General features: G+C 62.4%; 1 protein-coding gene across 1 annotated transcript; it reads left to right on the top strand.

The window, feature by feature from the left end:
- The first annotated feature begins 14,972 nt into the window (after positions 1-14,972).
- On the top strand, positions 14,973-49,811 carry MUC5B (mucin 5B, oligomeric mucus/gel-forming). The gene is made up of 51 exons (XM_087855218.1): positions 14,973-15,042; positions 17,193-17,264; positions 17,668-17,718; positions 18,027-18,288; positions 18,415-18,529; positions 18,662-18,752; positions 18,973-19,079; positions 19,904-20,105; positions 20,582-20,707; positions 20,815-20,932; positions 21,034-21,172; positions 21,500-21,610; positions 21,853-21,922; positions 22,279-22,416; positions 22,762-22,926; positions 23,255-23,349; positions 24,273-24,399; positions 24,601-24,856; positions 25,167-25,222; positions 25,308-25,408; positions 25,491-25,642; positions 25,941-26,079; positions 26,172-26,285; positions 26,968-27,147; positions 27,579-27,818; positions 28,565-28,721; positions 28,955-29,083; positions 29,183-29,327; positions 29,415-29,458; positions 29,554-29,751; positions 29,944-33,713; positions 33,801-42,468; positions 42,656-42,787; positions 42,920-43,104; positions 43,368-43,539; positions 44,229-44,482; positions 44,692-44,878; positions 44,975-45,200; positions 45,281-45,459; positions 45,528-45,597; positions 45,797-45,897; positions 46,177-46,208; positions 46,484-46,664; positions 46,840-46,944; positions 47,035-47,072; positions 47,588-47,704; positions 47,859-47,945; positions 48,057-48,179; positions 48,333-48,378; positions 48,576-48,684; positions 49,057-49,811. The coding sequence occupies exons 1-51, from the start codon at positions 14,973-14,975 to the stop codon at positions 49,259-49,261; spliced, it is 18,957 nt and encodes a 6,318-aa protein (XP_087711344.1). The 3' UTR covers positions 49,262-49,811.
- The last annotated feature ends 6,758 nt before the right edge of the window (positions 49,812-56,569 follow it).

The raw sequence follows: 56,569 nt of genomic DNA, 5'->3' as shown, positions 1-56,569 counted from the left end.
CGGTGTGCGTGCACGAGTGTGGAGGTGTGTGCGTCTGTGTGCACTCATGTGTGCAAAGGCCCACCGCAGACCAAATCCTTGCCCCTCCCCTCATCCTCCCTGTGACCCCAGCTCTGCCCTGAGAACCTCCACGTTCCTCAACTCCTTCCTTGGAGGTCCCAGGGGAGCCCCCAGACCACCGCCCCCCCCACCCCCCGCAACACGCTGGCCTCAGGCTGGACCGAGCCCTGCAACAGCCCCGGGAGTGTGGACAGGGGTCGCCTTGCTCCAAAGACCTGGCCAGGGAAGCCCCAGGGGCGGGGGGGGGGGGGGGACCACCCTTTACAGTTTCCGTAGCGCACCCACCTGGGTGGGTCCAGTCCCCAGGCCTGCCCGCCCAGCTGTGGCTGCAGCCACACGGCAAGGGGGACCGACCTCAGAGCTGGACCCCTCCTATCAGTGACCAGCCAGTGGTGGAGGGGTTCCCTTGGCCAGGACCCCGTGACCCCTTGGGCTCAAGAACACGGCCTGAGTGTGAGGTGGACGGCCACGCGGGGGCGGGGAACAGGCCGCTAGCTGCACAGGACACCCTCCTTGGGAGCAGCACGTCCCTGGGCCTCTGGTTTGGGCGCTGCTGTTCCACTGACCAGCTGACCCCATGGCTGTGGGCGGCACCCACGTCAGTGCCGCTGACCCCCCTGAGTGGATCGGGTGTCAGAGGGAGCCGCCTCTTCCTTGGGGCACAGGGTGCAGTGACTAATCCCCCACCCCCCGGGGACAGCACGGCCCTCTGCCTGGATCTGGGGCTGGCGGCAGGAAGTAACCGGAGAGCAAGAGCGGGTCCCTGCCTGCCAGCTCCAGCGCGCAGCCCCCGGCCGGATTATGCAAGTTGTTTCTGGAAAAAGCTACAAGCTGGGCGTGGCCACCAAGGCGTCAGCCTGGGGCCACCACCTCTCTTGGACTCCAGGACAGTGTGGGGGATGAGTTGTCATCTCTGGGGTGGAGATAAGTGACCAGAAGTGGCCCCAGTGGGCCTGGGCTGTCTCGGGCAGCTTGAGACCCAGCTCCTGCAGCCTGTCGGTCTGGCCTGCAGAGCCCTTGAGGGCCGGGTGAGAAGCTCGTGGCTCTGACAGGGAAGGGGGGGTCCCACCTTCACGCTTGGAGAGTCCAGGTGGGGGGGAGCTTCTGCCCGGAGAAAGGGATGCCAGGTGCTCCCAGAGATGGCCATGGGATGCCAGGGAGCCTACGGCCATGTGGGCAGCTTATAGCTGCCTCCAGAGCCAGAGCCCCGAGGCCCGGATCCTGGGAGCGTGGGGGCTGCAACTCTGCCCCTTTGGCCACAGACCTGGGCCCTGGGTGCCGGGTTGGCTTCGCAGAGAGCCCAGGGGGCTTGGGTGCTGGACACAGAGGCCTCTGGGGCGGCCAGCTAAACTTTGGGAGCAGAGACCAAAGAAGGATGATTTTGGGGACAGAGTGAGGACTTCTGGGCTTGGGGCTGAGGCAGGAGGGCAGCGGGGGGCCACACGGGTGCTGCCCTCGGGGTGCCCCCTTCCAGGTGAGCAAGGTATTGAGGGCCACGGCTTGCCGGCGGCGGGCCAGCCCCTGTGCAAGACCTGGGCGCCCCTCGTCCCAGTGACACACACGGATAGGAGGCAGCAGGCGAAGTGTCCACTTCCCAGACAAACCCCCGTGGAGTCAGCAGAAGCAGAACCAGGGACAGCCGGCGTGGCAGCCAGACCCGTGAACCTCCGCCCCTCTGGAAACGTCTGCAGCGTCAGAACCGCGCTGTGAACAACTGTCCTGCGGGGACGGCCGCGCCCTGGACAGGAGACAGGTGGGACACGGAGCAGGACCGGAAGAGGGAGCGGAGGGGAGTGTGAGCCCGACTCGGCTGCCCTGCGTGGCCCCAGGCGGAGCCGCCGCGGTGAGGTCTGGGAGGAAGTTGGCAAATGCATTGCATCAGAGGCCCTCAAACGTCCGGTCCACCGTGACGGAGCGCAGGGAGGTCAGAGCCAGGGAGCATGCTGGACACGGCAGCCCCCCACTGGCCGGGGGGCCGGGGCCCTGAGGGGGAGCCTCCTGCACCCGGGCCCCGCTGAGCGGGGCAATGGTGGGCAGGCAGAGCACACAGATTCCTCGGAAGAAGGCCGCAGGGGAATAGGCAGAAGAGGGCAAGAGGTTGAGCTGGGGGGATTCTGGGCCTGCGGGTGGGGGCAGGGGGTCCTAGGCTGTGCAGGCTGTGGGCGTGTCCGAGGTGGCCAGGACTAAGGTGGCCAGGTGGTCGAATGGGGCACAAAGGTCAGCGAGGACCAGGCTGTAGTCTTGGGGGCCTGAGTGAGGGGGCCGTGGGGGGTCCGGGAAGAGGTGGTCCAGCCCCGTCTTGTCCTTCAGACCCCCGCGGGTGGTTGAGGATGGACAGAGGGGGTGATGGAAGGAGTGGGAGACCAGTTGGGGGGCTGGGCTCAGGGCAGGTGGGGAGTGAGGAGGGGTCAGGGGAAAAGGCGATAGGCCAGCCAATGGACAGCGGGAGGGGGGCTGGGAGGCAGGAGCTCCACAGGGCCACGCTGCCAGGGCCACGCTGGAGGTGATGGTGGGGAGGGGGGGGGGACGCTGGGCCTCCTCGCTGTACCCCAGAGACTGAGGACCCTGGAGGGGAAGAGGTGGACGTGGGGAGAGATCCCTTGGACAAGACTGAAAATACCAGCAGTGCCCAACAGCTTGGGAAAACACATTGATGACCTGGGTCCCTAAGAGCCTTGCTCTGGGCCCAGCACCCTGGCCTGCCCAGTGCCCACCCCGGGGTCTCAAGGGCCTGAGCAGGTGATGCCTGGTGGGGCTGCCATGGGGGGTCCAGGAAGGGTGCCCAAGACGGGTCAGAGCTGGTGCAGCCCGACGAGGACCCACCGCTCCTCCAAGGAAACAGCTTGGGCAGCCCCCCAGTGGGGCTCAGGGGACGTGTGCCCCACTTCCCACTCCATGGGTGCCCCTGTCAAGCTCGGGGCCACCTTGTCCCTGAGCGAGCACCGCCGCCCATCCCCCATGCAGTGACAGAGCAGGTCAGGTGCTCTTGGGGTGTGGGGGGAGGGGGGACCCAGCCAGTAGGCAGATACAGCCCACTTCAGGGGCTCCGTCTGAGCAGGGGGGATCCAGAAACTGCCCACCTTGGCCCCAGCCGTTCCTCCTCCCCAGGAGTACCCCAGCGGAGCACAGAGCCAGGAGCCCCGTGGCAGCCTGTCCCCAGGCAGTAGCCCTGCCTTGCATTTTGGTGGGTCCCAAGTAGAGCCCAGGGGTGTGGGGGCTCCTTCCTGCGCTCCACCCCCACGGCCATTGGCCTGGCCCGAGGAGGCTGGCTAACTTGATCTCAGCAGGAAGCCGGGGCCTGGGGCTCCTCAGTGGGGGGTTTGGGGGGCGAATTCCCCAATAGCCCCAGCCCGGACAAGTGTCCTGTCGTCCTGAGGCCTTGCTCTGTCCTCAACCGACGGCTCCCAGGCTTCCACGGTCCCCGAGAGGACCTCAGTGCTTTGTGCAAACCAACAAGAAGCCGAGACCTGCAGAGAGCAGCCCTGGCAGGGGCCGCACCCCACGGAGGGTCAGGACCTGCCCGGCACCTCATCCACCGTAGCGGGAACTTGCCCGGCTCATGAAGCCCACTGAGCTCTCACGGGGGCGCCACCTCCCCGCTCACGGTCATCACGACGGCTGTCCCCGGGCCGGCGTCCACACCTCCAACTGTGGGCATCGGGGAAGCTGAGTCTGTTTCTGGAGGAGCGAGCTGCTTCTCCGTCGGCATGCGGGTGTGCGTGTCCCACACACAGGCCTGGCGGGATGTGCGGGTGTGCACACGGGGGGGCACCGAGCCCTGGGACAGTAGAGCCCCTCCTCCAGAGAGGCTGTCGCCGGGCAGAGGGGCCTGACCCTCACCCTCACACCCACACACGCAAGCCCGGCTCGCCGTGCGTGCCCCCGGGGCCTCTCCTGACTGCCCAGACCCTGCTGTGCACCCCCAGACCCGTGAGCTGGCTAACAGGTCAGAGTTAAGTTCTCTGACCACTGACCCGGGTGCAGCTCTAGCCCCAGCCTGTGGTTTCATGACCCGAGCTGGGGATGCATTCTCTCCCCACATGAGCAGCGTGGACACCTTCACCCCTAGCGTGTTAGCTCCGCGCACTCCACACCCACTTACCGAGCGCGTTGGCCACAGCCCCGACACCGGGACGCAGCAGGGGCCCTGACAGGCCTGAGAGGACCCCTGACAGCCTCCCCAAGAAAACGTAAGAAGGCGAAGCCGGGGGCTACGGGAGACCGTGCCGGGCCCTGCGTCTGCCAAGAGGATGGGGCCTCACAGAGGGACGGTGCTCTGCTGCTCGGCCTCCCCAGCTGTGGGGCCTGAGCCAGGACAAGGCTGGCGTGCTGGATGCGGGCGTGTCCCCCAGTCCCTTCTCCAGGTCACTGGTCACTGCTGGGGCCCTGGGCTGGTGGGGGGAGTCAGCGGGCGGTACCCCAGCCACCGGCATTGACGTCTCTCCCCGCACGTAGCGGGGGAAGTGGCCCCAGGCTGTGTGGGCTGCCTCTGGGCCCCTCTGCCAACCTTGCGGGTGCTGAGTCAACACTGGGGTTCCTGGAGGGAAGGGAGGGTCTGTTTGCTGGTGGACACTTGGTAATCTCTGCCTTCCACCGGACGCTGCCCCTCCTGCTGTTTGCGCTCCCTCTACTGGGTTAATCCTGAGCAAACCAGGCTCAGCGGCTTGCCTCCGACCTTCTCTTCGGTCCACACTGGCCCTGCCTGTGCTGGCCTGTGCCTGCCCCCCCCAGCCAGGCTCCGAGGCTTCCCAAGACCCTGCATGGGCGGCTGCTTGTCCTGGAGATTGAGCAGGGCTGGCGGGAAGGAGGAGGGGGAGGGGCGGTGGGGAAGAGAAGGAGGCACCTGCGGGCCCTGCTTTGGACCTGCCCCAGGGCGGGCCCTGGAAGTGCAGGATCCCCTCGTGGGCACATCTGCTGCCTGCTTGGGTTGGCTCTGCCCTCCCCCGCTTCCTCCTCCACTCTGGGCCTTGTCCTCTCCCCTCCGCTGCGTGCTGGCAGTCGGAATGGAGCTTTCTGGAGAAGCTTTTATTTTGATGCGGTTTCGAGTTTATGGGTAAATTGCAGAGATAGTAAAAAGAGCTCCTGTCTGCCCTTTATCCTCATACACGGATGTTTGCTCTCGTGTGTGTACGTGCACCTGCCCGCCCTCTGTATCCACGTGTTTTTTTCCGAGCCACGTGGGTTTGAGAGGCATGCCCCTTCGCCCCGACATAGGTGGGTGTGTGTCCCCTAGAAACAGGGCAGGGGTCACGCTCAGCGGAGAAGCCGTGACACGCAGCGCCCTCTAAACCACGGTCCTCGGTCGTCCTGATACGACGGTGGTTGTCATGACCCCACATTCTCGCAGCCGGGATTTGATCCAGGACCCCATGTCCCATGAGCGCCCTCCCTCTTCTCCTTTAGTCTGGGATCTGTGCTCAGCCTTCCGCTGTGTTCCTTGACCATGACCTTTTCAAGGGGTGCAGGCTGCCTAGGTTGGGCAGCGCCCCCAAGTCTGGGTCTGTGTGCAGCTTCCTCACCTTAGGCTGGAAAACTAACAGAGCGAACGTGTGCCTCTCCATACATCGCACTGGAGGCACCGGACGGCAGCTGGACCCATTGCCGGGTGGATGTCCCCCTGCGTCACTCAGGGCGTGTCTGCCAGGTCTCTCCACTGGAAACCAACCATCTGCCCCTCGGAACCGAGGAGGGTCTGTGGAGATGTCTGGGGGCCCCGCAGGTGCCTCACCCCTCCGGCCGTCACCACGACTGACGCCTTTCTGGTCACTTCCGCTCTCCCTGGTTGGCACCTGCTGCAGGAAGAGCTCCCTCTTCTCCCCCATTTATTTATTTTTCATTTATTCATTTATATCCGTACAGGCTCATGAACTTCTATTTTTAGTACAAATCTTTTTAAAAATATAAACCAATCAGGAAATTAGTGGGGTGGGAAGCTCTTAAGTGTTTGTTCCCCACAGAAACACTGAAAAAAGCAAGGATGAGTGTCTGAGCCAACGTGGCGGGCGCTCTCTGCACAGGCAAAGGTCCACAGGAACCAAGCTAGAGTTCGGTCAAGAAAAGGCCGTCTTCACAATGGGTGGAAATTCGTGCGGCGGTTTTTTCTCATCCTTGCCCCACAGCCCCGGGGCAGTGGCGGCTTTGTCCTCGGATTAGCAGCCCAGTTCCCATTCCTCCCCCAAAACCAGGAGGAGCAGAGGAAGTCATGTCTGCGGATTGCTGCGTCCATCTGTTCTCAGTCGTCTGGTGGGTCCCTGGAGGGTTGACATGAGGTGCTCGCTTCTGTTTTGCTCACCTTGGAACTCAGGTGGCCGAAGCAGCAGGCTCTGCTCGCACAAGCTGCTAGGTGACTACAGACCCCCAGACCCCTAGAGCAAGCAATCACGGGGGGAGACACACAGTAGCCCCCTTCGGTCTGCACAGGTTGAGGTAGGGCTTTTTGGAAAATGACGACTTCTGAAAGCAGGTATGTGCCCACGGGGATTGGGAAAGCCATGACCATGCTCAGGCAAGATCCCCAGGCTCAGAGCAAGCCTGCCCGAGTGCTGGAGGACCGTCCCAGCACAGAGCCAGGCCGCAAGACAGGGGAGCTCTGGGGAGTCGAGGAAACTCTGCCCAAGCGTTAGCTGGACACGAGCTAAAGGAGCAGAGACGTCAGCGACCATACCAGGCAAGGAAGAGTCCTTGTCAACACCGTTTGGAGAAGTATCAAAACAAAGGGACACTTCAGCCTTTGACAACAACGAAAGGAAGGAGGAAAAGAAAAGAAAAAACCCAGCAAACACCAGACAAGGAGGAGAGTCTAACTTCCAGAGCTACCATATTATAATAGTCAAATCCCCAATTTTCAACAAAAATCACAAGGCTCACAAAGAAACAAGAAAGCATGGTTATTAAAAGGAACAAACTAAAATGAGAGCCATCATCCCTGAGGAAGTGCAGGTGTCAGAATTGCGAGACTAGGACTTTGCAACGACTGTGTAACGTGTGTCCTGAGGGCCAGAGCGAAGGCTGGACGGGACCAAAGGCCGTCAGGACATGGATGCGCGCGCGTCTCAACAAACAGATGAGAACGAGGACGAACAAACCAAACAGGAATTCTAGCAGAAACGCACCATGACCGAAGTGGGGACTCTGCTTGAAGAAAGGAGCGAGGGAAAGCGAGCAAGCAGGATGCTGCCGAGCGGGCGAGACACGCATGACCAGGGTCCCAGAAGAGAGGAGAAAGGGGCGGAGGCGTTGTGTGAAGAAATCAAAGCAAAAACGTGCAGGAGGTCAACAAACCCCAAGTAGGGGCGCCTGGGTGGCACAGCGGTTGGGCGTCTGCCTTCGGCTCAGGGCGTGATCCCGGCGTTATGGGATCGAGCCCCACGTCAGGCTCCTCCGCTGGGAGCCTGCTTCTTCCTCTCCCACTCCCCCTGCTTGTGTTCCCTCTCTCGCTGGCTGTCTCTATCCTGTTGAATAAATAAATAAAATCTTAAAAAAAAAAAACAACTCCAAGTAGGATAAACTCCGAGAGATCGACGCCGACACAGTATCATCGGGCTGCTGGCAGACAGCGCGGGATCCTGAAGGCCGCTCGCCACCTGCAAGCTGTCCCCAGCGACACCGTTAGCTGACGTGGTCGCGGAGATCTCGGAAGACAGAGGCCGTAGGCGATAGAGTCTGACGTCCTGAAAGCAGCCGTGGTCAGCCATGGATTTGCTGTCTGGCCCAGCTGTCCTTCAAAAACAAGGGAGCGATTAGGACGTTTCCAGGTAAACAAACGCTGGGGGGGTGCTGTACGACAAGCCCTCCTTCGCAGGGTGCTGAAAGGGAGGACACCGGACGGTCAGCAAAAGCTGTGTGTGGAAGGAAAGGTCTGCACACGTGTGGAGTTCAACGTTCCCGCGGTGCTGTTTGTCCTCCACTCTTAATGTCGTGTGGGTTTATTTTCCTTTTTATTTTTTTAAAGATTTTATTTATTCATTTGACAGAGATAGAGACAGCCAGTGAGAAAGGGAACACAGGCAGGGGGAGCGGGAGAGGGAGAAGCAGGCTTCCTGCCAAGCAGGGAGCCCGACGCGGGGCTCGATCCCAGGACCCTGGGATCACGGCCTGAGCCGAAGGCAGACGCTTCACGACTGAGCCCCCCAGGCGCCTCTGTCTATGGAATCTAAAACACAGATGCACAAAACCAACCAGGAATCTGTGTTTTGGGGCAGCCCCTCCCCCCCTGTAGCAGGTGTAATTTGTCACAACAGCACAAGGAGGGTGGGGCCACACAGGGGCACGAACAGCAGGAGCTCAGCCGCACCAAGCCCGAGCAGACCGTGTGAGTCCGGGGTGTTTGGTGACCCCACAGCCAGCGGACACCAAAGGAAGTGAGAAGGGAATAAAAATCCATCATTACAGAGCCAACCAAGCACACACGAAGGTGGGGGCAGAGGGGGCGGAGGGGGCGGAGGGGGCGGAGAGCAAAAACCCCAGACGACGCACGGCAGACAGACAGTAATCCCGCGGAGGCCAGTCCGTCCTTATCAGTCATTACCGCAAATGTACAGAGATTGGTGGGACTGATTTTAAAACAGGATCCAGCTGCACGCCGTCTGTGAGACCCTCGCGTGAGAACTAAGGTTACAGACGGGCCGAAAGCGAAAGCTTAGAAAAATGTATTCCACGCCAATAGTAACCAAAAGCGAGGCAGGGTGACCACATCAACGCCACGTAAAGTAGACCTTCAGTTCCAACGGGTAAGGAGAGACGGAGAAGGATATCACGTATTGATCCAGAGCCAATGCCGCAAGAAACACCGCTGCGATAAACACACGGGCCCCACCCGCACACACGCGGCCACAGGACAGCACGGAGCGGGGAGGCCCCGTCCCACGTGTCAGCGATGGGCGGGACGACCAGACAGAAGGCGGACAAGGAGACGGAGGACGCGCCACAGACCCGTCACACCTACAGACCGTGCGAGGTCCTCAAGTGCACGTGGAATATTCTCCGAGATAAACTAGGTGCCACGCTCCGAGGCAGGTGCACTACATCCTAAACATTCAAATCACAGGAAGCATTCTTCCTGACCACAACCATCAGGAGAAGGAAAAGCGAGGGGGTGCCCGGCTGGCGCCCTCAGCGGAGCGTCCGACTCTCGGTTCCGGCTGGGGTCACGACCTCTGGGTCCTGGGATCGAGCCCCCGTCGGGGCTCCACGTCAGCAGGGAGTCTGTTTGAGATTCTCTTTCTCCCTCTGCCCCTCCCCCTGCTCCCGATCTCTAAAATAAGTAAGTAAATCTTTAAAAAAAGAAGAAAAATTGTGAAATTCACAGGTATGTGAAAATTGAACGACACAGTATTTTTTTTAAAGATTTTATTTATTTGAGAGAGAGAGCGAGTGAGAGATAAAGCACGAGCAGCGGGAGAGGGAGAAGCAGCCTCCCCACCGAGCAGAGAGCCCGATGTGGGGCTCGATCCCAGGACCCCGATCGTGACCTGAGCCGAAGGCAGACGCTCAACCGACTGAGCCCCCAGGTGCCCCTAAACAGCACAGTCTTAACCAACAACAGGTGAAGAAGAGATTAAGAAATACTTAAAGATCAGTGAAAACGGTGAACACGCCAAAACCTGGGAGGCTCAGCACGGGGCGTGCGGAGGGGCGATGCGCAGCCGTGAGCACCGACGTGAGGACGGGTCTCCCCAGGCGGCAGCAAGAGAAGCAGAACTGCACCCGGAGCTCGGGGAGGAAGCCGCTCGTGGCAGTCAGAGCAGGGACAAAGGAGACAGGACAGAAAGCTGCAGAGAGAACCAGCAAATCCAACAGCTGTTTCTCCGCAAAGACCGACAGAAGCAACGAGCCGCGCCGACAAGAGGGAAGAAGGCTCAGCGCCGACGTCGAAACCGAAGGGTTGTTCCCACGGACCTGACAGAAGTAACGTGATCTTAGGGAGTCCTGCCGACAGTTTTTTCAGACTCGCTGAACTGGGAGACACGGATGGATTCTCAGAAACACACAATCAACAAACCCACTCACAAGATCGACGGACCGGACAGACCTGTCGCTGGTGCGGAGGGCGGTCGGCAATCACGGCCCCCCCGCGAAGAAAATCTCGGGACGGGAAGGGTTCACGGGTGAGGTCTACCGGTGCTTGGAGAAGAACCAGCACCGATACTTCCCAAACTTCTCCAAAACACCGCGGAGGACCGAACCGCTTCCGCCTGGCTCTGGGAGGCCAGTGCTCCCCCAACACGAACGACACACATGGCCCCGTAACCGCCACGAAATCCTCAACAAAATACCAGAAAACCAGTGCAGAAGCACATGAGAAAATTATACGCCACGACCGAGGGCTATATGCTCCCGGAGCACAGGAATCCACCAGTCAGCCCATTAATAGAACGGGGCGGGGGCGGGGCACACGGGCATCTCAATGGATGCAGAAACGGAATCTGCCGGAATTCGACATCCTCTCATGATAAAAACACTCAACCAACCAGGATTGGAGGAAAATTATGTCATAGTAAAGGTGACATACACCAAGCCCACCCCTGATGTCATTCTCGGCGGTGAAAGATGAGAGCTTTTCCTCTAAGATCGGGGACAAGACGACGCCCACTCTCACCGCTCTTATTCAGCGGAGCGCTGGAAATTCAGGCTGAACAATCAGGCAAGAGAAAGAAATACAAGGGACTGTGGCCTGGATTGGAAAGGATGTCACAGATGACACGATCTTACGTGTAGAAAAACTCTAACAACTTCATGAGAAAACTGTTGGAGCTTCCTGCGGTCTGAGTATGGCCTCCCCAAACCCATATGTTGAAGTCCTCACCCCAAGAGGTGATGACGTCAGCAGGTGGGGACTGTGGGAGGTGACAGAGTCATGAGGGTGGAGCCCACACGGATGGGGTCAGTGCCATCGGGAAAGAGCCCCCACAGAGCCCCCTGACCCCTTGTCGGTTTTGCAGGAAGTCGGCAGGCTACACCCCAGGAGAGAGGCTCCCTCACCAGAGCCTGCCCGTTGTGCACTACTGGTGCGAATGCCAATGGCCCCTATTGCGAAAACTCGTTTGGCAATTCCCTAGAAAGTTAAGCGCAGAATTATGACATGCTTCACCAAGTCTACTCCTGGGTCCGTCCCCAAAGAAACTGCAAGCAGGGACTCAGGCAGATACTCACACACCCGTGTTCACAGCAGCCAACGGCTGGAAACAACCCCGTGTCCAACAAGAGAGGTACGGGAAACAAGATCTGGTATACTCACACGGTGAGATACTCCTGAGCCTATGAAAGGGGGGGCAACCGGCCCCTGCCGCCACGGCCAACCTGACAGCCATGAGGCTGAGCAGATAAACCAGACCCGAGGAGTACGCGCTGCATGGTTCCGCTCGAATAGTCTGCGGGGCCGTCAGATCCCGAGACACAGAGGAGAGGGCGGGCAACAGGGCCCGAGGAGTTTCTAATGGACAGCCTCTTTTTGGAAAGATTAAAGGTGATCCGGACGGACGGTGGACCCCCGCCCCACACAGCGCTATTGGTCCCTCCAAAGCTCCTCTTGCGGCCCCAAATGGCTCTGTGTGTTGTGAGCTCCATGGGGCAGGACGTTTGCTCTCCTTATCCAAGTTGCATCCGCAGGGCCCAGGACAGTCCCACCCTGGGGCTCAGAATTCGCTAGAAGGAAGGAAGGAAGAAGGCAGGGACAGAGGATGTGGACGGGGAAAGGGATCTGTGTGAAGACCAGGAAAAGGTAGAAGAGGTTGGGGGGCTCATGGTCTCCACCTGGGGCAGGGCGTGTCCTGTGGGAGGCTGTCTACATGCTTGCTGTCTGGGGGGCAGGGTGGGAGGAATGGGCATGGCCCTTCTCACAGTGGAGGTGGCTCCAGGGCCCAGCCCCCACCCCAGAGTCTCACGCCTGCTCCGGGTGACTTGCCCCCTCCAGCAGGGCTGTCAAGGGTACTTCTGTGCATCCCAAATGCCCAGCATGGGGTGGAGGAGCTTAGGAATGTCTGTCGATGGACAAGCTGGGGGCCTGCGGGCCATGATGGCCCAATGCGTCCTCATCCTGTTTCTTCTGGACCAGGCTGGGCCCCTGCGTCACACTGGAAACACCCTGAGTGTGTTGGGAACAGGAATGAGGCCCTGCCATCCCAAAGCCCAGGATCGTGGCCTGTCACCCACATGTCACCCGGGGTGCTTCCCTGCCCGGGCCACCCTCCCCACCGGGGTCACCCAGCCTGCACTGCCAGGCTTCAGCCTGTCAGTCACACCACTGGGCCCCTTAGCTACGGGGAGCACGAGCCCCTGGAGTGTAGACCAGGGCTGCCAGGATCCCCGTGGTTGTGGTCACACAGCCATCTGGGGGGTAGGAGGCAGCAAGTGTGAAAGCCCCATCCTCAGGACAGTCCGGGCGGGCTCTGGGCTGACCTAGCGCCAGCCACGCCTGTGCCCCCCAGGGCCGCGCCCCAATCCTCCTGCACCCTCCACGGTGCCCGAGGTGAAACTGGGCAGACCGGCCACACTCAGTTAAGGCCTGTGTCTCAGTGCATCCTGGGAGCCCCGCGCTCGCCTCTGCGCCCCTGGCACCGCTGGGATGCAGGGATGCAGGGAGGGGTGGGCTCAGAAGGGGGTGCGGGGTTGCTGAAGACCCCTGCGCACCCAGCAAGCCCTGGAGGGGAGGGGACAGTCCGCCTCTGTGCTCCGCGCGGCCCCTGGGTCTGTGGGCTGAGTGAGGACAGGGGCGGGCCCAGGGCGCAACAGGCTCCTGGCACGGTCCCTGGCGGAGCCCTCCGGAGCTCCAGGAGGCGGCTCCTTCCCGGCAGCCCGCTCCCCTTCCCTCCCTTTATCTCCGTCTGTCCTCAGCTCCATCAAGTGTGAAGCGGTAAGCTGGCTGAACAAACAGGGCCCGGAGCCGCATCCGGGATGTCCCAATAGCTGTGCCCCGGGGCCCTCCGCCCGTCTGCCCACAGGACAGTGCTCACGGGGAGGGGCCGCACAGGATCCGGACCTCGCCAGGTCTCCATCTCACTCGTTCGGCGCATTGATTGAGTGCCTACTGTGTGCCAGCTCTGAACACTGGGCAACGCCCCTGCCCACATGGGGCTCTCCTTCCTGGGTGGGGGCGCGGAGGGGTAGATGGCAAACTTGAAGTCCCGAATAACTTACAAACTCAGGTGCCCAGGGCTGCTCACATGTGCAGTGGTGGGAGGGGGTGGCTGGCGGGGCCCTCTGATGGTGGTGGGGTGCTCGCTGAGTCGGGGCGCTGAGGGATGGGCCAGCAGGGCAGGTGCCTGGGCGTGGCCGGGCGCCCAGTGGGGCGAACACCGAGAGCCGGAGCCCTCTGGGAAGCAGCAGGGGCCGGGCCCTGGGGTTCAGGCTGAGGGAGGCCCACAGGTTTGCAGGGCCGTGGACGTAAGGCCCGTCTGCGGGAGATTCGATGCGGAATCAGGGGCCGGCTCCCAGGTGGGTGCACCCTCCCAGCACTAAAGAGGCTGGGAACCAGCAGATCCCGGGCCTCCAGACACGCATGGCCTGAGGGCCATCAGCCAAGCCGAGGGGCGACCGCCAGGGGAAACCGTGAAAGCTTTGAGGATGGTTTTCCCGTTGCCCCAGCAACTCCACTTCCGTGAATGAATCCTCGGAAAGACAGATGCAGGGGGATCCCCGCTGTGTGCTCTGGGAAGGGGTCCTGCCCACCACCCGAGGGGCTCCTGTGCTTCCCAGCTGGGGTCCGTCCCAAGGGCCACTCTCAGACACACTCCGGCGTGGGGAAGGGTGTCCAGCACTGTTGCCAGAGCCGGAGAATAAGACGTCTGGAGCGTGAGTCAGAAGGGCGCAGGGGCGAGGCTGAGCTAGTCGCTGACGGGGAGAAGGGTACCGTGTGACCCCCGCAACAAGCCCACGCCAGCCGGGGAGCTGGGACTTCGTGGCTTCCGCTCAGGGCAGGACTGGGGTTGAGAGACCCCCCGGCCCCCCCAGGTGACCCTATCAGCCCTGCCAGGGGTCCTCAGGAGCATGTCGCCATGTAGACATCAGCCCCCGCACGGCCTGCCATCCACCGAGGACCCTGGTGGCTGGGCGACCCTGAGGGGCAGGGGCTTCCTCTGTGCTCCCCGGCCTCAGGTCACCTAGCCAGCCTCGGGAGCCAGGTGAGGGTCAAACCTGCCCTGCTGGGAGTCTCTGGCCCTGCCTCGGCCAGGGCATGCGTTGGACAAGGGCCAGCCTGGGTGTCCATTCCCAGGGCCTCCGTTTCCCTTCAAATCTGAATGTGGTGACAGAGAGGAGCTCAGAGACCCACAGGGGTAATGGTCAGCAGGGCTAAGGTCTCTGGGCACGGAGCCTCCTCCCAGGACCCCCACAGCCACGCAGCCCAGGCACCCCGCCCTCCGCACATGGCTGACCACCCCCTAGCTGAGCAGAAGCCCCAGGGACCAGGAGTGAGCGCCCCCGGCCAGCGCCCAAGGCTGCCCGATGGCTGAGGCCTCGTCCAGGTTCCGGGGAGGGGCTCGACCTGCAGGCTGAGCATGGGGTCGTGCTGACCACCTCCCTACTGAGTGAGTGAGACAGGACCAGGGCGGCCCAGGTGGCCGCATGCAGGGGCTCTGCCACCCAGGATGGGCTGCCGGCACTACCGTCCTGGCACTAGGTGGCCGCCCCTCTCCCTCTGATTCTCAGGAGCTGTGGAGGAGCGGGGGATGGGGGAGAGTGGGGGCAGGGGTCCACAGCCACAAATCCTTCCTCCTCCAGGCGTCTTTCCTGCCGAGGCCCCTCCCCGAGAGCAAACACACGTGGCTGCCTTGGGGGAAAGGACGGAGCCCTGCGTGGCCCAGGAGCCGGGCTCGGGGCCAAGGCTTCCTGCTATATAAGCCCCAGGGCCCCCAGGGAGCGAGCACTGGGGCCCACTCCCTCCCGGCCACCCGCCCGCCGCCGTGCCAGCCCCCAGGATGAGTGCCCTGAGCGGGTGCCTGGCGCTGTCCTGGGTCCTCGCAGCCCTGCTCTTGGTGCAGAAGACAGGTGAGGACGAAGACCCTGCTGGCTCCATCGCTGCAGTGGGGGGTCCCCACAGGCCACTGGCTGGGGAGCTCTCTTGCTGAGAGTGGGCAGCAGGATGCCACCCGTGTGCCCCAGTGGGGCCCCCAGGCTCTCCGCCTGCACCCAGAGAAGCTGGGTCCCCCCGGGAGAACCGGCGACAGGGTGTTGGGGTGGGGGCTGGGTGAGCGGGCCGAGGCTGGGCGTCTCTCTGCTCCCTGGGAGGGCGACAGCCATCAGTGCAGCCCCCACGGAGACTCCAAAATTCCACCTCAGGTTGGGGTTGGAACAGCTGACAGGTGAGCCGGCCGCAGGGCAGCCCCATCTGAGCCCACCTCCCCGCCCTCGGCGCCTCCCCAGCCATTCCGTGGCACTTAGCACCTAGGGGAAGCACCACTGGTCCTCATACTTACTGTCAACATGAAAGACACGGCCTCAGGGGCTGCCTGGGTGACACCCAGCAGGGCTGGCCTGGAGCCCTGGCCACTGCAGTCTGCCCCGCCCGGTCCCAGCGCTGAGCTCTGTGCCCTCGAGGGCTCCCCGCAGTGCCTCGCCCAGGTTCGGGGGTCTGGGCAGCTGGACACTGGCCCACGGCTCCCTCCATCAGTGGCCGCCTTTCTTGGGGCCCCTCCGAGCAGGGCTGGGAGTAGGGGGGACCTCCCCATAGTGGCTCCCAGCGGGGGTGCCGGGCCCCCAGCCTGCTGTGCTAATCAGGTTCCTGTTGGCTGGTTTGCACAGCCGGCCCCCACGGCCCGGCTCTTCAGGCTTCTCTGGGCCATGCGGGCCTCAGACCACGTGCCTCAAGAGTGGGTCCCACCAGTGAGCCCCATCGTCCTCCAGCTGCTTCTCTCAGGGGGGCAAATCCCACTAGGGGTGGGCGAAGGCGGTCTGAGAGGAGGCCCCACGTCAGGCAGGGTTGTGCTATCAGCCTCGGTGTGAAGGGACAGTCGGTACCGGGCATTTCTCTGGCCCAGTGATGGAGACCAGGTCTCGCTGGGCGAGTGACCCCGCCTGAGGAGGGCCCCCAGTGGAGCCAATTCTTGCCGGAACCAGGCCTGGATGGGGAGGCGGCGTGCGGTGCCAACTGCCTGCAAGACCCTCTGGTTTCTGACCGTGAGGTGTGGCCAGCGGCTGGCCCTGGCCAGGCTCACGCGGGAGGGGCGGCAGGTCTGGGGTCAGGGGTGGACACAGGGAGCGGCTGTGCCTGTGGGAAATGCAGTCACCCGGGGCCCTCGAAAGGAAAGATTAATGCCGGGCCAGTCCCTGTGGTTTCCGTGTCTGAGGTCCCCGCTGGGATAGTCGAACAGGAAGCAGAGGCTGTCGCGGTGGCCTCCCTGTGCCCCTCGCTGAGCTGGTTGCACCAGGGACATGGGGACATCGGGGCCCCGCCTCCCGCTCCCCAGGAAGCTCCGTCTTGGGCTGAGTGTGGAGACTCCCGGCAGACCAAAGGAAGGAGGTCAGGGCCATGGGAAGGGGGTGCTGCAGGCTGAGCTCGGCCGAGGGGCCTGGGAGGGCTCCCCGCTGCCCACCACGGCGGTGAGGGGGCGTGGGGGTCTGGCCACCGGGGGAGAGCGCCTGGGCTTGGCCCCCGTCAGGCTGGTGGAAGAGGCCCTGCCTGGAGGTGGTGGGCACACAGGCCCCCGGGGACAGCCACCCCACGCCAGGGCCCCCAGGCCTCCTGCCACCGTGACAGATGGTTCTAACTCAAATCTGGCTCTGGTCTTGGGTTTCTGCTAAGTCATGCCCAGAAGCCTCCCCAACTGCGTGTGTCTTTCTCCCCAACAAAGCCGGTCTTTGTCCTTCTCCAAAGGAGGCCCGGGATGGGGCCGAGCCCTCTTCTGGGGTGGCCAGGGTCAACGGGGCCAACGCCTTTTCCTGATTCCATTCTCCTGCCCGGAGCCGGCAGCGCCAACTGCCCCGGCCCGGCAGGATGAGGCCCCGCCCTGAATTTGTAGATGGGGAGGCTGGGGGTCAGCGCAAGGAAACTGGGTAGCTGTGGCCCCTGTGGAGGCTCCCATCCCGGCAGGGCCTCACTTTCTACCCCGTAGCGTGTCGTGGGGCCGCCACCCTGAAGCCTACCCAGAACCGATGGCGAATGTCCGGCTCTCATGGACTCCCGTCCCCTTTCCCCGCAGAGACCCAGGGCAGCGTGGAGCCCGGCCGGGCAAGCACAGAGGCTGCCGCGCTCAGTCGGAGAGCGGACATCGGTACGTGGCCCACGCTCCGGGCGGCGGGGCGCCCCCGGCAGGCGGAAGGGGCTGGGCCCCGAGTGGGCCGGGGATCTGGACGGGGGATGGGGGACAGACCCCCTTCCACATCGGCGGCGCATCAGGCAGAGACCCTTCTGGGTCCCACCTGCCCACAAGAAGGGACGGCAGGGGGCGCGGGCTCACGCACATGTGCGCACCCAGGGCAGCCCACAGACAGGAAAGCCCGGGCAACGATGTGTCTGGGGCAGACGGCGAGGGCCGGGAGGGGCAGCCCTAGTCCTGGGCTCGCTGGGCTAGGTCAGGGGGGCCTACGTCTCTCTGACGCCCCAGGGCGGCCAGTGAGGAGGACGGGCTCCCCAGCCCGGCTGCTTCTCTAGTGTGACCCACCCTCACTCTGCAGCTTGGAGCATGACCGTCCTCCCGCCCATCACCGTCTTGCCCACCATGAGCTGTGAGTGGACGCTGCCCACTGCTGACGGGGTGGGGGCTCACAGATCTGGGGGGTAAAGTTGGCACAGTGTGGGCAGCTGAATGGCTTTGGTCCCAGCTGGGAGCCCTCCCCGTGCACAGCTCTCCTGGGGGCTGGCCCCGGATGCTGGGGCAGGGGCAGGGCTCTCAGGGAGCATCAGGACAGCTAAGGGCGGCGAGGCTGGTGAGCAGCTGCCCTCGTGGCTCCCACCCCAACGCGGGGTCAGCTGCCCACGGGTGGCTGGGCGAGGCCGGTGGCATCTGCCGGGACCCCACACGCTCTCCCCGCAGCCCGGAACCCCGCACACAACGGGCGCGTGTGCAGCACCTGGGGCGACTTCCACTACAAGACCTTCGACGGGGACGTCTTCCGCTTCCCGGGCCTGTGCAACTACGTCTTCTCCGCGCACTGCGGCGCCGCCTACGAGGACTTCAACGTCCAGCTCCGCCGCGGCCTGGCCGGCTCCAGGCCCACCATCACCCGCATCGTCCTCAAGACCCAGGGGCTGGTGCTGGAGGCCTCCAACGGCTCCGTCCTCATCAATGGGCAACGGTGAGCCTGGCGCAGGCAGGGGAGCAGCCGGGACTCCGGGGTGGGCTCGGGGCCTAGGGCTCGTGGGGAAGGCCCTGGACCCTGCTGGACACCTGGCTGTGGGACGACCGGAACTTTCCACCCCAGGGAGGAGCTGCCCTACAGCCGCGCGGGCCTGCTGGTGGAGCAGAGCAGTGTGTACGTCAAGGTCACTGTCCGGCTGGTGCTGACCTTCATGTGGAACAGAGAGGACAGCGCCCTGGTGAGGATGCCCCACCCCCACACCCCTCCAGGCCTGTCGGGGAGGGCCTCCCAGTCCCCAGGGCAGGGGCAGCAGGGGCTGTGGGCTCGGCCGGGCTGGCTGAGGCTGGAGCTGCCCCTCCTCTGCCCCCAGCTGGAGCTGGACCCCAAGTACGCAAACCAGACCTGCGGTCTGTGCGGGGACTTCAACGGGCTCCCGGCTGTCAACGAGTTCTACTCCCACAGTGAGTGCCCGTGGGGGTTGGGGGGTGGAGTCAGGAAGCCGAGCCTGTGGGTCCCACCTGGGGGGGAGCTGGATGGTCCCCAGGAGACCTGGAGGGGGCAGCCTGGGGTGGCCTCACCCAGGCACTGGGCAATACTCAGGGCAGTGATACCCCAGAAGTTTCGGGTGCCCCAGGCAGGGGGCCCTCAATGCGCTCCACACCAAGCATCCCCTGCCCACAGATGCCAGGCTGACCCCTGTGCAGTTCGGGAATCTGCAGAAGCTGGACGGGCCCACAGAGCAGTGCCAGGATCCCCCGCTTTCCCCAGCCAGCAACTGCACAGACAGGGTGAGCCCATGGCCCCTGCTCCCCGCAGGGCATGGGGACAGCCAGGAGGGTGGACCAGGCTTCCCGGGCTGGGTCCTGCGGTGTCCGGGTGAGAGGGGGTCTCCTAGCCCTTGGGTGGCAGAGGACAGGCCTCCACTCTGGAGACACACCCTCTCGCCGACTCCCCTGCACTGACTGCACACATGTTCTGAGCACATGTGCCCTCTGAGTGGGCAAATACGTGTCCGCACACGCACAGTCCTGCCCGTCGTGGGGCACTTGGGAGCCCAGGCGAAGAAGCCCTACAAGGGAGCTGGGAGGACCCCACTTTGAGAATCTATCTGTGAGCCTTAAATCAGGATGTGGAGCTGCAGCCCACCCCCAGCTTGTTGGGGGCGGGGGTGGGGTGCTGGGAAGGAGGAAGGGTTCATCGGTGGGCTGCCTGAGGGCCTCCCCCTTCTCTGACTGGCCTCTGGGGTGGGGGGCACCCTTCCTCGGTGCTCATGCCATGGACAGGTGCATCCTGGAGCCGAGTGCGTGGGGGAGGTGGACTGCACAGTCACGGCTCAGTCCCCAGAGCCAAGCAGAGTCCTGCACCCGGGGTGGCACGTCCACGGTGGTGGAGGGGAAGGATAGGAGGGTGGCCGGCTGGCTGGGCAAGGGATGCACGGGAGGATGGAGGGATGACAGACGGTGGGTAAATGTGTGGGACGGACAGATGGATGGAAGGATAAAAGGAACCTCAAGGGGAGGAAGGGGGTCCCCTGGCTTGGAAAAGTCTGTAGGGCCCGGGGTCCCCCCACATGCACCGAGGGTGGACAGTGCCAAACCTCTGTGCTCCCCAGGAGGGCGTCTGCCACCGCACCCTGCTCGGCCGGGCCTTTGCGCAGTGCAGCACGCTGGTGGACCCCGCCGTGTACGTGGTGGCCTGCACCCAGGACCTGTGTCGCTGCCCCACGTGCCCTTGTGCCACCTTTGCGGAGTACTCCCGCCAGTGTGCCCACGCGGGGGGACAGCCCCGGAACTGGAGGGGCCCGGACCTCTGCCGTGAGTGGTCCCAGACCAGGGCCAGCCCCAGGCCCCACACCCACATGGGGTCCCAGGGGATGGGGGTGGGGGGGACAAGACCCCTGGGCAGGAAATCTGGCATCTGGCTGGGGACCCGGGACAAGGGGAGTCAGTTGGGAGGGTGGACAGGAGAACAGAAGGAATACGCCTGGGGGACCTGGGAGGCCCAGAGGGAGGACCCGGCCTGGGCGCAGCAAGCTGAGCTCACCCCAGAAGCCAGGTGGGCCCAGGGGGGCTGTCCAGGAGGCATTGGGCCCCAGGCTCCCTTGCCTGCCAGAATACAGCTGGGGGCCCGACAGGCGGGGCCCAGCCTCCCAAGATAAGGGGCTCCCTGGGCCCAGCTGTGGCTTTGGGGGACCCCTGATGGCATGTGGAAGGTTGGGAGCAGAGATGGCCTGCCTGTCCACCCTGCACCTGGTGGCTTCCTGGGGCCCAATTGCTGCCTCCCCCTGCAGCCCAGACCTGCCCCCTCAGCACGCAGCACCACGAGTGTGGCTCGCCCTGCACCGACACCTGCTCCAACCCCCAGCGCTCCCAGCTCTGCGAGGACCACTGCGTAGACGGCTGCTTCTGCCCCCCAGGCAGGTCCTCCTGGCCCTTGGGGACTGGCCCCCACCCCCTGGCTGCTCCTGGTCACTGAGGTTCCAACCCCCGACCCGGCCCACTTACGACCCCCCACTGTCCCCAGGCACGGTGCTGGATGACGTCACCCACGGGGGCTGCATGCCCCTGGAGCAGTGCTCCTGCAGCCACGGCGGCCACACCTATGCCCCGGGTGCCTCCTTCACCACCAGCTGCAGCTCCTGGTAGGCCTTCTGGCGCCCTGCCCCCGGCGGGGGGTGGGGTGCATGGGGTGGGGTCTGCCTTCTCCACATCACGCCCCTCTGCTCACGGCCTCCCTTCCCAGCACCTGTTCCGGGGGGCTGTGGCAGTGCCAGGACCTTCCGTGCCCTGGCACCTGCTCTGTCCGGGGTGGGTCACACATCTCCACCTATGACGAGAGGCTCTACGACGTGCATGGGGACTGCAGCTACGTCCTGTCCAAGGTACGGCCCCAGTGGAGTTTGCGGGCTTGTCTGGGGACTCTTCAGGCCCCCTCTGCCCCTGTGCAGGGTCCTTTGATGGTCATCAGAGGGGGTGAGGCCCCCTGGATCTCCTCCTGGGGTCCCATTCCCAAAGGGAAGCCCCTGTGCTCACACTCACGGGGCCAAGGGGCTCCCAGGCCCGGAGACAAGCTGCCTGGAGGTGGCCGCAGGTGTCACAGACCACCGAGGGTCACCATCCGTCTGCACCCACACGGGCAACCCTGGGAACAGGCCTCCCCACGTGTGCCCGCACTGTCCCCTAACGCACTGTGAGCTTTGCCCTGTCAGACCTGTGCAGGCAACGGCTTCAGCGTGCTGGCCGAGCTGCGCAAATGTGGCCTGACGGACAACGAGAACTGCCTCAAATCGCTGGCGCTCAGCGTGAACGGCGGGGACACGGTGAGGCGCCAGCAGGGGTGGGGGGGCGGACACAGGGAAGCTGGCCAGACAGAGGCCTGGAGGACGCAGACTCCAGCTCCCTTCTTAAACGCCACGGCCCCGGCGCAGCCCCCGGCCCTGAGTCCCACGGAGCTGGAGATTCAAGGCCACGGCTCCCCTCCCGGCTCTGCCTCTGCCGGGTGGGCCCCCGGGGAGTGCTCCCTGGCCCCTCCCCCACCGACCTGGCTGCTTCCTCTCCCTAGATCATCCAGATCCAGGCCAACGGCGGGGTGTTCATAAACTCCATCTACACCCAGCTGCCCATATCAGCAGGTACGTGGCCCGGGACGGCTGGGCCACACTGCAGCCAGCCGGCCTGCTCCCAGAGCCCGCACACAGCCGGCTGGGTCCCTTGTTAGTCCTTTGTGGCCTGGGGCAGTTCTGGAAGATGCCATGGTTGGTTTCTTGTCCGCAAGTGGGTTATGGTCCGATCGCAGCCACCGTGGGGACCTGGTGTGGAGCCTCCTGGGGACCAGGACTGGTCACTCCCAACACCGCCCCCTCCCAGGGCCCACCAGACACCTGTCTCCTCCCAGTGCATCCCCAGGGCACCCTCCCCTTCCCCCGGGCTGTCTCAGGAGCAAGGGGGCTCGGTCCGGCCAGACCCTGACTCCGGCCCATCCCCGCAGCCAACATCACTGTCTTCAGGCCCTCCTCCTTCTTCGTCCTGGTGCACACGGGCCTCGGGCTGCAGCTGCAGGTGCAGGTGGTGCCGCTCATGCAGGTGTTCCTCAGGCTGGACCCCTCCTACCACGGACAGACATGCGGTGAGGCCGGCTGCAGGGCTGGAGGGTCTGGTCCCCGGACTCAGCAGCAAGCAGGATGTGCTGGCAGGAAGTAGGGATTGGGCGGGAGCTGCTCCCAGGGCACCCCACATCTGAGCTGCGGCCCCGGGGAGGTGACCGGGGGCAGGGGGTGGAGAGCGAGCCACGCTGTCCTCAGTAGGACAGGCTTTGCACAGGGGCTGACCCTACCAGGGCTTATCTGCAGCTGGCTCTGGAACCAAAATCCTGGGGTGGTCTGCCCTGTGATGGTTTCTAGAGGGACTCAGGGTTAGCGGATGGCCAGGCTGGACTCCCGCTAATGCCCCACCCCTGGGCCCCGGTCCCCAGGCCTGTGCGGGAACTTCAACCAGAACCAGGCCGACGACTTCCGGACCCTCAGCGGCGTGGTGGAGGGCACGGCTGCCGCCTTCGCCAACACCTGGAAGACCCAGGCCGCCTGCCCCAACGTTAAGAACAGCTTCGAGGACCCCTGCTCCCTCAGCGTCGAGAACGGTACTCCCACCCCTGGGGGCCCTCGTTTACCTGGACCGGGCCTGGGAGCCGAAGCCTCCTGTCTCACTGGGCCCTGGGGTGGATGGGGCTGGGGGACCCCGATACCCGGGTGTGCATGCCTGCAGGCATCAGGGCCTGGGGCCCGTCTCTGCGGCGAGTGCCCTGCTGCCCTGTTGGCACAATGGGTCAGCCCCCTATTCCAGCTTAGCTCTCCCAGGGTGGTGGGCCTCCTGGAGTCTGGGTGCAGGAGCGGAGGCTGCTGGGGTGGGCAGACACGGGGGAGGAGGGGTGCAGGTGGTAGCCAGCTAGCTCGCCTTCCCTGTCCCAGAGAACTACGCCCAGCACTGGTGCTCCCTGCTGACTGACCCGGCCGGAGCCTTCTCCCGCTGCCACTCTGTCCTCAACCCCGCGCCCTTCCACTCGGTGAGACCCCTGCCCCACCTGGGAGCTGTGCCCAGCCTCCCCTCGGGGCTTCCCTGGCTCAAGGCCCCCGCCACAGCACGGGCTGGTCAGTCCTCCCCTGGGCCTCCATGGGTGTGGTTGTTGGCGTCACAGAGGGGCACATGCCAGGTCGCTAAAAACTAGAGGAATTGCTTCCATCCCAGTCCTGGAGGACAGAAGTCCAAAAGCAAGGTGTGGGCAGGGCCATGCTCCCTCCTAAGGCTACAGACCCCCTCCTGAGTCTCCCAGCATCTCGGGGATCCAGGTACCCCTGAGCTCGTGACCATGTCACCCCAGGCTCCGCCTCCGAGCCCCGCCCCTGTGTCTGTGTCCGAATTCAGGGCCCATCTCATCTTAATCACATCTGCAAAGACCCTATTTCCAATAAGGTCATTTTCTTAGGCCCTGGAGGTTAGGGCTTCTGCATCTTTTGGGGGAACCCAACCCAACCCACAACAGTTCACTCGTAGGCCACTTTCCCCGAAACTCAAAGCCTGCAGTGAGCGCGAATGCACCCTCAGGGGTGTGTGTCGACAGTGGATGGCCCAGGCCCACCTCTGCCCATGTTGGGGGTGGCACAGCTCCACCCTCTTCACCCCACGTGTGCAGAATGCAGCCAGACCCGGCCTGGTCCCGAGGAGGCCCCTCCTGACCCTGACCTTAGCCCGGCCTCATGCCTTCTTGCTGCCCCTTCCCCGACCCGGCCCACGTGGTCACTTGGTGCGGCGCAAGCTGTCCCTCCCGGGAGCCCTCCACCAGGCCGCTTCCATCTGTCGCTGCCGAGAGCCCTGTTTGCGGCAGATAGCCCAGCCCGGCCGGGCGGGGGTCCCAGGAAGGATGCACAGGGAGAGGAGGGGCCCCGGTGGGCTGAGGTCCCTGACGGCCCCCCGCGGCTCCGTCCCCAGAACTGCATGTTCGACACGTGTAACTGTGAGAAGAGCGAGGACTGCCTGTGCGCGGCCCTGTCCTCCTACGTGCACGCCTGTGCCTCCAAGGGGGTGCTGCTCGGCGGCTGGAGGGACGGCGTGTGCAGTGAGTGTCCCCGGCCCACTCTGGCTGCACTGGGGGTGGGGCCAGGGGCGCTGGGGACCCCGGGGGGGCCCAGCTTCACGCTTCCTCGTCCGGGCCAACTAAGGACCCGGTGTCAGAGGGGAAACTGAGTCTCGAGCTATGTAAACTTCAGCCTGGAGAGGGTCCTCCAGCCACTGACCGGAGCGCTGCCCTCGCCCCCAGCCAAGTATGTGAGCGGCTGCCCCAAGTCCCAGAACTACAGCTACGTGGTGGACGGCTGCCAGCCCACCTGCCGTGCTCTGAGCCAGCTCGACGTCACCTGTGGCATCGACTTCGTGCCTGTGGACGGCTGCGTCTGCCCCTTGGGCACCTTCCTGGACGACTCGGGTGCCTGCGTACCCGCCGACGCCTGTCCCTGCTACTTCCGTGGCTCCGTGGTGGCCCCCGGGGAGGTGGTGCATGACAACGGTGTGCTGTGGTAAGCGGCCAGCGGGGCCCACGCCCCCACCTGCACCACCGTCCCCACCGCCCGTCCTGGGCCCACAACGGTCTCACCCCGTGTCACACCCAAAGATCATGTTGAAACACAGAGGGGCTCCCTGGGAGGGGAGGATGCCGCCTCCCCGACCGAGCGGTGAAGAGGGACCCCTCCCCTGGCCGGGGAGAGGGTTCTGAGGGTCTGGCGCCCAGGCAGGGCGTCTGTGTTGGGCTCTGGGCGGAGCTCTGGGTGGGGTCTACAGGGTGGTGGGCGGGCAGGGGGCCCAGACAGGATGGTCTGTCTCTCGCAGCTCGTGTGCGGGTGGGAAACTGAGTTGCCTAGGAACAGCGGAGCAGAAGAGCTCAGGTAGGGCCTCCTGGCATGCCCGGGGGCAGGGGCGTCTGCGGGCCTGGGGTGGGGCCCCTCCCAGCCCAGCTGCCTCCGTCTGCAGGGTGTGCAGCCCCCATGGTGTACTTGGACTGCGGCAACGCCTCAGCGGGCACGCCCGGGGCCGAGTGTCTCAGGAGCTGCCACACGCTGGATGTGGACTGTGTGAGTGGCCGGGGAGGGCATGCCGCCCCCAGTGTCCCCGGGCACTTGGGGGGATGCGCACTGATGCCGTACCCGTCCACAGTTCAGCACCCACTGCGTGTCTGGCTGCGTCTGCCCCCCGGGGCTGGTGTCGGACGGGAGCGGGGGCTGCGTGGCCGAGGACGACTGCCCCTGTCTGCACAACGAGGCCACCTACAAGCCCGGGGACACCATCAGGGTCGACTGTAACACTTGGTGGGCTGGGCCTCCTCTGCAGGAGGGAGGGAGGCTGGGAGGAGCCGAGGCCTGGCGTTGCCCCCACCCCCGGAAAGCCCTGGGCAGTCCCCTCTGTCCTTGGAAGGTGCCCCCGAGGCCAGGTTGTCAGAGCTGCCACCGGGGCCCGCAGCCCCACCTCACCCCAGGCGCCAAGGGCTTGGAAGCCAGAGACAGGGGGATGGCAGGCCCGTGCCCGCCTCACCCCTTCAATTAGCCCCTCTGGAGAGCGCGGCGGGGCCGGGGCTGGGGGCAAGCAGGCTGTCCGCTGTCCTCACAGCACGTGCAGGAACCGCAAGTGGGAGTGCACCCGCGAGGCCTGCTTGGGCACCTGCGTGGCCTATGGGGGCGGCCACTTCATCACCTTTGATGGGGAGCGCTACAGCTTTGAGGGGAGCTGCGAGTACACACTGGCCCAGGTACACGGGGGCCCCTCCGCGCCCGCCCCCCGCCCCGCTCGGCCCGTCCGCTCCCGCAGCCCTGAGCTCAGCCTGACCCCTCCCCGTCCCAGGACTACTGTGGGGGCAACGGCACCACCAACGGGACCTTCCGCGTGGTCACCGAGAACGTCCCCTGCGGGACCACGGGCGTCACCTGCTCCAAGGCCATCAAGCTGTTCCTGGGGGTGAGCGGGCCACCGGGGGCCCTGTCCCTCTGTCTGCCCTTGGGCTGGATGTCCCGGGACTGCCTGGGCACATGGTCACAGCCAGGGGACCTGAAGCCAGAGAAATGCATTCTCTCTCGGTTCTGAGCTGAGACTCGGGCAGCAGGTGTCCCGGGGGCCGAGTCCCCCGCCAGCCTCCAGGGGGACTCCCTCCTGCCTCCTCCGTGGGCCCGCCCCTTCTCTCCTGTCACAGGGACACACCTGGGTTTGGCATGAGGCCCACCTTAATCCGCACGCACGAGCTCATCCCTCCCTGACTCCCACAGAGACCCTTTCCCCAAACAAGGTCGCACTCGCAGGGGCTGTGAGGTGGACATACCTTTCGGGGGCCCTGTTTTCAGCCCACTCCACTGGGGTGCCCAATTCCAGCAGAGGGAGGTCAGAGTTCACCAGACAGAGAGCCGCACTGCTGGCCGGGGGCATCACCCCAGTGACCTGTGGCCCTGACCTTCCACGTGGCCTCCCCAGGCCCCCGGCACACCCTGCTTGGCCTCCTGCCTCGCGTTCGCTGACAGTGTCGGGAGGCAGCTCACCCTTGACCCCAGCCCTGGGCCTTGGGCCCCTCACCGTCCGTGGGGGCCCTCGACCTGGGCCTTGGGTGGCCCTCAGTCCCTGCACAGCGAGCTGCCTATGCCCTCTGCAGAACTCCGAGCTGGTCCTGCATGAGGGAGCCTACAAGGTGCTGCAGCGGGGACCGGGCCGAGACCCGCCCTACAAGGTCCGGTACACGGGTACCTACCTGACCGTGGAGACCCCCGGCGGCCTAGTGCTGTCCTGGGACCGCAAGACAAGCGTGTTCATCCAACTACGGCAGGACTACAAGGTGAGGGCGGGCCGTGGACCCCTCTGGGCAGGTCAGAGCCCCTCCTCCGAGAGCTGGCCCTGAGGAGGCCGTCTGGCAGCTGACAGTCCCCTGACGGCCAGGGCGAGTCCACTCACAACGCTGACTTCTGGGACGGGCGTGTTGAGGCCAAACCGACCAACAGGCAGAGTCCTGGTTAGAGCGCATTCTAGCCCTCTGGCGTCCCCACTCCATGGGGCCTGCCTGCCCACCTGTCCACCCCCTGCCGCCCACCTGCCTGCCTGCCCCCTGCTCACCTGTCCACGTGCCTGCCTGCCCACCTGCTGACCACAGGGCTCACCGTGCGCCCCGTCCTCCTGCACGTGCATAGGGCACTACCCTGAGCTCCCCCCCGCCAGGCCGGGCTGGGCGCTGTGCCCTGAGCCCCCGGTGCCGCCGTCCCCCGTCTGCAGGGCCGGGTCTGCGGGCTGTGCGGGAACTTTGACGACAACGCGGGCAATGACTTCACCACGCGGAGCCGGTCCGTGGTGGGCAGTGCCCTGGAGTTCGGCAACAGCTGGAAGTTCTCCCCGTCCTGCCCCGACGCCCCGGCCCCCAGGGACCCCTGCACCGCCAACCCGTACCGCAAGTCCTGGGCCCAGAAACAGTGCAGCATCATCAACAGCGCCACCTTCGCCGCCTGCCACTCTCAGGTGGGCTGAGGGGCTGGGCTCTGGCTTGGGCGGGGGGGCACTGGCTGGGGGGGGGGGCGCTGGCAGGCTGGGGCTGCCTCTTCCCCTCCTGGCCAGAACTGGGTCTGGCCTGGGCCGGGCCTCCGAGCTCGGAAGTGACGTGAGTGCCTGCCGGGCGGGAGGTCCAAATGGAGTGCCACGAGCACTGCCCAGGAGTCCCAGCCCGGAGCGTCCCCGCGGCTTTCCTCGACCACTCAGGCCTGTCCCCCTAGAAGCCATATGGACCCCTGGCATCACCTCCCTGTCCTACCCACGTTCCCCAGCCTGCCGGGCCTCTCAAGCTCTGAGGACCGGTGGTTTGCCTCGGAGACTCTTCCCTAAGGTCCTTCCTGTGACCTTCACGAGGACTCCGGGGCCCACTCACAAGCACGGTCTCAGGACCCAGGACCTGCCTGTGCCATGCGGCCGGTTTAGGAGGAAAGGGCTGCTGGCAAACATGTCTTGGGTCCACTCTGGGCTCTGCTGCTCGAGGGAGGAGTGTGGTTGGGAGGCTGCCCCCTTACCCCGAGGACACAGGCAGGGTCACGACACGGCTGCGGGGAGGGCCGTCTGTAGCCACAGACGTGATGCGGGCACGGGGGAAGGTGCCCAGGTGGGTGGGAGTCTCGGATCTCAGACTGCAGATGTGGGTGCCACACACAGCCCGCTCCTGCACTCGGGCGGGCAGTCCCCTGACGGTGCTAAGCGGACCCTCCCGCTCCCCCCAGGTCGACCCCACCAAGTACTACGAGGCCTGCGTGGGCGACGCGTGCGCCTGTGACTCGGGGGGCGACTGTGAGTGTTTCTGCACGGCCGTGGCCGCCTACGCCCAGGCCTGTCGCGACATGGGCGTGTGCGTGTCCTGGCGGACCCCGGACATCTGCCGTGAGTGGGGCTCTGCCGCGGTGGTGAAGGGTGGGTGCAGGGGTGGGGCCCGACCCGCACATGGTAAGCCCGAGACCCTTGGCGCCTAGGTGCCCATGGGCTTGCCCGTGTCTGTGTGCTTACAGACCAGCGGGGCAGGCGGCCACGGGATGGGAGGGCTGGTGAGGGACCGGTGTTCCGAGGGCAGGGCTGGAAGCAAGGGGTGCGCCCTCAGCCTCTCCCTCCACACGCAGCCCTGTTCTGCGACTACTACAACCCCGAGGGCCGGTGCGAGTGGCACTACCAGCCGTGCGGCGCGCCCTGCATGAGGACCTGCCGGAACCCGAGCGGCCGCTGTCTGCACGACCTGCGTGGCCTGGAAGGTGAGGGGGGAGGGACACAGGCAGCGGGGCGGCCACCCCGGGCAGCGCCCAGCACCTGGCCATGAGGGTGAGTCCCCTCCGTGCGCTGTGCCTGCCCAGGCTGCTACCCAAAGTGCCCGCCCAGTGAGCCGTTCTTCAGCGAGGACCAGATGCAGTGCGTGGCCCAGTGCGGCTGCTACGATGAGGACGGGAAGTACCACGACGTGGGCGCGAGGGTCCCCGCAGCAGAGAACTGCCAGAGCTGGTGAATGGGCGGGCGGTGAGTGGGTGGGGGAGCCGGGAGGGGCGCTGGCCGGGCTGGGCCCTCAGCATCCCCTCTCCTCCTCCCCAGTGAATGCACTGCTGGTGGCCTCCGGTGCACGCACAGCCTCGCAGGTAAGGCTGAAGGGTGCCACGTGGGGCTGGGGTCTGGGGTCTGGGGTCTGGGGCTGCGGGCTGTGCGTGAGCCGCGTGCCGGCCCTGTCTCCCAGCCTGCACCTGCGTCTACGAGGGCAGGACCTACCATTACGAAGACGTCATCTACAACACGACCGATGGGCTCGGAGCCTGCCTGACGGCCATCTGCGGACACAACGGAACGATCCTTCGCAGGGCCGTGGAATGTCCTGGAACCCCGTCCACAACACCCTTCGCCTTCACCACCACCGTGGCCCCGCTCGCCACGACAGGTGAGCCTGGCGGACGCGCTGCTGGTCCTGCCTCCCTCTCCCAAGCCCCGACCCCAGGCAGCAGTCCGGGCGGAACGGGAGGTCAGAGCGGGCGTCCTCCGCACGACCGACGGCCCCGGGTCACCCCTGCTCCTGGGCGTGGCTGGCAGGGGTGCAGAGGAGGCTGACGAGGTCCCTGTCCCCCGCGCACAGGCTCAGTCCCCACCGTCTCCACCGTGTGTGTGGTCGAGCTCTGCCTCTGGTCCGACTGGTACGACAGCGGCCCCCCCGAGCCTGGCATGGCAGGTGGAGACTTCGAGACGTTCGTGAGCCTGAGGCAGAGGGGCTACCAGGTGTGCCTGGCCCCGGCGAGCATCGAGTGCCGCGCACAGCAGCTCCCTGACACCCCTCTGCAGCAGCTGGGCCAGAAGGTGGAGTGTGATGTGACCCGGGGGCTGACCTGCCTCAACAGCGAGCAGAGCCCCCCGCTCTGCCACAACTACGAGCTGCGCGTCCTCTGCTGCGACTACCTGCCCTGCGGCACGTCCCCCGGCGCCACCACCCGGCCCGGGCCCGCCCCCACTGTGCAGACCCCGCCTGCGGAGCCCACCACGACAGCGCCCCGGGCACCAAGCAGCTCCCCGGCCTTGGCCACCACCTCCTGCCGGCCCCGGTGTCAGTGGACGGAGTGGTTCGATGAGGACTACCCCAAGTCTGAGGAGGCCGGGGGGGACGTCGAGTCGTACGACAAGATCAGGAGGGCGGGAGGGGCCGTGTGCGAGCGGCCTCTGGACATAGAGTGCCAGGCGGAGAACTTCCCCGGCAGGAGCGCTGAGGAGCTGGGCCAGCGCGTGCACTGTGACGCCGGCTTCGGCCTGGTGTGCAGGAACCATGAGCAGGTGGGCCTGTTCAAGATGTGCTATAACTACCAGATACGCGTGCTCTGCTGCAGCCACAACCACTGCGCGGGGCCCACCACCGAGCCACGGGCGCGGACCACGGCGCACACAACCACGCTGCTGTCGGGGACCACACAGGCCCACACGACTCCCACGGCGACGGGAGCCGAGACCACAACAGGCAGCATCTCCACTGGCCCCCCGTCCAGCCCACGCACGACCCCAGCAAGGACATCTCCGGGAACCCTGGAAACAGCCATAACCGAGGCCTCCACCAGCCAGGGCACAGCCGGCTGTCAGCCCCAGTGCGAGTGGACAGACTGGTTTGACGTGGACTTCCCAACCTCAGGGGTCGAGGGCGGGGACCTGGAGACCTTCGACAACATCAGGGCTGCTGGGGGCACGCTGTGCGAGGAGCCCCAGAAGATCGAGTGCCGCGCGGAGAACTACCCTGAGGTCAGCATCGACCAGATCGGACAGGTGCTCAGCTGCAGCCTGCACAGGGGGCTGGTCTGCAAGAACCAGGACCAGAAGGGGCCTTTCAACATGTGCTTCAACTACAACGTCCGTGTGCTCTGCTGCCACCCGACCCCACACTGCCCCAGCACCACCGCGCCCAGCACCCGCAGCACCGCCACCGGGGCCCCCACGTCTCCAGGGCCAGGAGCCACGACCACAGTGTCCCTCCAGACCCACGCCTCCTCCCCTGGGTCCACCACCCAGACCCTTCCCACCCCTGCCAGGACCACAGAGAGTGTCTCCAGTCCTGGTCCCTCTGCCTCCCTGGGGACCCCGACCACCACCACCAAGCCCAGCTCACCCAGTGCACCCACCACGGTCCCCATGGTGACCTCCAGCACGTGGAAGCCCCCCGTGTCCTTGCCCAGCACGTACACCTTCGGGACCCCACTGGTCTCCACGTCCCCACTGCCCAGCTCCACCACGCACACCCTGGCCACCTCGTCCTCCATGGGCTGCAGCCCACGGTGCACGTGGACACACTGGTTTGACGAGGGCTACCCCATACCGGGCCCGGATGGAGGGGACTTCGAGACCTTCTCGGTTTTCCGCGCAGCGGGGTACAACTTCTGCCAGCACCCCCAGGACATCCAGTGCCGATCGGAGAAGGCGCCGGACGCACGTCTGGAGGACTTGGGGCAGGTGGTCCAGTGCAACGTGAGCTTTGGGCTGGTGTGCCGTAACCGCGAGCAGCCGGGGCCCCTGCACTACTGCCACAACTACCACGTGCGTGTGCTCTGCTGCGAGGACGACAGCCACTGCGCCAGCTCCACCGCCCCCGCGCCTACCACGCCGTCCCCAGTGACGCCCACCACGCAGGCCACCACGCGGGCCACCAGTACATTCCACTCCGTGCCCGTCACCCAGGTCTCCACGGCCTCCACGCTCCATCTCCGCGGCAGTGAGTCCCCACCCTGGCATCCTGAGACCTCGTCCGGACTCCCCAGCGCCGTGCCCAGCACAGCCCCGGCCGCCTCCAGCACAGGGGCCAGCCCTGGCACCTCGCTGTCACCCCCCACGCCCGAGGCCACCAGCTCTCCGCCCGGCACCACCTTGGGCCTCTCCACGGCTGCCTCCAGGGCCACGGCACCCACGGGCAAGACCGAGACCTCCCTACCTGTCACCTCCAGCCACACACAGGCCCCCACGTCCCCAGTGGCCGGGTCCACGGCCTGTGAACCCCGCTGCGCCTGGTCGGACTGGCTAGACGAGAGCTACCCGGTGCCGGGGGCCTTGGGTGGGGACTTCGAGACCTACGCCAACATCCGGGCTGCGGGCAAAGCCATCTGCAAGCGGCCGCTGCAGCTGCAGTGCCGGGCGGAGGTGTGGCCAGAGATGCCGCTGCAGGAGCTGGGCCAGGTGGTGCAGTGCAGCCGGGAGGAGGGCCTGGTGTGCCGCAATCAGGACCAGGGTGGCCCGTTCAGCATGTGCTTCAACTACCAGATCCGCGTGCTCTGCTGTGAGGACTACAGCCACTGCGCCAGCACCCTGGCCACCACTGCGGTCAGCTCACAGGGCACCAGCCCGGCTTTGACCCCTGTGCTGCCCACCAGCACCACGGCCTGGACGGCCACGGCCCCCATTCCTCCGGCCCCTAGCACTGGCCAGACTGCGGCCACCCCCACATGCCAGCCCACCTGCCGCTGGACTGAATGGCTGGACAGTGACCAGCCCCTGCCCGGCCGCTATGGGGGCGACATTGAGACCTACTACCACATCCGGGACGCCGGCAACCAGATGTGTGCGGAGCCCGAGGCCATTGAGTGCCAGGCTGTGCTCTACCCAGACGTGCCGTTGTGGCAGCTGGGCCAGGACGTGCGCTGTGACGTGAATTACGGGCTCATCTGCAGGAACTACTGGCAGACAGGGGGCCGCACCTGCCTCAACTTCCATATCCGCGTGCTCTGCTGTGAGGACGACAGCCACTGCGTGAGCTCGGCCACCACGGAGCCTACAACGACCAGCATCAGCACAGGACAAAGGTCATCGGGGGTCACAGGGCTGCAGACCACGGCAACCCAGCCCTCTTCCCCAGGGACCACTCAGACAAGCCCCTTCTCCACCCTGACCACCCTGGAAGTCACCTCCCAGACAGGACCCTCTTCCCCTGGAACCGCTCCGCTGGTCCTTGTCTCCACCACCAGCACCAGCATAAGCCAAACATCATCAGGGGTCACTAAGCTACAGACCACGACCACCCACCCCTCCTCCCCCGTGACCACGCAGACAGTCCCTGTCCCCACCACCCAGACCGTTCCATCCTCTGTCAGGACCACCCAGACAGGACCCTCTTCCCCAGAGACCACCACCAGGGTTTCTGGGCCTACATCTCAGACAGGACCCTCTTCCCCTGGGACCACCACCAGTGTCTCTGGCCCCACCGCTCAGACAGGACCCTCTTCCCCTGGGACCACCCTGTCAGTCACTGGCTCCACCTCCCTGACAGGACACTATTCCCTTGGAACCACTCCACTCGTCCCTGTCTCCACCACCAGCACCAGCGTAAGCCAAACGTCATCAGGGACCCTTAAGCCTCGGACCACGACCACCCAACCCTCCTCCCCCGTGACCACGCAGACAGTCCCTGTCCCCACCACCCAGACCGTTCCATTCTCTGTCAGGACCACCCAGATAGGACCCTCTTCCCCAGAGACCACCACCAGGGTTTCTGGGCCTACATCTCAGACGGGACCCTCTTCCCCTGGGACCACCCTGTCAGTCACTGGCTCCACCTCCCAGTCAGGACCCTCTTCCCCTGGAACCACTCCACTTGTCCCTGTCTCCACCACCAGCACCAGCGTAAGCCAAACGTCCTCAGGGAACCTTAAGCCTCGGGCCACGACCACCCAACCCTCCTCCCCCGTGACCACGCAGACAGTCCCTGTCCCCACCACCCAGATCTTTCCTTCCTCTGCCAGGACCACCCAGACAGGACCCTCTTCTCCAGAGACCACCACCAGTGTCTCTGGCCCCACCGCTCAGACGGGACCCTCTTCCCCTGGGACCACCCTGTCAGTTACTGGCTCCTCCTCCCAGACAGGACCATCTACCCCTGGAACCACTACAGTTGTCACTGTCTCCACCACCAGCACCAGCATTAGCCAAACGTCATCAGGGGTCATTAAGGTACAGACCAAGACCACCCAACCCTCCTCCCCTGTGACCACGCAGACAGTCCATGGCCCCACCACCCAGATCATTCCTTCCTCTGTCAGGACCACCCAGACAGGACCTTCTTCCCCTCGAACCACCACCAGTGTCTCTGGCCCCACCGCTCAGACAGGACCCTCTTCCCCTGAGACCACCCTGTCAGTCACTGGCTCCACCTACCAGTCAGGACCCTCTTCCCCTGGAACCACTCCACTCGTCCCTGTCTCCACCACCAGCACCAGCGTAAGCCAAACGTCATCAGGGACCCTTAAGCCTCGGACCACGACCACACACCCCTCCTCCCCCGAGACCACGCAGACAGTCCATGTCCCCACCACCCAGATCTTTCCTTCCTCTGTCAGGACCACCCAGACAGGACCCTCTTCCCCTCGAACCACCACCAGTGTCTCTGGCCCCACCGCTCAGACAGGACCCTTGTCCCCTGGGACCACCCTGTCAGTCACTGGCTCCACCTCCCAGTCAGGACCCTCTTCCCCTGGAACCACTACAGGGCTCCCTGTCTCCACCAGCAGCACCAGCATAAGCCAGATGTCGTCAGGGGTCACTAAGCTACAGACCACGACCACCCACCCCTCCTCTCCCGAGACCACGCAGACAGTCCCTGTCCCCACCACCCAGATCTTTCCTTCCTCTGTCAGGACGACCCGGACAGGACCCACTTCCCCAGAGACCACCACCAGGGTTTCTGGCCCTACCTCTCAGACAGGACGCTCTTCCCCTGGGACCACCCTGTCGGTCACTGGCTCCACCTCCCAGACAGGACCCTCTTCCCTTGGAACCTCTCCACTCGTCCCTGTCTCCACCACCAGCACCAGCGTAAGCCAAACGTCCTCAGGGACCCTTAAGCCTCGGGCCACAACCACCCAACCCTCCTACCCCGTGACCACGCAGACAGTCCATGTCCCCACCACCCAGATCTTTCCTTCCTCTGTCAGGACCACACAGATAGGACGCTCTTCCCCTCGAACCACCACCAGTGTCTCTGGCCCCACCACTCAGACAGGACCCTTGTCCCCTGGGACCACCCTGTCAGTCACTGGCTCCACCTCCCAGTCAGGACCCTCTTCCCCTGGAACCACTACAGTGCTCCCTGTCTCCACCAGCAGCACCAGCATAAGCCAGATGTCGTCAGGGGTCACTAAGCTACAGACCACGACCACCCACCCCTCCTCTCCCGAGACCACGCAGACATTCCCTGTCCCCACCACCCAGATCTTTCCTTCCTCTGCCAGGACCACCCAGACAGGACCCACTTCCCCAGAGACCACCACCAGGGTTTCTGGCCCTACCTCTCAGACAGGACGCTCTTCCCCTGGGACCACTCTGTCGGTCACTGGCTCCACCTCCCAGACAGGACCCTCTTCCCTTGGAACCTCTCCACTCGTCCCTGTCTCCACCACCAGCACCAGCGTAAGCCAAACGTCCTCAGGGACCCTTAAGCCTCGGGCCACAACCACCCAACCCTCCTACCCCGTGACCACGCAGACAGTCCATGTCCCCACCACCCAGATCTTTCCTTCCTCTGCCAAGACCACCCAGACAGGACCCTCTTCCCCTCGAACCACCACCAGTGTCTCTGTCCCCACCGCTCAGACAGGACCTTTTTCCCCTGAGACCACCCTGTCAGTTACTGGCTCAACCTCACAGACAGGACCCTCTTCCCCTGGAACCTCTCCACTCGTCCCTGTCTCCACCACCAGCACCAGCGTAAGCCAAACGTCATCAGGGACCCTTAAACCTCGGACCATGACCACACACCCCTCCTCCCCCGAGACCACGCAGACAGTCCCTGTCCCCACCACCCAGATCTTTCCTTCCTCTGTCAGGACCACCCAGACAGGACCCTCTTCCCCAGAGACCACCACCAGGGCCTCTGGTGCCACTGCTCAGACAAGACCCTCCTCCCCTGGAACCACCACCAGTGTCTCTGGCCCCACCGTTCAGACAGGACCCTCTTCCCCTGGGACAACCCTGTCGGTGACTGGCTCCACCTCCCAGACAGGACCCTCTTCCACTGGAACCACTCCACTCGTCACTGTCTCCACCACCAGCACCAGCGTAAGCCAAACGTCATCAGGGGTCATTAAGGTACAGACCAAGACTACCCAACCCTCCTCATCCGTGACCACGCAGACAGTCCATGTTCCCACCACCCAGATCTTTCCTTCCTCTGTCAGGACCACCCAGACAGGACCCTCTTCCCCTCGAACCACCACCAGTGTCTCTGTCCCCACCGCTCAGACAGGACCCTCTTCCCCTGAGACCACCCTGTCAGTCACTGGCTCCACCTCCCAGTCAGGACCCTCTTCCCCTGGAACCACTACAGTGCTCCCTGTATCCACCACCAGCACCAGCATAAGCCAGACGTCATCAGGAGTCACTAAGCTACAGACCACGACCACCTACCCCTCCTCCCACGTGACCACGCAGACAATCCCTGTCCCCACCACCCAGATCTTTCCTTCCTCTGCCAGGACCACCCAGACAGGACCCACTTCCCCAGAGACCACCACCAGGGTCTCTGGCCCCACCATTCAGACAAGACCCTCTTCCCCTGGGACCAGTCCACTCAACACTGTCTCCACCACCAGCACCAGCATAAGCCAAACATCATCAGGGGTCGTTAAGGTACAGACCAAGACCACCCAACCCTCCTCCCCTGTGACCACGCAGACAGTCCATGTCCTCACCACCCAGATCCTTCCTTCCTCTGTCAGGACCACCCAGACAGGACCCTCTTCCCATCGAACCACCACCAGTGTCTCTGGCTCCACCGCTCAGACAGGACCCTTGTCCCCTGGGACCACCCTGTCAGTCACTGGCTTCACCTCCCAGTCAGGACCCTCTTCCCCTGTAACCACTACAGTGTTCCCTGTCTCCACCACCAGCACCAGCATAAGCCAGATATCGTCAGGGGTCACTAAGGTACAGACCAGGACCACCCACCCCTCCTCCCCCGAGACCACGCAGACAGTCCATGTCCCCACCACCCAGATCTTTCCTTCCTCTGTAAGGACCACCCAGACAGGACCCACTTCCCCAGAGACCACCACCAGGGTTTCTGGCCCTACCTCTCAGACAGGACCCTCTTCCCCTGGGACCACCCTGTCAGTCACTGGCTCCACCTCCCAGACAGGACCTTCTTCCCCTGGAACCACTCCACTCGTCCCTGTCTCCACCACCAGCACCAGCGTAGGCCAAACGTCATCAGGGACCCTTAAGCCTCGGACCACGACCACACACCCCTCCACCCCTGTGACCATGCAGACAGTCCCTGTCCCCACCACCCAGATCTTTCCTTCCTCTGCCAAGACCACCCAGACAGGACCTTCTTCCCCAGAGACCACCACCAGTGTCTCTGGCACTACCACTCAGACAGGACCCTCTTCCCCTGGGACAACCCTGTCAGTCACTGGCTCCACCTCCCAGACAGGACATTCTTCCCCTGGAACCACTCCACTCATCACTGTCTCCACCACCAGCACCAGCATAAGCCAAACGTCATCAGGGGTCATTAAGGTACAGACCAAGACCACCCAACCCTCCTCCCCCAAGACCACGCAGACAGTCCATGTCCCCACCACCCAGATCTTTCCTTCTTCTACCAGGACCACCCTGACAGGACCCTCTTCCCCAGAGACGACCACCAGGGTTTCTGGCCCTACCTCTCAGACAGGACCCTCTTCCTCTGGGACCACCCTGTCGGTCACTGGCTCCACCTCCCATACAGGACCCTCTTACTCTGGAACCTCTCCACTGGTCACTGTCTCCACCACCAGCACCGGCATAAGCCAAACGTCATCAGGGGTCACTAAGGTACAGACCAAGAGCACCCAACCCTCCTCCCCTGTGACCACGCAGACAGTCCATGTCCCCACCACCCAGATCTTTCCTTCCTCTGTCAGGACCACCCAGACAGGACCCTCCTCCCATCGAACCACCACCAGTGTCTCTGGCCCCACCGCTCAGACAAGACCCTCTTCTCCTGAGACCACCCTGTCAGTCACTGGCTTCACCTCCCAGACAGGACCCACTTCCCCTAGAACCACTACAGTGCTCCCTGTCTCCACCAGCAGCACCAGCATAAGCCAGATGTCGTCAGGGGTCACTAAGCTACAGACCACGACCACCCACCGCTCCTCCCCCGAGACCACACAGACAGTCCATGTCCCCACCACCCATATCTTTCCTTCCTCTGTCAGGACTACCCAGACAGGACCCTCTTCCCCAGAGACCACCACCAGGGTTTCTGGCCCTACCTCTCAGACAGGGCCCTCTTCCCCTGGGTCCACCCTGTCAGTCACTGGCTCCACCTCCCAGACAGAACCCTCTTCCCCTGGAACCACTCCACTCGTCCCTGTCTCCACCACCAGCACCAGCGTAAGCCAAACGTCATCAGGGACCCTTAAGCCTCGGACCACGACCACACACCCCTCCTTCCCTGTGACCACCCAGATAGTCACTGTCCCCACCACCCAGATCTTTCCTTCCTCTGCCAGGACCACCCAGACAGGACCTTCTTCCCCAGAGACCACCACCAGTGTCTCTGGCCCCACTGCTCAGACAGGGCCCTCTTCCCCTGGGACCACCCTGTCAGTTACTGGCTTCACCACCCATACAGGACCCTCTTCCCCTGGAACCACTCCACTCATCACTGTCTCCACCACCAGCAGCAGCATAAGCCAAACGTCATCAGGGGTCGTTAAGGTACAGACCAAGACCACCCAACCCTCCTCCCCCGTAACCACGCGGACAGTCCATGTCCCCACCACCCAGATCTTTCCTTCCTCTGTCAGGACCACCCAGACAGGACCCTCTTCCCCAGAGACCACCACCAGTGTCTCTGGCCCCACCGCTCAGACAGGACCCTCTTCCCCTGAGACCACCCTGTCAGTCACTGGTTCCACCTCCCAGTCAGGACCCTCCTCCCCTGGAACCACTACAGTGCTCCCTGTCTCCACCACCAGCACCAGCAGAAGCCAGAGGTCGTCAGGGGTCACTAAGCTACAGCCCACGACCACCCACCCCTCCTCCCCTGTGACCACGCAGACAGTCCATGTCCCCACCACCCAGATCTTTCCTTCCTCTGTCAGGACCACCCAGACAGGACCTTCTTCCCCAGAGACCACCACCAGGGTTTCTGGCCCTACCTCTCAGACAGTACCCTCTTCCCCAGAGACCACCACCGGGGTTTCTGGCCCTACCTCTCAGACAGGACCCTCTTCCCCTGGGACCACCCTGTCAGTCACTGGCTCCACTTCCCAGACAGGACCCTCTTCCCCTGGAACCACTCCACCAGTCCCTGTCTCCACCACCAGCACCAGCGTAAGCCAAACGTCATCAGGGACCCTTAAGCCTCGGACCACGACCACCCAACCCTCCTCCCCCGTGACCACGCAGACAGTCCCTGTCCCCACCACCCAGATCTTTCCTTCCTCTGTCAGGACCACCCAGACAGGACCTTCTTCCCCAGAGACCACCACCAGGGTTTCTGGCCCTACCTCTCAGAGAGGACCCTCTTCCCCTGGGACCACCTTGTCGGTAACTGGCACCACCTCCCATACAGGACCCTCTTCCCCTGGAACCTCTCCACTCGTCACTGTCTCCACCACCAGCACCAGCATAAGCCAATCGTCATCAGGGGTCATTACGGTACAGACCAAGACGACCCAACCCTCCTCCCCCGTGACCACGCAGACAGTCCATGTTCCCACCACCCAGATCTTTCCTTCCTCTGTCAGGACCACCCATTCAGGACCTTCATCCCCTCGAACCACCACCAGTGTCTCTGGCCCCACCACTCAGACAGGACCCTCTTCCCCTGGGACCACCCTGTCAGTCACTGGCTCCACTACCCAGACAGGACCCGCTTCCCCTGGAACCACTACAGTGTTCCCTGTCTCCACCACCAGCACCAGCATAAGCCAGACGTCATCAGGGGTCACTAAGGTACAGACCACGACCACCCACCTCTCCTCCCCCGAGACCACGCAGACAGTCCCTGTCCCCACCACCCAGATCTTTCCTTCCTCTGTCAGGACCACCCAGACAGGACCCTCTTCCCCAGAGACCACCACCAGGGTTTCTGGCCCTACCTCTCAGACAGGACCCTCTTCCCCTGGGACCACCCTGTCAGTTACTGGCTTCACCACCCATACAGGACCCTCTTCCCCTGGAACCACTCCACTCGTCCCTGTCTCCACCACCAGCACCAGCATAAGCCAAACGTCATTAGGGACCCTTAAGCCTCGGACCACAACCCCACACCCCTCCTCCCCTGTGACAACGCAGACAGTCCCTATCCCCACCACCCAGATCTTACCTTCCTCTGCCAAGACCACCCAGACAGGACCTTCTTCCCCAGAGACCACCACCAGGGTCTCTGGCCCCACTTCTCAGACAAGACCCTCTTTCCCTGGAACCACCACCAGTGTCTCTGGCCCCACCGCTCAGACAGGACCCTCTTCCCCAGAGACCACCCTGTCAGTTACTGGCTCCACCTCCCAGACAGGACCCTCTTCCCCTGGAACCACCCCACTCATCACTGTCTCCACCACCAGCACCAGCATAAGCCAAACGTCATCAGGGGTCATTAAGGTACAGACCAAGACCACCCAACCCTCCTCCCCCGTGACCACGCGGACAGTCCATGTCCCCACCACCCAGATCTTTCCTTCCTCTGTCAGGACCACCCAGACAGGACCCTCTTCCCCTCAAACCACCACCAGTGTCTCTGGCCCCACCACTCAGACAGGACCCTCTTCCCTTGAGACCACCCTGTCAGTCACAGGCTCCACCTCCCAGTCAGGACCCTCTTCCCCTGGAACCACTCCACTTGTCCCTGTCTCCACCACCAGCACCAGCGTAAACCAGACGTCATCAGGGACCCTTAAGCCTCAGACCACGACCACACACCGCTCCTCCCCCGAGACCACGCAGACAGTCCCTGTCCCCACCACCCAGATCTTTCCTTCCTCTGCCAGGGCCACCCAGACAGGACCCTCTTCTCCAGAGACCACCACCAGTGTCTCTGGCCCCACCGCTCAGACGGGACCCTCTTCCCCTGGGACCACCCTGTCAGTTACTGGTTCCACCTCCCAAACAGGACCCTCTTCCCCTGGAACCACTCCGCTGGTCCCTGTCTCCACCACCAGCACCAGCGTAAGCCAAACTTCATCAGGGGTCACTGAACTACAGTCCACAACCACCCACCCCTCCTCCCCCGTGACCACGCAGACAGTCCCTGTCCCCACCACCCAGATCTTTCCTTCCTCTGCCAGGAGCACCCAGACAGGACCCTCTTCTCCAGAGACCACCACCAGGGTCTCTGGCCCTACCTCTCAGACAGGACCCTCTTCTCCTGGGACCTCCCTTACAGTCACTGGCTCCACCTCCCAGACAGGATCCTCTTCTCCTGGGTCCACGTATAGGGTCCCTTTCTCCATCACCCAGACCCTTCCCACCTCTGCCAGGACCACAGAGAGTGTCTCCAGTCCTGGTCCCTCTGCCTCCCTGGGGACCCCGACCACCACCACCAAGCCCAGCTCACCCAGTGCACCCACCACGGTCTCCGTGGTGACCTCCGGCACGTGGAAGCGCCCCGCGTCCTTGCCCAGTACGTACACCTTCGGGACCCCGCTGTTCTCCACGTCCCCACCGCCCAGCTCCACCACGCACACCCTGGCCACCTCGTCCTCCACGGGCTGCAGCCCACGGTGCACGTGGACGGACTGGTTTGACGAGGACTATCCCATACCGGGCCCGGATGGAGGGGACTTCGAGACCTTCTCGGTTTTCCGCGCAGCGGGGTACAACTTCTGCCAGCACCCCCAGGACATCCAGTGCCGATCGGAGAAGGCGCCGGACGCACGTCTGGAGGACTTGGGGCAGGTGGTCCAGTGCAACGTGAGCTTTGGGCTGGTGTGCCGTAACCGCGAGCAGCCGGGGCCCCTGCACTACTGCCACAACTACCACGTGCGTGTGCTCTGCTGCGAGGACGACAGCCACTGCGCCAGCTCCACCGCCCCCGCGCCTACCACGCCGTCCCCAGTGACGCCCACCACGCAGGCCACCACGCGGGCCACCAGTACATTCCACTCCGTGCCCGTCACCCAGGTCTCCACGGCCTCCACGCTCCATCTCCGCGGCAGTGAGTCCCCACCCTGGCATCCTGAGACCTCGTCCGGACTCCCCAGCGCCGTGCCCAGCACAGCCCCGGCCGCCTCCAGCACAGGGGCCAGCCCTGGCACCTCGCTGTCACCCCCCCACGCCCGAGGCCACCAGCTCTCCGCCCGGCACCACCTTGGGCCTCTCCACGGCTGCCTCCCTGTCCCCAGCCACCTACACCTTGCTGCCAGTGACAGTGACCACCTTGTCCACATCCGTCCTCCCCACACCGGGCCCCCCCGTGTCCCCCAGCTTCACGACACGGTGCCTCTGCCGGGCGTTTGGGCAGCTCTTCTCACCTGGTGAGTGGTAGGGCCCGTCATTCCGTGTCCACTGTCCACCCCGGGCACCTGTTTCTGTTTCTGCGGCCCCACCCTGTGCCTCCCGACCTCTCCTGAGCTGACCCTGCTGTCTTGGGGATTCTCTCCTCACAGGGGAGGTTGTCTACAATAAGACGGACAGTGCGGGCTGCTCCTTTTACGCCATCTGCAACCAGCACTGTGACATTGACCGCTTCCAGGGCACCTGCCCCACCTCCTCGCCCCCAGAGTCCTCCTCGGCCCCCACGTCCTCGCCCTCCCAGCCTCAGGGCTGCGACCTCATCGTCCCTCCCCGACGGGTATGCCTCCTGCGTGTGCTCTGTGCCTGGTTGGGGAACCGACGGGGGCCCAGCCCTGCCGGGGGTCGTTGTAGCCCCCTTGACCCCTGCACGGGCAGCTCTGGCTGGCGGAATGCACATGGGGTTGAGGCTGGACAGCACTGGGAGCGTCCAGGACGCGGGGGAGCTCTGCCTCAGGGAAGCAGGGGACTGAGGCTGCGGCAGGGCCGTGGGGGCAGGTCTTGTGGTCCCAGCCGGTGAGCACCACACCCGCTCTCTCCCAGGTGAACGAGTCCTGGACCCTGTCGGACTGCACGGTGGCTCGGTGTGAGGGCCATAACCAGGTGGCCCTGCTGGGGCGGAAGCCGGTGGCCAGCATCCACTGCGTGAACGGACACCCGCCAGTCAGAGTGTCGCAGGAGAGCGAGCCGTGTGACTTCCACTTTGAGTGCGAGTGTAAGCGGGGGCAGGCTGAGGGGCAGTGGGGGACACGCAGGGAGCCAGAGCCAAGGCCCACAGTGCCAGCCAGAGAGGGTGACACGCCAGTCACAGCAGGGGGAAGGCCCAGGTTTGCTGAGCCCACTGGCACCGCAGCCTGTGCGGCTGGAAGGGGGCCCTGGGTCAGGGGGCTGTTATCCCAGGGAATTCCTGAGCGTCCCTCCGAGAGCTGCCCACTGGCCTGGCCTCGGATGGCATGGTGTCAGGTTCCAGGAGGAAGCACGCGCCACACACAGGGGTCAGAACACCAGCAACGACCGGCTCTCTCCCTTTGGAGGCCACGGGGAGGCCCTTCCTACCACTTTAGTTTAGGGGGCTCCGGGTGTCCCGGGGCTGGTGGCCACGAGCCTCCAGCCACGGCCTCATCTTCCCATGGCCGCTCCCCTCCTGCAAGGACGTTCATCATTGAGTTAGGGCCACCTGGTAGTCCAGGATGGTGTCACCTCGAGGTCCTTAACTCAGTTACAGACATGAAGCCCTTTTCCCAGATCAGGGCACGATCTCAGGGTCTGGGTGGACATGGGGACTTGCCTTTGGGGACGGCATGCAACCCGCTCCACCCCTTTTATAAAAAAGGCAGCCGGGGCCCAGGGCAGCCGGGGTGGCGGTGTCGGGTGGCGCTGGGTGAGGGACGTGGTGCTCCGCAGGCTCCTGCAGCGGCTGGGGGGGCTCGCACTACACCACCTTCGACGGCACGTCCTACTCCTTCCTGGACACCTGCACCCACGTGCTCATGAAGGAGATCCATCCGCGCTACGGGAACCTCAGCATCTATATGAACAACCACTACTGCGGCGCCGCCACGGCCACTGCCCGCTGTCCCCGTGCCCTCAGCGTCCACTACAACTCCATGGAGGTCATCCTCACCAGCAGCGCCGGTGCCCGCGGGCAGGGGAGCCTGGTGAGTGGCCCTGTCCCGGGGCCCCCAGGGAAGGCCTGCAGGCCTGGCGGTCAGCTCCCAAGGGCACGCCGTGATGCCTCAGGGACCTGAACGTGGCCCACGGGGACCCCAAGGGGAGCATGTGCACTTTGGGGTAGGGGAGGCCGAGCCCCGAAGGCAGGCCCTGCTGCCCCGGCCCCCTGCCATGGGTCCCCTCAACACATCCCCAGATCCTGTTCGACCAAACGCAAGTGAGCTCGGGCTTCAGCAAGAACGGCGTGAGTGTGTCGGTGACGGGGGCCACCATGATGCGCATCGGCATTCCTGCCATTGGTGTGAACGTCAGCTTTGACGGGGACGTCTTCCACATCCAGCTGTCCTACAGCCGCTTCAGCCACAACACCGAGGGCCAGTGCGGTGAGTGGGTGCCAGGGACGTCCGGGCCACAGCTGCCCAGCACAGGTGGGCAGAGGGGAGGGGGGAGAGCTTGACCCTGCTGCCCCGCCACCCCAGGCACCTGCACCAACAGCCAGACCGACGACTGCCGCCAGCCAGACGGCACCATGGCCCCCACCTGTCAAGACATGGCCTACAGGTGGCTGGTCCCCGAGAGCGGCAGGGAGGACTGCTGGGCGCCGACCCGCCCGCCCCCGACGGCTGGCACCTTGCCCTCAGCACCCGCCACGCCCACCTCCTCCCCGTGCCCCCCGGGGCCCCTCTGCGAGCTGCTGCGGAGCCCGTGAGTCCCTCCCGTGGGCCTGGAGGTTGTGGGGCAGCATCCTGCCCTCTACCCCGGCCTCTGACCGCCCCTCCCCACAGGGTCTTCGCGGAGTGCCATGCCCTCATCCCACCTGACCCATTCGTCAGCTCCTGTGTCACTGACGGCTGCCAAGCCAACCACCACCAGGCGCCCTGCCAGAGCCTGGAGGCCTACGCGGCGCTCTGCCGTGCCAGGGGCGTGTGCAGCAACTGGCGGAACGCCACCAACGGGCTGTGCAGTGAGTCGGGGCGGCCCCAGGGGCTCCGGCCTCCTCGGCCCACCTAACTCCTGTCTCTGTGTCCCCAGACTTCACCTGCCCACCCGACAAGGTGTACCAGCCATGTGGCCCCTCACAGGCCGCGTCCTGCGACTCCAGGTAAAGCCTGCCTGAAGGGTCTGGGACCCCCCCAGCCTCAGGTCCCTGGGGCTTCCTTCCCTGCACCCCAACCTCTGACCCCTGACTCTGGGCCCTGGCAGCTGGTCAACCCCAGCACTCGGCCATACCCTCTCCCCTCTCCCTCGGACTGCCACTTCTATGGATCGGGGGTCCCAGGAATGCTCTCCTCACCTTGCAGGAGCCAGAGCGGAGCAGGCAGAGGGCTGGCAGAAGGCTGCTTCTGCCCTGACGGACACACCCTCTTCAACACGCACACCAACGTCTGCGTGCGCGAGTGCGGTGAGCACCAGCCACAGCCGCCTTGACCCCAAGGGCTGGGAAGACCCTAGCCTGGGACCATCCCTCCTGGGTGCTCGCTCTCCTAGCCCAGTGCCCCCCTGAAGGTGCAGTGTGGCCATGACACCGACTTCTCCAGGGGCTTCTGTCCCCAGCAGGAAGAAGAGCCCTGGCCGGGTGGGGCGGCCAGGCCTGCAAGGACATATCCCAGGGCCTGTGGTCTCTGCCCACTGGGTCCGGGACCCCAGCATGCCCACTGACCCCTTTCTTCTTCCCTTCCAGGCTGTGTGGGACCAAACGGGTTTCCCAAATCCGTGAGTGTTCTGCCCCCTGGCTTGAGCAGAGGGAGGGAGGGCCCCACCTCAGGCCAGCCTGCTCTGCCCGGGCAGCCCGTGGGGGCTTGTGTGGGGTACCCCGGTGTGAGACACATCCCTGTCACGTGGGCTGCTCCAGAGAGGGCAGCTTGAGTGGGAGGCCAAGGGCCGACCTGGCCACACTGAGGGCTGGGGCCTTCTCTGTGGCGGGATGCGATCCAAGAGGCCAGGGCCCAGTGCAGGGATCTCCAGGGACTCTAACCGCTCTATTCCAGCCTGGGGAGCGGTGGGTCAGCAACTGCCAGGACTGCGTGTGCCACGAGGGCTCCAGGTCAGTGCAGTGCACCCCCATGCCGTGCGAGGCCCAGGAGCGGCCCCCGCAGTGTAGCGGGGCTGGCTTTGTGACCGTGACCAGGCCTCTAGCCAACAACTCCTGCTGTCTGGAGACGCTGTGTGGTGAGCTCTCTGCCCCACCGGCCGGAGGGTGAGGAGGGAAGGAGGAGGGGGTCTGCGGGGCTGAGGATTGCCTGGGGCTGGACCAGTGTGGTGGGAAAATGAGGCCGCTGACCTCTGGTCTGCCCTGGTACGGTGCGGGGGGGGGGGGGCTGACAGCAACCCGACTCTCCCACAGTCTGCAACACGACCACCTGCCCCCAGAGCCCACCCAGATGTGGGCCAGGAGAGGAGCTGATCCGCACCCAGGAGGAGGGTGACTGCTGCCCCACCTTCGACTGCCGTGAGTGGGGCTGGGAGCTTGGGGTAGGGGAGTGTCGGAGCCCTTCCTCCCCACCGCCGGGCAGGTGCTCAGCACCCCCTTTCCTTCCAGGACCTCAGCTGTGTTACTACAATCACACGGCCTTTGGGGTAAGGGCTCAGCAACCAGATGGCTGAGTGGGATGGGGGGCAGCGGGTGGGGCCCCAGGCTCAGCTCACCCACATGGGACCTCCACCCCTCCTCTGCACACGCCCAGCCCCGCCTGCACCCTCCGGCAGGAGAGTAGATAAGCGCGGGGGCTCTGGGCCATTTAGAGCCACGTGGGGACATGGGCGAGGGGGACACAGGGGCAGCCCTGTCTGTGGAGCACCTGGGGGGTTGCTGGCCATCTCTGAGAGCTTGGCTTCGGGTGTCCCAGGCGCTTCCTCCTGGCAAGAGTGTTGGGGTGGGACCATGCCCTCCCAGCCCCTCCTGCCGGCCTGGGGTCCTGCCTCTGCCCTGGTCTGTGCTCAGCCAGGGGGCACAAGCATAATTCCCTCTGAAGAAGGAAGAGCCCGCTCTCTACAGGCCTCCCCTTCTCCCAGCCCTTCCAGCTGCAGGGAGGGGTCCTGGCCCCGGGGCCCCCGCCACTGTCCTCACTGTCACCACCACTCATCCACTGCAGATCGGTGCAACCTTCCCATCGGTCACTCCCTGCCACACGTGCACCTGCCTGTCCGGGGACACCCAGGGCCCAATCGTGCGGTGTGAGGAGAACACCTGTACCACTACCTGCCGCCAGGTAAGCCCTGCTGGGCGCTCCCAGCCCTGGGCAGGGACACGGCTTCGCAGGGGCCGGGGTTGCCAAGGAGGGCCCGCCCATATGGTGTGGATGGGAGGGCAGGAGGGCTGGGGAGCAGGGCTGGGGTAGCGATGTAACCACCCGCGTCCCTCAGGGCTACGAGTACCGGAAGGTGGCTGGACAGTGCTGTGGGGAGTGCGTGCAGACAGCCTGTCCCACGGAGGACGGCTGGCTGGTCCGGGTAAGAGGGGGTTCGGGCTCAGCGCCTCCGGCCGAGAGACCCTTCCCTTCGGCCCCTCTCAGCTCACCAGATGATTCCCTGCGAGCCTGCACCTTCCCCATTGCCTTTCAGCCCAACGAGACCTGGGTCAACAGCCGCGTGGACAACTGCACGCAGTACGGCTGCGAGGTCAAGAACGGGCTCCACGTGCTCACCCCGAGGCCCACGCCCTGCCCGGACGTGTCCAGCTGCCAGGTGTGTCCTGCGGCTCGGGCTGCCCCACGGCAGAGGCCCCACCCGACACACCCCAGATTCCCCACTGGGACCCCCACCGCCTCGGAGGCCCCGCTCTTCCAGATTCCCCCACCCCACCACCAGCCCTCCCTCTGTCTCCCCCTCCCCCTTCAGGGCATCCTCAGGAAAACCGGCTGCTGCTACTCCTGTGAGGAAGTGGGTAAGTCGAGGCCCGCCCACGCGCCCTCCCCCTCCTCCCAGTCTCTATCCGTTGATTCCTGCCCCAAGCTGCCCCTGGCCCCAGGACCCCCACCTTGAGCGCCGGGCTCGGGAGGGTGGCGGGCGGGGAGCGGCCCCAGGTCAGGGTCCTCAGAGATCCCCTCCCGCACCTCCATCGCCTTTCCTCCGTCTGCCCAGACAAGTGCCAAGTCCGCGTCAACAGGACCGTCCTGACACGCCAGGGCTGTGCCACCCAGGCCCCGGTCAACGTCACGTTCTGCGGGGGCTCATGCCCCGGAGTGTCCAAGTGAGCCAGCCTGTGCCCCTCCCCGAGAGGCCCCTCCCCGCCCCACACCGCCCTGGCTTGGCCCGGGCGAGCAAGTGGGCCCAAAGAGCGGGAGGAAGGGCGCGGGGCTGGCTCAAGACCCAGGGAAGGTTCCGGAGGAAGGAGGAGGGTTCTGCCTGGGGCCAAGACGAGCGGGGGCCTGGCTGGGGAGGTCAGAGTTCAGTGACCCTGAGTACCGTCCCTGGCCAGGGCAGAGAAGCCCCTAGTGCCCCGAGGATGAGCTTGGGGCTGCCCGGAGTGGGCGGGGCCATCGGCTCCAGACCCCAGAGAAACCAGGAGCTGGGTGGCCGGGTCTGGACCAGGCGGGTCCTGAGGGCGGCTGTGCGTCTGCAGGTACTCCATGGAGGTCCAGGCTATGGAGCGCCAGTGCACCTGCTGCCAGGAGATGGCGGTTCACGAGGAGGAGGTGACCATGCAGTGTCCCGACGGGACCGCCGTCCAGCACACGTACACCCACGTGGACAAGTGCAGCTGTGCCCCGTCCTGCGTCCGCTCGCCCGAGGCTCCCGAGCACAGCACCCCCATCTTTCTGACCTAGGGGTCCACCGCTATCTGTCGCCATTCTGACCCCCTCCCTCCAGCCTCCCCCCACCCCAATCTGGAGTCAGCACACACACCACCCAACCACGGAAAGCTCGGCCAGCCCACTGCAGGAGCCCGGGCACACCTGCCGCCTGGGCCCTCATGGGACCTGTGCTTGGGGGTCGCCCTGGAGGGCGACGGCACAGTGAGGACCTGCTTGAGGAGGGCTCCGGGAGGGGGGCCTTGCCCTTGGAGCCCCTCCGCCCGTCTTGGCCACTTGCCTGGCCGTCAGGGCCTGCCCCTCATCAGAGAAGTGCCTGTGCCACCCGGACTCACCCCCTTCTTAGTGCCAGAGGGTTGCCCCATAGTAGACTGCCCCGGAGCTGCCATGCTGTCCCCCACTGTGGACCTGCATGCCCCCCGCTACTCCCCAAAGCCCCGTGGACCAGGCTTCTGCTGGCCACCTCCCGTGGCACCATGCGGGCTGGGGCCTGTCCAGGAGCCGCCAGCTCCCTCGGGGGAGTGGCGTCAGGCAGGGTGGCTGCCCGCCCACGCCCACATCAGAACCTGGGCCTGGGGTGAGCACAGCTGCTGGGAGGCAGGCCAGGGAGGGGTTGGTGCCCCCAGCACTCCCTCTGCCCACCCTGCCCCCATCTTGCAAATAAACACTGAGCATTGTGTCCACTTCTTGGTCCTGGTGTCTCTTCTGCCCACTGAGTCCCCTGGGCTTCCCCTCTGTCAGGCCGTGTAACACCCCCGGGGCTCATGCTGGTCCCCCTGGGGAGGGACAGGTGGGATGAGGGGCCCGGAGGCGCTCAGGGTCAGTCTCAGGCTGTGGGGCACTGGCTGGGGCCAGGGATGAGCCAGGGGCTCAGAAACGACCCTCTCCATTATTTCAAACACGGGATTTATAAGGAAGCTGGTTCACTGATGCGGGAAGGTTGGGAACCCCACAGGAGGCACGGCTGCGGCCCAGACGTGTCCATGCAGGAAGCAGCTGCCTCACGGGCTGGGGGCGCCCAGGAGGAGGGGTGCCCGGGGCTCCTTGGGCCCCAGGGGAGCTGCCGGCCGCTGCAGTCCCGGCCAGCCGCAGCCCACACACAGACTTTTCTTCAGGGTCCCTGTCCCACGTCAGCCTGCTCTAGGACTGGCCTTCTCCTCTCATCTCCCCTGAGGGCGGGGGTTTCCCACCAGAGAGCTCTACAAGCACATGGTGGGTGCGGGAAGAACTGGGGAGCAGGTGTGGGCTGTGGCAGACGGGAGACGTGCCCACCAGAACCACGTGCACAGCCCCCAGATGCAGAAGGCACCTGCGCAGCGGGCGGGAAGCACGAGACGTGGTCCCCCGTGGGCAGGGGTGGCTTTGGTGGGGCTGCCCCCTGGGGAGGCAAGGGCAGTGCTGTAAGGAAGCTGCTGGCGGGGGTGCGTGGGAGGGTCTTCTCCCCTCCCCTGAGTCGCATGACCGCCTCTGCACTCAGTGTGGTTCCCACGGTGGGGCCGGCCACGGCTGGCCTTTCCTACCCACCTCACGAGGCCTGGGCAGGGCAGACCACCCTGCGAACTGGCCGGGCTGGATGGGGATGCTCGGCGGGCTGGCGAGGTATGCCTACAAATGAGGCTGGCTTCCCCTCCCGGGGTCGCCTTGGGAAAGCTGACCCCAGCCTCACAGTCTGATTTCCTGGGGGCTGCAGCTGAGTCTTTGTGAACCCAGGTGCAGAACAACAGCCTTCCCTAAGCCCCTCCCTGCCACTCCCTGGCACGATCCCTTCCTTAAACCAAATTTAAACACGTTCCTAAGGCACTGGGAATATGAGTGTCACGTGCGGTGGGCTAGGGCTCGCATGTACCACGTGCTGCCCGTGCGCCAGGGGAGGCTCTCATTTGATCCTGACAACACCTTGTGCAATGTGTGCCATTATTTCTCCCACTTTACAGGTGGGGAAACTGAGGCACGCCACGATGTGCCAGGAGTAAAGCCAGGCTCAGTGCAGGCAATCTGGCTCCGGAGTCCACACTGTCAGCCAGAGGCATCCCTGTTGCCCTGGAGAAGGTAACTGTGAAAACCAACATGGCACAGAAAAACAAAACACTGTTACTAAACTTCAAAACATTTTTAAAAAGAGCTTTCTGGTTTCCAGATGTAAGAGTGGGCATGTCTTCCCCCACAGACACAAAATTAATTTACCACGACAAAGACAGAATGAAATTTTAACACAGAAGAGCGGAGAACAAGAAAGCGAACGATCTGTAAACCCGACAGACAGCCCGAACGAAGGGAGGATTTGGGGGACGCATCCACCGTGAGCGGGGCCGTGGCCTCAGGGCAATATTCAGATCCACACGCCAGGACAATGACCTCTCAGAACGAAGGCATGAGCTCTTGACCGAAAGTGCTCGGTGAGCGCCAAGGAAGGTAAAGACCCACACCGCTCAGAGATCCTGGGGGTGAGCGGAGGGCATCGAGGCGGAGGAAAGCTCAGAGCTGCCAGAGAGACATGACCGTGTGCCCGCCCGGGGTGAGACGGGGACGGCGCCCGGAGACTGCGTGGGGCGCCTTCGCGGTGCCGAGGGCTCAGAGCTTGAACACGGAATCCCACACCCAAGTAAACTATCATTTAAAAGTGATCATGAGAAAAAGGCATTTTCAACATGCAAGGACTCAGAATGCGACATCTCACAAGACCCCCGGCGAGGGACACCAGCGACGCGGCACACAGAGGTTCCTAACCTCAGTGAATCAGACTCATCGCCGTTTTTCTTTTTGGTCCTATTTCACAAAACTTTCCCTGCCTTGGGGTCAGAAATATGGTCTTCTGGATTATTTTCTAAAAGCTTGACAATTTTGCCATTCACCTCATTTTTTTTCCTGGAATAAAATGTACATAACGTAAAATTGATCAACTAAACCATTTTTAAGTGTACAGCTTAGTGGTATAAAATACATTCACACCATTGTCCGTCCGTCTGTCCGTCCATCCATCCATCCATCCATCCATCCCCACAATCCCTTCAACTTTGTAAAACCAAGACTCTACACCCACGTGGCAGTAACTCCCCATTGTCCCTCCCCCCGGCTCCCGGCAGCCACATCTACCCTCTATGATTTTGACGATTCTAGGTAACTCACAGGAGTAGAGCCCTACAGTGTTTGTCCTGTTGTGACCAGCTTACTCACTGAGCAACATGTCCTGTAGGGTCATCCGTGTTGTGGCAGGTGCCAGAGTCTGCCTCCTTCTATGGCCGAGCACCATTCATTCGACTGTATGTACACACCACATTCTATTTACCTGTGGCCACTTGGGTTGCTTCCACATTTTAGCTACTGTGAATAATGCTCCTACGAACACGGGTGTCTCGTCAACACCCTGCTTTTAATTCTTCTGGGGATATACTCAGAGGTCAAATGGCTGGATTGTATGGCAGTTCTAATTTTAATTATTTGAGGAACTGCTGTACTGTTTTCTCAGTGGCTGAATGAATTTACACCCTTAATAGTGAATGGGGGTTCCAATTTTTCCACCTTGTCTTGTTTGCTATTATCACAATTTTTTTTATTATAGTCACCCTAGTGGGTGTGAAGTGATACCTCACTGTAGTTTTGATTTGCACTTTCCTGATAATCAGTGATGTTGACCATCTTTCCATGTGCTTGTTGGCCATCTTAAATCGTCTTTGGAAATATGTCTGTTCAAGTCCTTTGCCTATTTTTGAATTGGATTGTTTGGGGATTTTTGTTGTTGAGTATTTTCTGGACATTCCCTTATCAGTTATAGGGTTTGAATATATTTTCTGTATTTTCTGGACATTCCCTTATCAGATATAGGATTTGCATATATTTTCATCTATTATGTGAGTTGATTTTTACTCTGTGATGGTGTCTTTTGATGCACAAAATTTTAAAATTTTTATGAAGTTCAATTTTTTTTTCTTTTGTTACCTGTCACTTTGGTGTCCTATCTGAGAATACACTGCAAATCCAACAGGAAGAGAGGCAACTTGCAGGTGAACAGTACTTCACTACCACATCAGGAGAAAGGAAATTTTCCTCCTATAGAGACAACAGCCCAGCCAATGAGACACAGTCACAGTCCAGCCTATGAGAAGGCCCTCCCAGCTCTCACCTTCCTCCGTAAAAGAGCCTCCTTTCCTCTGCTCTGGGAACTTGCCAATGGTTGATTTTGCTGTGGCTTGCTTGTCCCGGATTACAGGTCTCTGCTACTCCCCCCAAAATTTGTTTTTTGCTGGTAAAATAATGGGCAGTTTTATATTTTAAGGTTAACAACGACTTTTATTAGGTTGGGGTAGTTCCCATCTATTCTGGGTTTGTCGAGTGTCTTTATCATGAAAGGGTGTTGAATTTGGCAAATGTTTTTTCTACATCAGTTGAGATGATCACGTAATTTTCCCCTTTATCCCACTGCTGTGCATATTACACTGATGATTTGTGTGCCGAACCATCCTTGCATTCCATGAACAAACCCCACTTGATCGGGGTGTATAATTTTTTGATATGCTTCTGGATTGGTTTGCTAGTATTTTATTGAGGACTTTTGCACCAATGCTCGTAGTAGATACTGGTCTGTGGTTCTCTTTCCTTATAGTGTCTTTGTCTGGCTTTGGTGTCAGGGGAATGCTGGCTTCACAGAGCAAGTTAGGAAGTATTCCCTCCTCTTCAGTGTTTTGGAAAAGTTTAAGAATTGGGATTCTTCTCTAAATGTTTGGTAGAATTCACCAACGAAGACTTCAGGTCCACGACTTCTCTTTTGTTGGGAGAATTTTGAACACTGGTTCAATCTCCTCACTACTTATAGATCTATTAAGATTTCCCATTTCCTTGTGATTTAGTCTTGGTAGGTTTTTTTGGTTTTTTGTTTTGTTCTTTAGTTTTTATTTAAATTCCACTTAGTTAGCATACAGTGAACTAACGATATAGCAATCCAGTCTTGGTAGGTTCTGTGTTTCTAGGAACTTGCCCATTTCATCTTAGTTACCCAAGTTGTTGGCATATAATTGTTCACAGTATTCGCTTATAATCATTTTTATTTTTGTAGAATCAGCAGTAACGTCCCTCTTTATGATTTTAGTAGTTTGAGTCTTTCCTCTTTTTCTTAGTCCATCGAGCTAAAGGTTTGTCAAACTTGTCTATCTTTTCAGAGAACCAACTTTTGGTTTTGATTTTTTCCCCCTATTGTTTCTCTACTCTCTTTTTTGTTGATCCCTGCTCTAATCTTTATTATTTCCTTCCTTCTACTACCTCTGGGTTTAGTTAGTTCTTCTTTTTCTAGTTCCTTAAGTTGTAAGGTTAGATTGCTGCTTTGAGATGTTTCTTGTTTTTTAATATAAATGTGTATAGCTATAAATTCCCCCCTTAGCACTGTTTTCACTGTGTCCCGTAAGTTTTGGTATATTATGTTTTCATGTCTGTTCTTCTCTAAGTATTTTCTAATTTCTTTTGGATTCCTTCTTTGATCCATTTGTTGTTTAAAAGCATGCTGCTTAATTTCCACAATGTTGTGAATTTTCCAGTTTTCCTTTTCTTGTTGCTTTTCAACTTCCTCCCGTTGTGGTCAGAGAAGATACTTGTATGATAGCTATTTTTTAAATCTGTCAAGACTTAGTTTGTTGCCTAACATATGGTCCATCCTGGAAAATGTCCCACGTGCACTTGCGAAGAATGTGTGTGTGTTCGTTGGGAGTTCTGCGTGTGTCACTAGATCTAGCTGATTTACTGTGTTGTATTAGTCCTCTGTCTCTTTATCTTCTGTTTGGTTGTTCTGTCCACTATTGTGAGTGGGGCATTCAGTTTCCCACTATTATTATACAACTATTTCTCCCTTCAATTTTAAGAGTTTTTGCTTCATATAGTGTCATTTGGGGCAAAACTGTTTATAATTCTTATATATTTTTGCTGATTTGAAACTTTTATTAATACATAAATGTCCATCTTTGTCTTGTAAATTTTTAAAATTTAAAGTCTGTTTTTGTCTGATCTCAGTAAAGCCACTCCTGTTCTCCTTTGGTTGCTGTTTGCATGGAAGGTGTTTTCCATCCTTTCACTTTCCACCTGTTTGTGTCTTTGGATCTAAAGCAAGTTTCTCAAAAAAAAAAAAATTGAGTTTCTCATAGACAGCACATACTGGACCGTGTGCTTCTATCCATTCTGCCAATCTCCGTCTTTTGAAGAGCTTCATCCGTTTACATGTAAAGTATTCTGGTAAGGCCAACTTCCGTCCCTGTGATGTTTGTTTTCTGTATACCCTACGGTTTTGTTTGGTTTGGGTTTTGTCCCTCGTTTCCTGCACTACTGTCTCTTTTCTGCGTTTCGTTGATTCTTTGTGGTGAAATATGTAAACCTCTTTCTCAGTTCCTTTTGTGTATATTCTATGCTATTTTCTTTGTGGTGACCACAAAGATGACATTTAACATTCTGAAGTTATAACACTCTAATCTGCATTTGTACCAGCTTCGCTTCAATGACATGCAAAGCCTCAGTTCCTCTGCAGCTTCACCCCCACCTCCTTTGGTTGTCGATGTCACAAAATTCCATCTTTATACATCATGTGCCCCCAGACATAAATAACTCTTAAAATGCATTAGTTTCTTCAATTTTGTAGAAAGCAAGATTTGGAGTCACAAAGTACCGTTAGAGTAATACTAGATTTTACACTAATATCTTTTTCTTTAAATGCATTAGCCTCTTAAATCACGTAGGAACAAAAGTGGCTACCAATTTGTCACAAAACTGTGTTTTATAATTGGCCATGTATTTACCTTTATTGAGGTCTTTATTTCTCCATAGTTTAAAGGTACTAACATCCTGTTATTTCAGTTTACAGAACTCACTGGAGTATTTTTTTGTAGGGCAGGTTTTGTGGACATGAACTCCCTCTTTTGTTTATCTGGGAATGTCTTAATTTATCCTTCACTCTTGAAGGAGAGTATCCCTGGATATAGGATTCTTGGTTGACAGGTTTTTCCTTTCAGCATTGGAATGTATCAACCCTCTGTCTTCTGGCCTCCAAAGTTTTTTTCATGAAAAATCTGTTCATAATTGATTGAGGATCCCTTGTATATGAGGATTCCCTTCTCTCTTGCTGCTTTCAAATTCTTTGTCTTTGGGTCTGGAAGTTTGATTACAACATTACGTTCATCTTCCTTGGTGTTTGCTGAGCTTCCTGGGTGTTTATATTCATGTCTTTCCTCAAATTTGGGAAGTTTCCAGGCATTATTTCTTCAAGTATTCTCTTTGCCCCTTTCTCTCTCTTCTCTTTCTGGGACTCCCACAATGCATATATTGGGGCTGGGGGTCAGGTGAGGAGCTGCT

Source organism: Ursus americanus, chromosome 24, assembly GCF_024610735.1.
Source record: "Ursus americanus isolate L20-20 chromosome 24, mUrsAme1.1.p, whole genome shotgun sequence".
In the NCBI taxonomy this organism is placed as follows: domain Eukaryota; kingdom Metazoa; phylum Chordata; class Mammalia; order Carnivora; family Ursidae; genus Ursus; species Ursus americanus.
Note: the sequence above shows the minus strand (reverse complement) of the source record. Positions and strands in the feature narration are given on the sequence as shown.

Excerpts from the sequence above, each read along its gene's own strand:
- MUC5B (XM_087855218.1), top strand. The coding sequence starts at position 14,973 with ATGAGTGCCCTGAGCGGGTGCCTGGCGCTGTCCTGGGTCCTCGCAGCC. Across the intron at positions 22,927-23,254 it reads CTCCCTCAGCGTCGAGAACG|AGAACTACGCCCAGCACTGG; the intron begins GTACTCCCACCC and ends TCCCTGTCCCAG. Across the intron at positions 42,788-42,919 it reads TGGGCAGCTCTTCTCACCTG|GGGAGGTTGTCTACAATAAG; the intron begins GTGAGTGGTAGG and ends CTCTCCTCACAG.